The sequence below is a fragment of the Podarcis vaucheri genome (assembly GCF_965113315.1).
Source record: "Podarcis vaucheri genome assembly, chromosome: 12".
In the NCBI taxonomy this organism is placed as follows: Eukaryota; Metazoa; Chordata; class Lepidosauria; order Squamata; family Lacertidae; genus Podarcis; species Podarcis vaucheri.
The window spans coordinates 2,831,014-2,902,845 of record NC_138750.1 but is presented as its reverse complement, the minus strand read 5'-3'; the positions used below and the strand labels follow the sequence as shown (position 1 = coordinate 2,902,845).

Sequence of the window (71,832 nt, the reverse complement as noted above, 5' to 3'; positions counted from 1 at the left end):
TCAAAAGGCGAACTAATCACAGCACCCTTGGGGGTGTGCAAATGGATTATTGGTGATGGTGGAAAAGGATGATCAGTAGCAGAACTGCAAACAGCAACATCCATTGTGAAAGAGTTCTCACAACACATCCTGGAGAATCCAAGTCTATTAGGTCATTTTTGCAAAATATGCGAATGGGCCAAGCCGACATGCATTTTAAGAGCTCTGGACCAAAACAAACCGAGTTTATGCAAGGCCACTGCAAGAAAAAAATGAGCAAGTATGTTACCCCACTCTCACTTGTGTGACTCTTTTCATATGAGAAATATGAATGCACAAATCCGGCAGGAGTGACTTGTTAGCCTAGGCTGGTAAAGCTAGCAACCCAGTCTGGAGCAGAAGGAATTCAAGAGCAGGAAGCAGGTATGTGGTTCCCAGGAGCAAGACAAGGGTTGGCATGTAGCATTGACCGCATACTGCTCCTTCTTTTTAAAAGCACTTTAGCCTTTGCCAATCTGCTGCCCTCCAGATGCTCTGGAGGACAACTCCCATCTGCTGGGTTTGAGGCGAATTGTGCTCCCAAGCCAGAAGATGCCAGGTAAGCCAAGACTGCTTTAGAGCGTTCTAATGGGTGGATAACCCATTCTGAATCTGACCGGACACGGGTTAGAGCTCAATGTCAAGCCTACCAAGTAGCGATAGCGACGGCGAAGAAAATTTTCTTCACCGCCTCTATTGCATCTGCAGAAAACAGCAGCAGGAGACTTTTTCAGGTGGTTCACAATTTAGCGGAACCACCTGCTCCATCAGGGCCCAGCATGGGCCACATGACCTCCTGCAATGATTTTGCAAAGTTTTTTTTGCAGATAAAGTCGCTCAGATTCGAGAAGAGGTAGACTCCACTGTGGGAGGGGAGCAGGGCGTGGGCGGGAGAGTGCTAGAGTCCTGTCTAGTCAAGTTGTGTGGGATCAATTCCAATCTGTTACCCCCGAGGATGTGGACAGGCTGCTTGGACGAGTGAAACCAACCACTTGTCTCCTTGATCCTTGCCCATCCTGGCTTATAAACGCTAGCTGGGAAGGATGGGCTTCATGGGATGGTGAATGCTTCCCTCCATGAGAGAGCCTTCCCAGACCCGCTGAAAGAGGTGGTTATCAAACCACTTAAAAAACCATCTTTAGATGCAGCCACGATGGCCAACGATTGCCCAGTCTCAAATCTTCCATTCTTGGGCAAGGTGATTGAGTGAGTGGTTGCTGAACAACTCCAGGAACGCCTGGAAGAAGTGGACCATTTGGATTCCTTCCAGTCAGGATTCAGGCCTCATCATGGGACTGAAACTGCCTTGGTTGCACTGGTTGATGATCTCCGGCGGGCTAGGGACAAAGGTGAGAGCTGTTTCCTAGTTCTGCTCGATATCTCAGCGGCGTTCGATACCATCGACCATAACATCCTTCTGGACCGTCTTGAGGGGCTGGGAGCTGGGGGCACTGTCATACAGTGGTTCCACTCCTTCCTCCTGGGCCGTGTTCATAAAGTGGTGGGGAGGGAGGGATGAGTGTTCAGACCCCTGGGCTCTCACTTGTGGGGTGCCTCAGGGTTCTGTCCTCTCCCCCATACTTTTCAACATTTACATGCAGCCACTGGGAGAGATCATCATGGGGTTTGAGCTGGGTGTTCATCAGTATGCGGATGATACCCATCAGAACCAGTGAAGGCGGTGAAGGTCCTGTGTGAGTGACTGGAGGTGGTTGGAGGATGGATGGCAGCTAACAGATTGAGATTGAATCCTGACAAGACAGAAGTACTGTTTTTGGGGGACAGGAGATGGGCAGTTGTGGAGGATTCCCTGGTCCTGAATGGGGTAACTGTGCCTCTGAAGGACCAGGTGCGCAGCCTGGGAGTCATTTTGGACTCACAGCTGTCCATGGAGGCACATGTCAAATCTGTGTCCAGGGTAGCTGTTTACCAGCTCCATCTGGTACGCAGGCTGAGACCCTATCTGCCTGCGGACTGACTCAACAGAGTGGTGCATGCTCTGGTTATCTCCTGCTTGGACTACTGCAATGCACTCTACTTGGGGCTACCTTTGAAGGTGATCTGGAAGCTACAACTAATCCAGAACGCGGCAGCTAGACTTGTGACTGGGAGCGGCCACCGAGACCATATAACACCGGTCTTGAAAGACCTACACTGGCTCCTAGTATGTTTCCGAGCACAATTCAAAGTGTTGGTGCTGACCTTTAAAGCCCTAAACGGCCTCGGTCCAGTATATCTGAAGGAGCGTCTCCACCCCCATCGTTCTACCCGGACACTGAGGTCCAGCACCGAGGGCCTTCTGGCGGTTTCCTCACTGCAAGAAGCCAAGTTACAGGGCACCACGCAGAGGGCCTTCTCGGTAGTGGCGCCCTCCCTGTGGAACGCCCTCCCACCAGATGTCAAAGAGAACAACAACTACCAGACTTTTAGAAGACATCTGAAGGCAGCCCTATTTAGGGAAGCTTTTAATGTATGATGTATTACGGTATTTTAATATTTTTTTGGAAGCCGCCCAGAGTGGCTGGGGAAGCCCAGCCAGATGGGCGGGGTATAAATAAATAAATAAATAAATAAATAAATAAATAATAAATAAATAATAATAATAATTATTATTATTATTATTATTATTATTATTATTATTATTTTCAGTAGCCCTTGAAAGGTGACTATGGAAAATTGACTTACAACCATGTGCATATTTTTCTTTCAGTAAGTCATATATTTAATGAGGGCACAAGAAGTGTTCTCAGCCTGAGCCACTGTTCTCCCCCTATAATGCAAAGGAGCACCTTCAGTTTTATACATCCCCCCACCCCCAACGACATAAAGAGCCCTGATCTTCCCTGGCCTACAGAGGGATATATAAAGGAATGAAATCAAAAATGTTGTGAAGAGAGTATTGGACTTCAGAGCTCCCCAAGAGACCCTTCAAGGGCAGCCTCCAGCAGTCGCCTCAGTGGCTCTGCTTGGCTCCTAGTTGCATGGTTTGCTCCTTGCATTGCCTGCCAGCAGCAGGAAGTGACAGGCCTATTTGCAGGAATGAAAAGTATATTGTGTGAATGATCCCTATTCATATTCATCCATCCATATTTAAGCTATTATTTAATTGTCTCAAACTTTAGCTTGGTGAGAACTTATGTGGCAAGGCATGTAAGTCCTGGAATTTAAAATTCCATCTCCCACAGGATGGAACATCTTTTGGCATTTTTCATGGAAAAGGTCAGGACTTATTTGGTTTCCAAACTGATTCTTCTCTCTGTGTGTGGGTGGCTTTTGTTTTTGTGTGTGATTTGTACCACATGTAGGGACTGGATAACGATCACATAAACTGTGATGTTTCACCAGCCGCGGAATAAATTGAAAACCCTTGGATAAAAGGTTTGCTTTATTCTGCCCTTGTGGGTGTCACTGTATAGATTATCTCTTTCTTTCCTCCTCTGACACTCACCCAGATAAGTATGTGGGGAAAATACTCCATCCCATAAATCTATATTCTGTCCTTATCGATTGCATTGCAGGGAATAATCTGAAAGGGACATCTTGGTAAAGCAAGTCAAACCTCTAGCCAAGGGTCCCTGACCTCAGGACCCATTGGCAGCCGCATAGTGCCCACACAGCAACAGCAGCAGCCACCTTCTTCTGCAGCAGAAGACACAAAGGTGTGGTAGGTAGACCACAGGAAGCATAACCGGAACCAGTTCCAAGAAAGGAGATGCCGACTGAAGAGCTGTTGCATAGTGGAGTGGTCTTCCTTGGGAGGTGGTGGTCGCTCCTTCCCTGGAAGTTTTCAAGCAGAGGTTGGATGGCCGTCTGTCAGTTCTATGATTCCATGACTTCTAAATGCACATTTTTAAGATCCCCCCAAAGTGATTTTTATTTGTCAAGTTGCTTACAAAACCCACTGAATCAAATGAGAACACCAGAGTATCTTTGCAAGCTTTCCTCACTGTGAGAAGAGATCCTACATTTTGCAGAAATCAAACTGCATCTTCGTGCTCAAAGTCATCATTCTGAAACTATACATCTCTGGGTTGGGATCTGGGCAGCAGGGAATCTCTCCTCTAATAGTGGAACCCATGAAATGGACTGGCAGTAGGTTCAGGACAAATGAAAGTACACAACACATAAACTAATATAATGCACATTTGTTAAACGTAGAAACAGCCACTACTACAGTGGTACCTTGGGTTACCTACACTTCAGGTTATATATGCTTCAGGTTACAGACTCCGCTAACCCAGAAATAGTACCTCAGGTTAAGAACTTTGCTTCAGGATGAGAACAGAAATCGTGCTCTGGCGGCGCAGCAGCAGCGGGAGGCCCCATTAGCTAAAGTGGTGCTTCAGGTTAAGACCAGTTTCAGGTTAAGAACCGACCTCCAGAACGAATTAAGTTCTTAACCCGAGGTACCACTGTATTTAAATGTTATTAAAATATATGGCATTATATTGTAAAATTATGTGAATATGGTCTGCAAATAGCAGTTGGCCATGACTGCCAAATTCAGCCTTCATGTAGGGTGAGACATTATCCCAAGTTTTGAGTAGTAAAAGGTAAAGGACCCCTGGACAGTTAAGACCAGTCAAAGATGACTATGAGGTGTGGTGCTAATCTTGCTTCAGGCGAAGGAAGCTGGTGTTTGACTGCAGACAGCTTTCCGGATCATGTGGCCAGCATGACTAAACTGCTTCTGGCGTAATGTCACACTGTGACAGAGCAACAGGAGCTCATTCTGTCGAGTGGATTCGAACTGCCAACCTTAGCGATGGGAGAAAGCAGTTACTTTCATACCCAACTAGTGAGGCTAGAGGCACCAGACTGGCTGTGACTGGTTTAATCCATCAAGGGAAAGTTCTTAAAAGATGTTTGCAAAGGCCATGAAGGAAGACAAAGTTGTTTAAATAACTGGAAGTAAATGTTGGACGGCTATTTCAAAAGCACACACCTGCACAGTCTTCCTCTCTGAAAATTAGGGCAGCCTACATTTGAAGATGCATGGCTGTGGCCAGAGCGAGCCGGGCCAGGGCAGTCTGATCTCCTGCTGAACTCAATGCATTCTGGGGTGGCGGCGAGACGAATTGCTTACTTATGTAAAATTGTTATGTAAACACAGCTAACTCCAGTTTGCTAGCCAGCCAGCAGGTTATTATTTTAACAAACAGAGGCAAGACTGATTGGAGCCTTCAGTATACAAATATGCAATGAAGGGATTAACAGATTAACCTAGGGGTTCAGTGTAGGACATCGTATGGATTAGACACTGGAGACTGGAGACCTTTGGGTAAACAATATTTTAGCATGAAATATAACCTCCTTGGTTATATGCTGAATTTCATTGTGTGTTAGCTAGAACTGATACTCAGTCCTGAACTGGATTCTTGGCATAATTTAAATCTCACAGTACGCGAGTGGGACTTTCTGAAGGAGCAAAATAATGTTTCACAAATACATGTGTCGTAAGGAAATTTTTGAATTCCTAACAGCACAACCATTATATCTATGATTTGGAAATATTTCTGAGGAGTCTTTTGAGAGAGATAGTCAATGGTTCCAAGAGAAGAAGATTTATCATTGGTTAGGTATAGTGTTGTCTATGCTTTGTTTTTAAGAAATATTTTAGGGTGTGCAGTGCCCTTGTGCACTCGAGTTGCCAAGACTTGCCAGGCTTGTAATTCGTCCATCTGTTGGTCCAGCTGGCTTGGTCTGCCTTTACTGATTAGCCGTAAGACTGCCTCAGGCGGCAGCATTCCCAGGGGTGGCAGAGCAGCAGCAGCCACTCCTTGGAGGCTGGGGCTACTGCCTCTTCCGCAATGGCCAGCTGGGGCTCCAGCTATTTTGACACACCTGGACTGTGATGAGGCGGGTTTTGGGGAGAGGGGGCAGGAGGGTGCAAGAGCCCTCTCCCCTCCTGTGAATTCCAGCAACTGGTATGCAGAAGAATTGCTGACTCCAGCTGTAGGGTATCTGATGAAGGCGACTCTGGCCCAAGAAAGAGCTTGTGCTGTAATAAAGGTGCTAGTGCTCTTGGTTCTTTGGCTAAAACTGCAGTAGGTTGTACTTTAAAGGGTTGTTGTGTGGATAAAATTCTATATAACACTTTGTTGCCAAAATTTTGTGGTTACCTATGTTTGTTCATCATTATTATAAATTACTTGGATGAAGGAACTGAGGGGATGCTCATCCAGTTTGCAGACACCAAACTGGGAGGGGTAGGTAGTAGAATCATAGAATCATAGAGTTGGAAGAGACCACAAGGGCCATCGAGTCCAACCCCCTGCCAAGCAGGAAACACCATCAGAGCACTCCTGACATATGGTTGTCAAGCCTCTGCTTAAAGACCTCCAAAGTAGGAGACTCCACCACACTCCTTGGCAGCAAATTCCACTGTCGAACAGCTCTTACTGTCAGGAAGTTCTTCCTAATGTTTAGGTGGAATCTTCTTTCTTGTAGTTTGGATCCATTGCTCCGTGTCTGGAGCAGCAGAAAACAACTTTTCTCCTTCCTCTATGTGACATCCTTTTATATATTTGAACATGGCTATCATATCACCCCTTAACCTCCTCTTCTCCAGGCTAAACATGCCCAGCTCCCTTAGCCGTTCCTCATAAGGCATCGTTTCCAGGCCTTTGACCATTTTGGTTGCCCTCCTCTGGACACGTTCCAGTTTGTCAGTGTCCTTCTTGAACTGTGGTGCCCAGAACTGGACACAGTACTCCAGGTGTGGTCTGACCAGAGCAGAATACAGTGGCACTATTACTTCCCTTGATCTAGATGCTATACTCCTATTGATGCAGCCCAGAATTGCATTGGCTTTTTTAGCTGCCGCGTCACACTGTTGGCTCATGTCAAGTTTGTGGTCAACCAAGACTCCTAGATCCTTTTCACATGTACTGCTCTCAAGCCAGGTGTCACCCATCTTGTATTTGTGCCTCTCATTTTTTTGCCCAAGTGCAATACTTTACATTTCTCCCTGTTAAAGTTCATCTTGTTTGTTTTGGCCCAGTTCTCTAATCTGTCAAGGTCGTTTTGAAGTGTGATCCTGTCCTCTGGGGTGTTAGCCACCCCTCCCAGTTTGGTGTCATCTGCAAATTTGATCAGGATGCCCTTGAGTCCATCATCTAAGTCATTGATAAAGATGTTGAATAAGACCGGGCCCAAGACAGAACCCTGTGGCACCCCACTAGTCACTGTTCTACGCAGACGTGCTTTCCAGCATCACACTGAGCCAGCCCGGCCCATGGAGGATCTCCGCGGCAGTGATCTGGCCCATGCTCAGTAAGCCTTGCTGACCCCTGCTTTAGAGGTACAACAAGCAAGTCAGAGAGCAAAAATAGGAAAGATCTTCATTTATTACCACTGATTATTGTGTTTGAAGGATTTTTTATATTTTGTTTAATATTTTCATGATCTGGTTTGTTGAATAATTCTTTTTCATGCCTTCATATTTCCTCCCATATTTCCATTATCCCCTTTCTTTCATTTTCCTTTGATAAGCATTTTCTTTTATTAAAAAAACCCTCTGAGTACAGCTTTTCTTGCTTCCCAAACCATCTTTATGTCTCTTCCTTGATTCAGATTCAGTTTGAAGTAGTCTTATAGCATCTGTTTTGCCTTTTGTATAATCTTTTCATGCTTCAACAAACTCTCTTTCATACGCCATCTACAGGATTTTTTCTCTTTTCTTTCTAAGCAGACTTCCACTGGATTATGATCTGCAATTGTTCTAGGGAGAATTTCAGCTTTCTTTACTTCACCTAGTAGATCTTTGGTGGACCAAATTCCCTGTATTCTTCCTCCAGAATTGTTAGGGAATTGTTTTAACATAGCTGATTAATAACAAAAATATTTCCTTTTCTCAGGTTTTTGGTCAAAATCTGAATTTTCAGTGCAAAGTAGAATACAATAGGTGTTCATGGTATCTGAAAACTGAAACTTCTGATATTTTTCCTGTATGACAAGCAGTGTTCAATGACAGTTTTGCTATGGTATGACAGCCCCCTTCATTGGAAGCACAACTAAATTCAGTGAGGATCTCACAGAGAATCGTATCTTAAAATCCCAGATATGCCTCGTCAGACTCAGACCAGCCAAGCAAGTAAGGCCAGTGATCCCAAAATACCAGCTACCCAAAGCTTCTTATCTTCCTGGAAGCTCTCAGGGCCAGCGGAGAAGCTACCTAACATTGTGACAGTTATGAGCTTCAAGTCAGAGCTCTTCCCCATTCACAACTAAGGCATGGAAGCACTCAGGTAAGCAGGAGGTTTGACCCACAGTTGGAGACGTCACCGTGAGAAACCTCCCCTTTCCCAACTAGCTAAACCAAAACTAAGGCTTCAAAACTCCAAAGCCAGCAGATATGCATATATGAACTCATTATTGCAGCAAGTAACAATTAGTCCCAGGGTTATACTGACTACCAAGATTGTGTTTGCAGGCCTTCCAGAACATTTTCACCATCAGTATGGAAGCACCAGTTGAACAAACTGGCCCCTCTGCATTGGCACTGGACCTGGTTGAAACGGGAGGTCCATGGTCGCAGCTGATGCAGAATCCACCATGCAAACACAACAGAAAGCCTTGCAGCACAGAAAGGAAGCCTGATGCAAACCAGTTGACATGTGCTGTAGATGGGAAGGAACATGGCAGTGGCACCCAAGCCCCACCGATCTGAACATGTGATTTTCTGCACACAGAGGTGCAATTCAAATACAGTCATACCTTGGAAGCTGAACGGAATCCATTCCGGAAGTCCGTTCGACTTCCAGAATGTTTGAAAACCAAAGCATGGCTTGACTGCAGGAAGCTCTTACAGCCAATTGGAAGCCCCGTCGGACATTCAGCTTCCAAAAATAGTTTGCAAATCGAAAGAGTCACTTCCAGGTTTGGGAGTCAAAATGTTCAGAAACTAAGCTGTTTGACTTCCAAGGTACGAATGTACAAATATCTGACTGAAGAAAAAGGGCCAGAAAGGGAATCATTGACAATTGTGGTGTTAAAGCAACGGTTCTCAAACTTTTTTCTCTGGGCCACACTTTCAGAATAAATTTTTTCCTGTGCCACACTGAAATGTTTATTGATAAGAAATATACTGGAAAACAAAAAGAAAAAACTCCCAGCAGTGCTTGATTTATAACACAAAACACGACTACAGTGGTACCTCGGGTTAAGAACTTAATTTGTTCTGGAGGTCCCTTCTTAACCTGAAACTGTTCTTAACCTGAAACTGTTCTTAACCTTGATTTTAGCTAATGGGGCCTCCTGCTGCCACTGCACTGCTGCTGCATGATTTCTGTTCTCATCCTGAAGCAAAGTTCTTAACCCGAGGTACTATTTCTGGGTAAGTGGAGTCTGTAACCTGAAGCGTCTGTAACCCAAGGTACCACTGTACTTTATAATATGATCGTGGGGCATCTAGAAAGTATAAAATAATTCAGCTACATAAGAACATGATTCATTCCCAAAATATAATTATAAATGAGCCTCTTACATATGTATCTTAAGGATGTATACAAACTCAGTGAGAGGTGTGAGCTTGCTTTTGCCAATTATTAGGTCTAATCTGAGGCAAACAAACTCTCATTTCCTCATGAACACAAATAAGACTTTGGTGGAATTTACATACGTATAAAAAAAAGCTGTGAAAATGCTTTTAAAAAAAAGTTTTGAAAAATATATTGAATTTGCCATAGCTCAACATCACCATCTAGTGTCACATTTGTATATTGCACTTTACAACACACTTAAAACATTTATTTGTAGCTGTATAGCTGAGTCCTTTCTCTTTGATGATCTTTCACATTTGTCAGAGTAGACAATCCCCATTCACAACAAGAAGTCAAGGGGAACTATAGAAGAAAAGCCAGTGCTCTGTTTGAATGGTGATTCTGAATCACAACCAGGATTGTTCTCAGTATCACTTGATGCTCTGGCTCTCATTTTGAAAAGAGCATATCTATCAATAATCTGCAAATTACAAAAAACCCAATACTATACTATACTGCACTGAAATGTTCAAATGTTTGCTCTTGAATCTTCCCGCTACACTTGCCACCCTCTCCTGCCCCACCAGGGTGGGTGCACCGCACCTTTTGGGAAGCCCTGACTTAAGCGAACAAGGAAAAAGGAGCACTGCCTTCTCTCACAATCCTTCTCCATCATTCTCTCGGCATAGTAATTGTTGCTGCTTCCCAGAATCTGTGCAGCCTAACAGCCACACATGTAACCTGGGCAAACCTCCAAGCCTGAGGTCACCACATCGGACATCCTGCCTTGCCACAGCAGGAACTTGTTGAGCCAGCTGGCCCCACAAGGAATATCCTGCTGCAAATGCCAATGTCCTTACAGCCTCCCTGTTCTTTGGAATGAGGCAACTGGCTTCTCTTCTCCATCCCAAAGTAGTATTCTTTGGAGCAGAGGGGCATCATGCCTTCTGACACAACAAAGACTGCTTGGCTAGAAATAAGCCTGGCAACAGAATCTTGGTGTGCAGGATTTCTTAAAGAGTTCCCAGCATTTGTTTTATCGATTTTTTGGTATTATTTTTCCTATCCTGCCCTTCATCCAATCAGAATAAAAATAAACTGAATAGCAACAAAATCTAAAACTAATATTAAAATGACATACACAGCAGAAGGCCTCAGGGACAATATCCTCAGGGACAATATCAAGCAAACCTCCCATTGTCAGCTCTGCCCCAAAGCTGTGTGGATAAAAGCAGTGGGGTCTCCAATTTCAGTGGCACCCTGTGCAACACCAAAATTTGGGGCTTCTCCAGCCTCTCTCACTCCATCCTACTTAATAGTTGTGGCACCTTCCGCAGTGTCTCTATGGTTCCTCACCCAGAGCGGCCAAGCGGCCATGTTCCCCTAAATCCGCTTTTCATAAAAGTCACTTTAAAAGTCTCTCTCTCTCTCTCTCTCTCTCTCTCTCTCTCTCTCTGTGTGTGTGTGTATGAACAGACAGTAAGCTGTCTTGAGTCACCATCAGGGGAAAAGGCAGAGTACTGTATAAATAAATATATACTAGAAATAATAACTGTCAGAATACGACATTCCATAGTCGGGGCACCACTAAAGCGAAGACCCTTTCCTGCACAGCTGTGGAATGTTGCTCACTCACCTCCTCTGCTGAGCTCATAGCATGGGCTGAGAGGCATATTGGGGAGAGGCTGAGCTGTTGAGGGCTTTATATACAGTAATAATTTTTAACTTGGTCCTTCTAGTGTATAGGCACAAGTATGATTCCATTTTTCAGTCTCAGAAACCTGTATATCAATCTCACTGCTGTGTTAAGTATTATAGACCCTCAGGGCATGGATAATTGCAGCTACAATATATTTGCCCAATACCAGTTGCAGCTAGAAATAGGCATGCCTCATCCTTGAGCCTTTCGGGACAGCTTGGAATCCAGGACTCTTGCTGGGTATTGGAGGAAGAATGCAGCATCCTTGGGCAGACATGGATCTGTTGTGCCCAGGATGCAGGATAGCCGGCTTACAGAGGTGGTAGAAGGCATTATATACCACATACCTGGGGGGAGTCACAAAGAGGGGAGAATGTGACCAATGACTATTTAAGGATTGTTAGATTACTTCAAATGCTTACAGCTTTAAGTTGTTGCAAAGGAAAAGATTAATTTTACCATCAAGCTGCTTAGAAGTTGCAAACAGACTGAATTGCCAACAGAAATGAAACCAGATGTTTCCTGAGGATCAACAAACTGAGATGAGTCAATCTTGGTACTGCCTGATGATATAACTAGGTGACAGGGCATCAGCCTCAATGGTGGAAGAGTACCGAGACTATTATGAACCAACATTTCAGAAGTACTCTTAACAGTATGAGGTAATTGCAGATGTTCATAAGACATGAGGAAGTGCTGAGTCTGGAAACTTGCCAAGGCCAGTAACAACTTTGCTTGTGTGTAGAATCTAATCAGATGGTTGTGAGTTTCAGTCAGCCTATATGGTGGCTGTTTTAGATGGACTGGATGCCGAGTCATGATCCCTAAAAGATGGGCATTGTGAATGGGGGGCTGGCCTAAGACAGTTTAGAAAAGTATAAAAGCAGATGTCCACACTCATGAGGGTGACTTCTCTTCAGAATCCCAGTGAAACGTCTCACCTCTGGAGGTGTCAAGTGTCTTCTTTCTCTTTGCTGTAATCTTGTGAGTGTTTAAGTTTGTGCTTCAAATGACTTTTGTAATCTAAAAATATAAGATTTTGTAATCTAAAAGTAGATTCTCACCATCTTATTTTCAGTGCTGTTTTCTGGTATAATCTGGTCTTGTTATATTACAATTTTTATTGTTACATTACATACTTCAGTGTGGTTCCTTTGTTTAGAAGCATAAAAGAAAGAAGAAGATCCAATTGGCTAAAGCATCCTGGATTTCTTAATCAGGTTAAGAAACCTTGTTGCAGATGTTTCCACACTTTATGCTGCAAAAGGGATGGCAATTTTAAATTCTGCTAACTAAATGTTAAACTCACACAAGTAAGAGGAATGATAAATAATAAATAATATTCTAGCCTACCCTCCAGATCTAAACAACAATATGCAGTCCAGTCTTTGGCAAATCCAATTAAATGGCTTTCAGAAGCAGGCCCATCTCTCTAGCTGTCTTTTTAGAGCTGCTGTCAGCACTGAGCTAAATAACCCAGGTTCATATGGAACATGACTAGAGTTTTTCCAAATGAAAAATCTACATGTAAACAAAATGGAAATTAACATATTTGCTCCCTCTCATGTTTGCATCTTAAATTTTGTAGTGCAACTTTTGGTTCTGGACCCAGTGGGGTACACAACTCGCCTTCATTCAATTGAGAGAAAAGTGAATTCCTGGTCCCATGGACGGAAATTGCACTTTTGCTGTGGCTTTTGTGCTGCAGTTTTAATGTGACTCCTCTTACAACCTCTGTTTGTTCTCTGCGAACTCTTTCTTCGCCTTGGGACAAAACTCCCTTTCTCAGAGTCTTCTAGTTTTCCCAAGAACAATATAGGTCAAGGGTACCCGTGAGATCTCAGAGGTGGTTTTTTTCCCCCACACTGAAGCCTGACAATATCTCTCTGACATGTCCCTCCTCCCAGTTTTATTTCTTCATTGCTCTGTAGTTTTGCTGTTTATGAGAGAGAGATGGTGTGGTTAAAGGGTTTCCATTCTCTCCAAAACTTGTTTGACAGGCACTATTTGGGTCACTCCAAGTGAGTACAGTTTTACCTGAAACACCAAGGTCATTGCATTATCTTGCTTAAAAGTGGTGTCCCCCCCCCCCCGCAACATCCTGACAAATTTGCAAGGATGCACAAACACCCTGGCAGGCTTCTCAAGTCTCTTTATTGATAAGAGAGACCTAAGGTAACATACCGTATGTTTGAAATACCATGTAATAGCATGAAATATAATAATGGAGTCAGAAATATGTCTTCTGGCAATGAACCCTGAATTTCTGACATTCCAATAAAGATGTTTAGTCTTTTAGCAAAAGCAAAGGTAAACAACTTGGCATCAAAGTTATTCAATGAAATGGGGTGATATGAGCTCATGTGTAAAGAAGGAGGCTTATATGGCTTCCATAAGAGCGCCATCTGAGATTCCCTCTACATATGTGGTCTGTTATCCCCCATACACAAGCTGGTGTAAATAGGGCACTAGTTGTTGTTGTTGTTGTTTTAGCCTTATGAAATTATCTGCATGATTAACTTTTGTGCATTTTGCCATTCAGTTCACAATACTAAATAAACTTGTTGCATCCTTTACCTTTTTACCTCAATATATAAAACATTTAGCACTTCAGCTTGAGGTCTGACTATCCAATATCACATTTCTGGTTTCAGGCCATTTCTCACACATCTGGGAAATGTAGAACATTCCAAAGTCCTATAAGGAAAAGGCTCATTGAGACCACTTTATTGAGCATTCATCCTTATGCATGCCAATTGCACAGAGCTTATGCAGTGGTTAGACTATGTCCTGTCTTTATTGCACATTTGTTTTGGTTTCTTTATGGGGTGATTATTCTACAATGAGCATTCATTCTGAATCCCTCCTCATTTGTTTCTGTGGTTTTATACCTCTTCCTGTTAGTGACCCAGGCATGGTCAAACTTGGCCCTCCAGCTGTTTTGGAACTACAATTCCCACCATCCCTGACCACTGGTCCAGTTAGCTAGGGATGATGGGAGTCCTAGTCCCAAAACAGCTGGAGGGCAAAGTTTGGCCATGCCTGTACCCTTCTCAGCGCATTTCCCTGCCACTTTTTTAACTGCATAAAACTTTTTTTAAAGTGTATTTGTTGTGCCAGCGCAACAGAATTCTAAGCCACTTTCGTTGCATAAGCCCAGATTTCCAATATACACTTGAAACCTGCCAGCAAAACAGTGTTGGCCTGTGGACACCTTCTGCAGCTCTTGCCTCACTCCACTCATGTCTTCTCATGGCCAACATCTGAGCAAGTTCATGACTTTTGCCAGCTGTTCTCCTTGCTGCCACCCACGTTTTTCCTGTAGTCAATTGTACATACATTTGTGCATTTCCTTTCTTTTCCTCTCTCCCTTGACTTTGTCTTTTGCTGCTAATGTTGCTCTGCAAAGGCTTGGGGAAGTACAGCATTGGCGTGTCTGCCTGGCCAGCAGAAGGTCTCTGGTTCAGTCCCCACTGGCAGGATCTCCAGGCAGAGCCGGGAGAGGCTCCTTTGCTGCTAGTCAGTGCTGACAATGCTGAGCTAGATGGACCCAAGCTCTGACTCAGTAGATGGCAGCTTCCTAGAAGGGCTTGTGCTCCCCACTCTGGCAGCACAGTCCTCTCCCTTCTCTTGCCTTTACCTCATATGTATAGCAACAACATGCCCAATATCCCGAATGGGGTGTGCAAGGGCTGTTACTGTGCAAGCATTTTGGACTGACGCTCCCTGGAACATTTGCTTTTTAAAAATAAACAAACTGCACCCCAAAATAGTTCAGTTAGCAAAGGACCCAGCCTCTGCTCCAGTCTATGAAGCTTGACAGTGTTTTGAGTACGTGGGATATGTGAAACGTAACAATTTCTAAAGCAGCCATTGCGGTCAAGTGATATTTGGAGTGGCGGCAGATACACCCCCTTCCCAGGGTGCAAAGGAACCCAGGTAGGGTGAGCTTGCTGCTGTGACAAATTCCCTTTGACCTGGGAGTCTTGCCACTATCAGGGATGGATTTTGGTAATGTGCTGCCCTCAGAGAGGACAAAATCTGCCCCCATTTCTCATTTTTACAATAATTCCTTATTTATTCCTTATTATTTTATAATTATTATTATTTTGTGTCCCCTTCGGTTAGTGCCCTGTGCGGGGAGCTGCCTGCACCGCCCTAAACCTGGTGCTGCCACCCATCCCATTTTATATTGTGCATATATGTTTGATGCCCTTTAAAAATAATATTGATGACCTTTAGAATGGTGTGGGGGTTCTTGTTGCTGTTTCATGATACAGAGGCAAGGGAAAGTTGACTGTAGTTGGACATGCATTCCGGTTGCCTTCTCATGGAACCCAAGATGGATGGGAGTTTCTTAAAGGTGGAATATTGAAGGCCCAAATGCACACAATTCCAACACCAAGAAAAGTGGAAGGCATCTGGGAAACCGGTGTGGCTGCATAAGGAGCTGAGATGTAAGAAGGGCATTTATAAGAAATGGAAGAAATGGGAAATCACAAAGGAGGAGTATACACGAGTAGCCAACAGTTGCAAGGAGAATGTCAGGCAGCTCAAAGCTCAGAATGAGCTCAGGCTTGCAAGAGAGCCTAAAAATAATAAAAGATGTTTATTTGGCAATGTTCAAAACAACAAGAAGAAAAAGCAAGTGGTTGGTCCTCTGCATGGAGAAGATGCACAGAGAAATGCTATTGGGTGACAGAGAAAAGGCGGAACTGCTCAACACCTACTTTGCCTCCGTCTTCACCCATAAGGAAAGTGATGCCCAACCTGGTGATAACAGAATAAATGATGTAAGCAGGGAGCTGAAGCCCAAGATATAAAAAGAGGTAGTAAGGGAACACCTGGCTACTTGAAATGAATTCAAATCTCCAGGGTCTGGTGAGCTGCATCCAAGGGTACTAAAGGAGTTTGCAGATGTAACCTCAGAACCTCTGTCTCTGCTCTTTGTGAATTCTTGGAGAACAGGTGAGATCCCTGCAGAGCGGAGGTGGGCAAATGTTGTCCCCATCTTCAAAAAGGGGGGGGGAGAAGACCCAGGTAACTGCCAACAGGTGAACTGGACATCAATTCCAGGAAAGGTGCTAGAACAGAGAATTCAACAGTCGGTCTGTGAGCACATAGAAAAGGATGCTATGATTACTAAGACCCAGCATGGGTTCCTCAAAAATAAGTCATGCCAGACAAATTTCAATTTTTCCCCGGATGGAGTAAAGTACAAGCTTGATGGATCAGGGGAATACCGTGGACATACCATATATTGATTTCAGTAAGGCTTTTGACAAAATCCCCCATGATATTATTGTAAGGAGGCTGGTAAAATATTGGCTAAGTGAGGTAAATGTTAAGTATAGTAATTTAATTTACTGAAATTATAAATGCTTGTATGCATCACTATGTATTTAAATATGATTGGTTGGTAACTGGATTCTATAGAGTTCTCTAGTGGTTCTCATGTGATTGGCTAACTTTGGTCATATGGGAGGTATCTAGTGAAGCTGAGACTCCATCTTATGTAAGCAAGATGGTTGTGTGCTTCAATCCACTGTGAACACTGCAAGGTTGAATAGAGTTTTGGAGTGCTTTTCTCTGCTTGAAAGAAAGAGCAAAGCTGCAGGAAAAGGTGAAAGTGGAAATCTCTCCTAGCAGCTGCAAGGCCTGGCCTAATGGAGACACAGAAGGCTGAGTGCTGAGCTCTGGAAAGAGAGGAAAATATAATAGGACACTGCAAGCCCATGCTTCTATAAGCATGTGACTATAAATATTGTGTTTTAATTCATCTATGAGTTTCTGTGAGTAAAGATTTTGAATGTTAAAGTCTGGACATTGATTTAATTTCCAAAGAAGGGCGTCAGTCCTATATATGATCTGAGCTTTTTGCTGCAATTTTGCTACTCTGACTTCAACAGTAACTGTTAGATGGATTTGTAGCTGGCTGACTGACAGAACCATTAATGGTTCATTGGCCAGAATTTTTTTTTGCAGAGTTCCAAATGAAACATTGCTGTAAGTTTGACACTTGCCCACGAAACATAGGCTCTTTATGTACATTGCCATAGATGGAAAAATTGATTCATACTTTTAGAGGAAGCACTTATCCAACCTACAGATAAGTTCTTGAGATTGTAAAACTGTTACACAGGTCACATCTTTTAAAATCCAATAAAAAGAAAGCATTTAAACTACCTGTGGCGTGCTTCTTGGTTATTTTTGTAGGGAAGATTGAGGCACTGAGGTTTTACCCACAGCGCCACCCGCGTCTCTCATTGTCAGAAGTACTCAGCGATATTTAGAGGCCTAGGATGAATCTCACCTGTGCTAAGGGGCAAAGTAAGTGGTCTAGGTATAGCAGGGGTGGGAAATCTATGATCTTCTAGATGTTGCTGACTTGCAGCTCTCAGCAACCCTGACCATCACTGACAAGGAGAACCACAAATTCCCCTCGTGTATCAGATCTTGATATTGGAAGCCCAGCTGGTTTACAAAGCCCGGACATACACTCTCAACAGGATGTGCCTTCTCTAGGGTATGGTGTGCTTTTGACTGCCTTTGTTGTTGTTTAGTCGTCTAGTCATGTCCTACTCTTCGTGACCCCATGGACCAGAGCACGCCAGGCACTCCTGTCTTCCACTTACTATCAGTGAAATCTAACTGGTGAGGGTTCTAAAGAGAGCAACCAAGATACATATCTGGTATGGAGGACTGAACGAGTTTGTATAGAAAACATACTAAGGGCAACCATAGTAGCAGCTTTTAAAATATCAAAAGGATCTCCATAATAATGGTGAGTGCAAAGACTTGTTTATGGCAGCCAAGCCCAACTATAAGAGGCCAAGAGTGGAGAAGCGTGTCAACGCCCAGCAGGCATGAGGGCTGCCTGCCGCCCCAAGGCAGCTGATACCTGGACAGCTATTGTTGGGCCAAAGCAAACTGGTCCCACCTCCGGTGGAGGGGAAGGGTCACAGAGAAGTCCGGCTGAGGGGTTCAGAGGGAAGGAGAAGATCCACTGTATGGCTCTTACTCAAAGTGTACTTTCAAATGAGTGGCATATGGCAATCTATACTAGAGAGAGCTAGATTGAATATGCAGATTGGTGGCTTACATGGGATTGTGGTAGAACTAAAATATTTATTTAACTGGGTGTAAACTTGGCGCTTGCAAATTTAAAAAATGATGAACTCCTTATTTTGCAATGGAACAGAAAAGGTGCAATAAAAATCAATCCCAGTTACAATGGAAGGAGTGTCTGAGGGCCCTGCTCCTTCCTGCCACTCACCGTCTGGCCCGGGGCGGGGCCTGAAGCCTCACAGGGACTGCTGCGCTCTGCTGCCCAGGAGGACTCTCCTGTGTGAGTGTTTGGGGGCCCTGCTCCTTCCTGCAACTTACCACCTGGTCCAGGGCAGGGCCTGACGGGCCTCACTAGGACAGTTGCTGTTACTGCTGGAGGGGTGCAGAGTGCTTTTTAAATGTTTTAAAAATTTTCTTTTGAATTTTTTGTATGTGGGGTGGGTGGGGGTGGGATGGATGTTTATTGGGCCTGGGAATTTGTTTGATTTTATGTTTTTTGTAATTTTTACTGCTTTTTGTTTGTATTGTTGGTTTTTTTTTAAGGTGTTATTCTGTTCTTAAGGGGGGGGGTCAGGGCTGCCGGGGAGTGGGTCCCACAGGGGGGGATGCACTGGGACAACCAATCTCAGTGATCACGGGTAGGAGGAGGAGTTACACTAAGACCAGACCATGTCATTACAGAGGCAGGTTTAGTCGTCTGAGGACTATCCCTGCCTCTGGGTCTGGTCCTGACCAGATGCATACTAGAATCAGCAAGGGATACCCACATGACCTGAAGGTGCTGCTGTGCAATGCCAGGTCAATGATTCATAAGACCACTGCCATCCATGACTTGATCATGGATGGAGGACTTGACCTGGCATGTGTAACAGAGACTTGGTTGGATGAAGCAGATGGGCCTGTTCTTGCCGCTGCTTGTCCACCAGGTTTCTCTTACGCACAGCAACCCAGGTCATGTGGGCGGGGAGGGGGGGGGTTGCAGTTATTCTTAGGAAGTCATTAGTTTGCACCAGGCATCCTATTGGGAAGACCCAGTTTTCCGAGTGCATGTTCTGGAAGTTGGGCAATAGGGGCAGTACAGGATTCCTTTTGGTGTACAGACCTCCCCGCTGCACCAAGGATTCCTTGCCCGAGCTGCTTCAGGTTGTGGCGGATGTTCTCCAGGAGACACCTAGCTTGGTTGTCCTAGGGGATTTTAACATCCATGCCGACACGAACTTACAAGGGACTGCTTGGGACTTCGTGGAAAGCATGGCCTCCATGGGGCTGTCCCTGAATAAGTCTGGCCCAACCCATAGCCGCGGACATGCCTTGGATCTGGTGTTTACCTCTATGGATGTTGGTGATCTGACACTAAGTAAAAGCGAAATGAAAGAAGTGCCATGGTCAGATCACTTCCTGGTGCAACTGGACTTCTCTACGACCCATCCCCTCTGCAGAGAAGTGGGACCAATTCGGATGGTCCGCCCCCACCACTTAATGGATCCAATTGGCTCCAAGAGAGTGGTAGGGGATGCTTTATCCCATGTTGATGGCCTTTCAGTCGATTCCCTGGTGGCCCGCTGGAATGTGGAGTTAACCAGGGCTATTGACTGTTTGGCTCCGAAGCGCCCTCTCCGATTGCATGGTGCCCGGACAGCCCCGTGGTTTTCCATGGATCTGAGGGCAATGAAACAATCGTTGAGACGGCTAGAGCGCCGGTGGCGGATAACTCATTCCTCCAAATCTGAACGGACACAGGTTAGAGTTCAACGTCGAGCCTACCAAGTGGTGATAGCGACGGCGAAGAAGACTTTCTTCGCCGCCTCTATTGCATCTGCAGAAAACAGCAGCAGGAGACTTTTTCAGGTGGTTCACAATTTAGCGGAACCACCTGCGACATCGGGGCCTAGTACGGGCCACATTATCTCCTGCAATGATTTTGCAAAGTTTTTTGCAGATAAAATTGCTCAGATTCGGGAAGAAGTAGACTCCACCGTGGGAGCAGGGCCAGGGCGGGAGAGTGCTAGAGTCCTGTCTAGTCAAGTTGCGTGGGATCAATTCCAATTTGTTACCTCCGAGGATGTGGACAGGCTGCTTGGACGAGTGAAGCCAACCACCTGTCTCCTGGATCCTTGCCCATCCTGGGTTATAAAAGCTAGCCGGGAAGGACTGGGCGATGGGCTTCGTGGGGTGGTGAATTCTTCCCTCCATGAGGGAGCCTTCCCAGACCCGCTGAAAGAGGCGGTTATTAAACCGCTTCTTAAAAAACCATCTTTATATGCGGCCACGATGGCCAATTATCGCCCAGTCTCAAATCTTCCATTCTTGGGCAAGGTGATTGAGCGAGTGGTTGCTGAACAACTCCAGGCACGCCTGGAAGAAGCGGACCATTTGGATCCCTTCCAGTCAGGATTCAGGCCTCATCATGGGACTGAAACTGCCTTGGTTGCGCTGGTTGATAATCTCCGGCGGGCTAGGGACAAAGGTGAGAGCTGTTTCCTAGTTCTGCTGGATCTCTCAGCGGCGTTTGATACCATCATCCATAACATCCTTCTGGACCGTCTTGAGGGAGCTGGGGGCACTGTCATACAGTGGTTCCATCCTTCCTCCTGGGCCATGTTCAGAAAGTGGTGGTGGGGGATGAGTGTTCAGACCCCTGGGCTCTCACTTGTGGGGTGCCTCAGGGTTCTGTCCTCTCCCCCATGCTTTTTAACATTTACATGCAGCCACTGGGAGAGATCACCAGGAGGTTTGGGCTGGGTGTTCATCAGTATGCGGATGATACCCAGCTCTACCTCTCTTTTAAATCAGAACCAGTGAAGGCGGTGAAGGTCCTGTGTGAGTGTCTGGAGGCGGTTGGAGGATGGATGGCGGCTAACAGATTGAGGTTGAATCCTGACAAGACAGAAGTACTGTTTTTGGAGGACAGGAGGCTGTCCATGGAGGCACAGGTCAAATCTGTATCCAGGGCAGCTGTTTACCAGCTCCATCTGGAACGTAGGCTGAGACCCTATCTGCCTGCAGACTTCTCGCCAGAGTGGTGCATGCTCTGGTTATCTCCTGCTTGGACTACTGCAATGCGCTCTACGTGGGGCTACCTTTGAAGGTGACCTGGAAACTACAACTAATCCAGAATGTGGCAGCCAGACTGGTGACTGGGAGCGGCCGCCGAGACCATATAACACCGGTCTTGAAAGACCTACATTGGCTCCCAGTATGTTTCCGAGCACAATTCAAAGTGTTGGTGCTGACCTTTAAAGCCCTAAACGGCCTTGGTCCAGTATATCTGAAGGAGCGTCTCCACCCCCATCGTTCTGCCCGGACACTGAGGTCCAGCTCCTAGGGCCTTCTGGTGGTTCCCTCACTGCCAAGTTACAGGGAACCAGGCAGAGGGCCTTATCGGTAGTAGTGCCCGCCCTGTGGAACGCCCTCCCATCAGATGTCAAAGCGATAAATAACTACCTGACATTCAGAAGCCATCTGAAGGCAGCCCTGTTCGGGGAAAATATGTGTATTTTTCATCTTTGCTGGAAGCCGCCCAGAGTGGCTGGGAAACCCAGCCAGATGGGTGGGGTGCAAATAATGATCAAATTTGCAGATGACACCAAACTGGGAGGGGTGGCTAACACCCCAGAGGACAGGATCACACTTCAAAACGACCTTGACAGATTAGAGAACTGGGCAAAAATAAACAAGATGAATTTTAACAGGGAGAAATGTAAAGTATTGCACTTGGGCAAAAAAAATGAGAGGCACAAATACAAGATGGGTGACACCTGGCTTGAGAGCAGTACATGTGAAAAGGATCTAGGAGTCTTGGTTGACCACAAACTTGACATGAGCCAACAGTGTGACGCGGCAGCTAAAAAAGCCAATGCAATTCTGGGCTGCATCAATAGGAGTATAGCATCTAGATCAAGGGAAGTAATAGTGCCACTGTATTCTGCTCTGGTCAGACCTCACCTGGAGTACTGTGTCCAGTTCTGGGCACCACAATTCAAGAAGGACACTGACAAACTGGAACGTGTCCAGAGGAGGGCAACCAAAATGGTCAAAGGCCTGGAAACGATGCCTTATGAGGAACGGCTAAGGGAGCTGGGCATGTTTAGCCTGGAGAAGAGGAGGTTAAGGGGTGATATGATAGCCATGTTCAAATATATAAAAGGATGTCACATGGAGGAGGGAGAAAGGTTGTTTTCTGCTGCTCCGGAGAAGCGGACACGGAGCAATGGATCCAAACTACAAGAAAGAAGATTCCACCTAAACATTAGGAAGAACTTCCTGACAGTAAGAGCTGTTCGACAGTGGAATTTGCTGCCCAGGAGTGTGGTGGAGTCTCCTACTTTGGAGGTCTTTAAGCAGAGGCTTGACAACCATATGTCAGGAGTGCTCTGATGGTGTTTCCTGCTTGGCAGGGGGTTGGACTCGATGGCCCTTGTGGTCTCTTCCAACTCTATGATTCTATGATTCTATAATAAATGATTATTATTATTATTATAAGATTCAGACATCAATGGCTCAAATGCTCTTTATTTTGCCATTGGATCTTGGACACAATCTACATAATCATCCCAAAGCTTTTCAGACCCCAAAAAGGCTATGAGGGTTTTAAAACAGAACAGAAAACTTTCGTTCTCCATTTCGAGTCAGTACCCAGTCCCTTCTTTGCAAATCTGCTCATTTATTCAATCCCTCAACTCAATACTGGGCAACCAGCGACCTCTGCTGTTGTGTTTTTAGGATGAAGGGAGAGGCAAAGAAAGAGAATGGAAAGACATCAGATGATTAAAACACAGAGACAAGTAATTTCCCGTCGCTTAAAGCTTCAATAAACGGAAGCCTCCTTGCCCTGTTCTTTTATATGATGATGATGATATATGATGATATTAGATCTCAATTTTGCTTGGGATTCTGAGATACAGAGGTGTCAACCTAAATAAAACATTGGGGGGGCACAGGTAAGCCCCGCCCCGCATAGTTGATGACGAGACGCGGTGCTTGCACGCAGTTTGAACGGCACTGCCATTCAAGTGATTGAAACGGGAGTCTTGTTGCATATTAATAGGATAACACACTTGCTTCCTGAATAATAGTTTCGGTGCATCTGCATTATGGATATAGACGGCAAGACTGCGAATAACGCCTCAATGAAAGCTCTGCCCAAGCAGGTGGGTATCTTTCCATAAGGCAGACACCACAGATTGCTAGATTTAAGAATACTGTACAGGTTAGCAACTCCCCTCCCCCCCCCCGCAAAAAAGTATACTTATTTTTGATTAAGTTACGGGGGGTCCTGAATAGGAAGCCGGGGGCAACCCCGAAGGGCACGAGCTCCAGTCGCGCGCGGGTCCGGCCAGCGCTGCCCCCCCCAGCCCCGCCCCTCGGGCTGGCGGGCGGGCGGGTCCTGCGAGGGCGCTATATAGGCGGCGCCGGAGGCGGGCGGGCGGCAGATGGACGAGCCGCGCTGTCCGGCGGCCGGGAGCTCTCTGGGGGCGCGCCAGGCTGCCTCTCGCGCTGCCTCGCCGCTCCTTCCGTCCCGCTCCGGCCGCGCCTGAGGGTTGGGCCGCCCGAGAGGGAGCCTTGCGGGCCCCGCCGCGTCGCCCGGGCGCCGGAGAGCCTCGCTCCCCGCGCCCTCCGCCCGCCCGCCCGCCGCGCCGGCTCCCGCGGGACGGCGATGGTGCGCCGCCTGTGCGCGCTGCTGTGGGCGCCGCTGTGGGCTCTGGCGGCGGCGTCGGGGGCTCCTCCGGGCCCGGTGGTGCGCTGCGAGCCGTGCGACTCCCGGGCGCGGGCGCAGTGCCAGGCGCCGGCGGCCCCCTGCGCCGAGCTGGTGCCCGAGCCGGGCTGCGGCTGCTGCCAGACGTGCGCGCTGCCCGAGGGCCGCCCGTGCGGCGTCTACACCGAGCTGTGCGGCGCCGGGCTGCGCTGCCGGCCGCGCCGGGGCGAGCCGAAGCCCCTCCACGCGCTGCTCGACGGCAAGGGGCTCTGCACCAACGTCAGCGGCGCCCCCCACGAGCCCGCGCCCGGAGGGCGAGCCTGGCTGCTGCGAGGGACCCGCGGGCCAGGTGAGCGGGCGGCGCCCGGGGAGGGAGGAGCGCGGCTGGCGGGACAGGCGGGCGCTCGTCGGAAGTCGCGGCCGCCGCTCCGCTTCCTCCTCCTGCCGTCAGTTTCTCGCCGCGGGTCATTCCCTTAGAAATCTGTCTCCTCAGGTTGTGGGGGGGGGGGGATTTCCAGAGGTCTTTCTGGCGCTTCGGACTTCCCGTCTGGTCTTGTGCTGTAAACGACCTTTCCTTTCATTGTAAGCCAGCCGGAGACCTTGTTGTTACCGGGTGGCATACAAGCCCGCTCTCCTTCAGTCGCATTTCGAAATGCCCCGGCGTCCCGCCTGCCCCGCTCCGGGGGCGGAAACTGCTCGCTGCGAGCGGAGTTGGCGCTTGGCTGGGCGAACTTTGTGCGGACCATTTTCTGCGCAATTTTGGCTCGGCTGTTCGGAGAGCAAGTGAAGTTTGCTTTGCTGTCTCGCCCCCTGGTGTTTGTTTTGTGCCTGTGTCCACAACAACTCAGTTTCTGATGTATCACCTGTGACCAAAATGCTTGACTTTAAGACAGAAAAGGGCATGATGATGTAAAATGACCTTTGACCTTCTCACTTGACACATTTTTTCCTTTGCGAACACTTCGCTCCCAAATGAGAAAAAAGTTTAGGTGTTGAATTGCTCTATATTCTGGTCACAATTGTGACTGTATGCTGTTGCAAAAATGTGTCAGCTCTGGCTCAGTTCAGTTATATATATATATAACTTTTTTAAAAGTTATCTGTGTCTCAAAACCATTCTTTGCACACGCAAAAGATGGAGGGGGGGGGACACTGATGGACTGCATAAGAGCCTTCCCAATTCCCAAATGAACAAATGAATGGTCAGTCTCCTCAACCTCAGGAGACTAAAGCAAGCCTAGTCAAGTCTCTTATTTGCAGCCTTCCTAGAAAGGGGAGGGGAGGAGGGAGGCGCTGCCTGGAGCAAAAACTGTGCTGTGCAACCCTGTTCATATTCACTTGGAAGCGCAGCTTAATGCTCAACAGAGACTTGTGCCCTTGTGAGTTTGCCTAGAATTGCAACTGTACAGTTCAGTCCTACGTGTTTCCTGTCAGAAATAAGTTCCATTGTTTTCAGTGGGACATACTCTCAGCAGGTTTCGGATTTGCTATAGTAATAATGTATGATACAAATGATGGTGTAAATTGTCTTTTTCAAACTAAATCTGGGGGCTTCCAGTGACTTCCTAAGGGGGCAAAAAAGAAGGATTCTCAATTTACAGTTGTTTTGTGTTTTAACAAAACAACTGTAAATTGCCAGAAAAACTTGCAGAAGAAAACCAGTGACTCCAATTACAGTGGTGCCTATAACTGAGCACAGGTGGTCAAGTCAACTTCCTTATACACAGTTTTTCTCAGAACACAAGGTTGGGATTCAGGATTGGAAAAGTTGCATAGGCTTAAAAAAAAAGCATTCTAAGAGACTGGTTTGCTGATTATGAAGATCATTTGAGGATTTGTTGCTTGATAGCAGATCGTCTTTGGCTGACCTTTCCTAAATTAAGATGCTGCTTTTCTGTCTACACTTGAGTTGACTAAGTCCCCAGAGTGTCTTAGCCTTGCATGCAAGGAAGGACTTTAGGCCAAACCCTAGCTAAGTGGGAATGTGTGGGCACTCACTGTAGAAATCAAGGCTGCTTTGCTCCTGTGGGGCTACCCTACTTGGAGTTAAGGCCTTTGTGTTGCATCCACAGGTGGCTTTTCAAACCCGAAGACATAGCCAAGGCTCATTCTTGGCTTACTGCAATAACAATACTTGGTTTGTCTGGGAGAAGAAAACCACAAGGCCGGGTTTGGACATCCCATGGTTTAGCTCTGGGTAGGGTGACAGCAGGATGACCAGGGAGGAGCAAAGTGGCCATTAAATATATATATATATATATTAATTTTACTGTGCATACTTGCACATTTGTGGTATTGTCATGGTTCACGGTTTGGCTAATCATCACATGCAGACTGGGCCATAAAAACAAAAGTCCATTAGGAAAAAAACCTCCCGAGTCCACAGCTGGGCCAAAATATCATGAAAGTGTGGCAAGCTTTAGAGCCCTTCATCAGGTGAGATGTTACACAAAGCAAGGGATGGGGTCAGGAAAAATTAACAAAAATAAACAAAAATTAGAGTGGGTGTTAACAGCCAAGAGGTCATCTTGTATCCTCAGTTCCAAGGTTGAGATGGCAGCATTCCCAAGTGCAGCAGAGATTACATATCTAGGATTCTGTTTTTTTTTTTTTTTGAAAATAATATTTATTAAAGTTTCAAAAGAAACAAAAAACAAAACAGAAAAACCAAAAAACAGAAAAAAGGTTCCACATTTTAGATCTCATTTTCAGTAACTTCTTTTCACGACTTCCCCACACCTCCCCTTCTTGTATTCCAAATCCAATTATTTGTTCAACAAGTTTTTATCCCTAATGTCTTAACCTTAATTTGTTAATGTATTTCTTTATAGTAGATTTTAACCCTTAGTTCATTATTCTATTTAGTTCAGTTTATAAAACAACTTTTAAATTATATACCTTAGTCATATATAAAAAAAGAAAAATGAGAAAGATACTTTTCCTAAGGTTGACCCTAATTCCCTTCCACGAATTCCCCATTCTTATAGTGATAAACAACATAAAATTTTTACACTGCAAAATAAAGATCAAGCCCCCTTTGGACCTCCAAACCCCACCCTTCTCTCCCCGGTTTCAATCCCAAACCATAGTCCATTAGTCCATCTTTTTAGCCTGGTGACCTTACGTCCGAGGCTCTCAAATCTCTCTCAATCCCTTTCAGCCGGTTTCTTTGGAGGTCTCTTATGATTGACACCCAAACTCGAAGAGGTACTTTCTCAATACTGGCCATGATCCTTCCAGCCAGGCCTACTTGTTTAGAGGTGGAGCTCAAGCTCTGTTTCTTAAATCCATGTGTCCCAAATAGCCCAGCTTTCACCTTGGTCGAACTTGAAGTCGTCTTGACAGGCCCCCGGCTCTCGTTTGTCTTCTGTAACATTTCGGCCACCCCTCCTTTCTGCTCCTCCTGTTCAGCAAGTGTCTTTTCCTCCTCTTCAATCTTTGGTTTCTTTTCTTGTCCAGCTGCCTGTGTTTTAAACATCAAGTCCTTTTCCAACTCAGTAGGTATATTTTCTGTTGACTTCGGTTTTGTAGGACTTGTAGACAAAACATGGCCTTGCTCGTACATCTTTCGCAGCTTTCCCATGAGAAAGACAAGCTCCGCCAGATCAGCTCGTATTTTCCGACCTATTTCCATTCTTGTAATGTCTATGAATCCCCTCTAGAGGGATTCTGGTTACTTAATATTCCTTTCACTTCCGATCCAAAAGTCAAATTAATTTGTATCAATCTTTCTTTACTTTCAATACTTTGTAGCAATATTACTGGCTAAAGCTTTCAGTTTTTTCCGACCTTGACAGCTAATTTGACAGCTGTCAAAGTCTTCTGTAAATCCTCAGCAGGCTCTTTTCACGGGTTACTCCCGGTCTCGAGAAAAGTGGCACTTAATCCGAACAAATAGACTCTTGTCCTCCAGCACAATAACTTAGATTTTTAAATCCATGGAATTAATAACTTTTATCCGATCAGGAAAAACAACAACTCTTCTCGCAACCTTAGTTGGCAGATCCTTGCTTTAAACTGTTTACAATGGGGGGAGACGGACTTCCTCTTTTCACCTCCCCGGCTCGTACCAAATCTGCAAACGAAATAATTTTAGTTCAATTTCCAAATTACTCACGGGTTGTTGTTCTTGATTTTAAGTCCGAATTTTAAAAGGAAGAAGTCAGCGCTCTCCGACAAATGGCATGCGGCTTCGCTCGGCAGGGGAAGCAGAAGACTCACAGCACCACGCCGCTCCCCGTCACCCGTTCCGTAGCCTTTAAAAAGGCTCCTTCGCGGGTCGGGAGGGCGCTAACGGTGCCCGCCGAGTCACCATGTCCACGGGCATCCGCGCCCATGGTTTTTAAGGGTCCCTGCGTCGCCGGCACGGCAAGACCCAGCCCCTGTCGAGCAGATTCCCTCCGGAGCTCGGAGGGAATCCGCCATTAGCTGATCGCGCTAACCCGGAAGTCAGCTACATATCTAGGATTCTGGGATAAAGAATCAGTGGCTGCTTCATATCCAAAACAACCCATTCAAGGCAGAATCTACAACCGAGAAAGATAATTTTTCACCATCCAGAGATGGGCGTTGCACTTTGAGGGTTATATATCTTCCAATCAGTTGTTTCGATTGACTTTTTAAAACTTGGTATGCCACCCAACGTTCATGCCTGCCTTTCCTCAAATAAAGACTGTCATGTGCTCACTTCGGCAGCACATATACTAAAATTGGAACAATACAGAGAAGATTAGCATGGACCCTGCGCAAGGATAACATGCAAATTCGTTTATTTAATAAATAAATAAATAAATAAAGACTGTCATGCTTCTCTTTACTTCAACTCCCAGGAACCTGTGTCTATCTGACTTTTAGAAGACATCTGAAGGCAGCCCTGTTTAGGGAAGTTTTTAATGTTTGACGTTTTGTTGTGCTTTTAAAATTTTGTTGTGAGCTGCTCAGAGGGGCTGGGGAAACCCAGCCAGATGGGCGGAGTATAAATAATACCGTAAATTATTGTTGTTGTTATTTAAGATTTGGATTACTACCAGGCTTTAATTTCTCACAGATGATGAATAGAAATGGCTTCTTTATCCCAGGATCTAGGTGTGTAACCTGATGCCTGTAGCACCTGCCACGGATTTGTTTAGCTTGCAATATCTACCCTGGAACTGAACCTACAAGCAAACCTCATGGCTTACAATTATCAGCCCAGTTTTTGTACTCTACTTCCCTCCCTCTTGCCCGTCCTTTTGAACATCTCACCTGATATGAAGAGTTCTGGAGAACTCTAAAGCAGGCCATGCATTCTGATTGGGCCTGAGGAAGGTATCACTCCAATGTGGATTTTGGAATTCAACATGACCCATTAACAATTGCACATTTCTGACTCTCACCTTGTGACAATTGAATGAAGAAAATCTTTAAATATGCCACGCTTGCAAACAGCATTGCGCTACATCAGTTTCTTTCATTTCTTGGAGTCCACTCAGAATAATAGGCAGCTATTATTTAATCAGATGTACAAATCAAACCTGAGCCTATTTGTCGGTTAAGAAGAGGAAAAGGTGGATTTTGTGGCCTCATATATCAGCCGTGGGAATGGGCAGGCCGGGCTGGCTCCTTTTTCCACGTTAGGGATACTACCTGCCCTGATTCTTTCACCCTTGACTTCCCTAACGGTGAATAAAAGCAAGACCCCGTCTCTCTGCAGTGGGGCATAGAGGACTCTCACAGTGCAGTGCTACAGACATGGGACTTCATATATGTGGGATTGCAGTTTCAGTGGCCAGAAGTGAGTGGAAAGATTCAGCTCAATAAGTGCAGCTGATGTAATTCCTTCTCAATGGGGCTTATTGGGGGCTGCCATGGTGGTCCCTGCAGAAGCAGGCTGACTCTCAGGAATGGAATCCCCCCCCCTTTATTCAGGAAGCACTAAGCAAAGGGGGGTGGTTTCTGATGCTTAGCAAAAACTCACCTGTTTGCTTGGACTTTCCTGAACCCGTCGCTGAGTTATTCTGGCCTATGTGTGCTGCAATATGTATGACTTTTTAAAAAAATGGTTTTACCTTTCTGAACTGCTATGAGATATCTTTGTAATAAAATACTAAGAAATGAAAATACTTACTGAAATGAAAGAAAAATGCAGCACTGAACCATTTTTTTAAATTAAAAAATCAGCAATCAAGCTGAGATTTGCCTAAAGTAAATAGGACCCTCACTGTTCCAGAACCCCTGGGGTTCCTTGGAAGCTTTTCAGAGCTTCCTCCCTGTAAAGGATCCATAATGACAGGCAAGTCTCTCAGGGTGCCAATTTCCCACTCCAATGTTCAGCTTAAGAGAGTATGCATTATCTTCTAGGTCTGGGGTTCCTAAACTCCCCCGCCCCCCAGAGCACTTGAAAAGCATAGAGGGTCTGGGTGGATCAATTTAATACTGTTTTCAGTTTGCAAGGCATTGTGCTAGATGCTGTATGCTAATTTTTTTAAAGAGTGTGTGCTGGGGGGCTTCTTTTATTGTCTTCCATCACAATGTGGATTTCACAGTGTACGTGTTCTTAACAGACATGTTGTGGACTCCCCAAATGGAGCTCATGTGCCATTGTTGTCTTGGGTCACACTGGCTAGTAGCATGGGGCAGCGGTGTGGCTCCGCAAGACTTGCCCTTGTGCCGCATAAACTGTGCGCAGCTTGGAATGTGCTGCAGACTCTTTGACACATGCTGGCATATGCTGGGCAGAGCTGGCTAGTGAGATGGGGGTAGCATTTGCCTCAGGTGGCAGAAGTGCAAGAGGGCCCCCCCCGCCCACCCCACCGCTTTGGCTGCCAGAGCACCCTCCTCTCACCGACTTTCTGCAAGGCTGGCATTCTGGTGAGTGGCACAGCCTGGCAGGACACCGCCCCCTCTCCTAATTTGGCACATGGTGGTGCATTCCACCAGTGGCAGAAGTGGGGCAGCACCTCCGGTGGCCCCACAGGGCAGACCATCCCTGCTGCTGGGGGTCTTTGACAGACCATTCCCTGAAAGCAGGAAGCTTGAAACATCTGCACTAGGACAAGAAAGCTGCTGCATCCTCCTTTTCTAGAGACGAGCGGGGAGAGAGGAAGCATAAAAATTAAACAAATTTATAGATGGCTTCACAGCATAAACCCCCTGAAGCAGAGTACAGAGTATCAACAAAACACAAGCTCTAAGAACCATTTGACTAACTCCAAAACAGCAAAACCATCCGTCCAAACTCCAAAAAGCAAATAAATCATTGTATAAATATATGTATATATTTTGGGGGGCTTTGCTATGGGAGAACCTGGGCAAACCAATCAGCTCAGCCCCTCGGCAAGTCTCTAGCGGAGCTCCCATCTCCAGGGAGCCGGGAGTCCAAAGAGGAAAGCCTGGCTCCCTCCGGGGGGGGGGGGGCTCTCCTCTTCTGAGGGCCATGTGCTGTGGGGGCTTCCTTGCAAGGGGGGGGGAACTAGGGGAGCTCCAGGGGCCCTTCCAGCTCTGCAGTTCTAGGAGTGTATGGTAACATGCTCAGCAAAAACCTACAGACCAGTGTTGTGCCTGTCGAAGGGGAAGCATTCCTCCATCACAACTGGGGGTTTCATGGGTGGATGTTTAGCAAAGCAAGATAGTCATCTGAAGGCAGCCCTGTTTAGGGAAGTGACCTTTTAATGTATTTTTAATCTTTGTTGGAAGCCTCCCAGAGTGGCTGGGGAAACCCAGCCAGATGGGCAGGGTACAAAAAATAAATTATTATTATTATTATTATTATTATTATTATTATTATTATTATTCACAGACCTGCTTGCTGTGTGACGTATTCATATTTCGGAAATGATGTAGGTGGCACAATTGCCCTCTTCCATTGCCTTGGCCAGAGCCTTCTGGCATTCAGAGATTCCAAAGACAGGGTGAAACATCTCCACCCCACCCCCAAATAAAAGGCTACGTTGCTTAGACAACCCCTTTTTTTCCTTTCCAGAGTGATTCTGAGGCAACTATAAAAGGAGGTGAAGCTAACTTGGCAACCGTTGTGTAAAATAACAGGGTCTTTTCTCATTCAGTCTCTTCCAAACTTTGGAAAGGCCTATATATGCCTGGGCAGTGGGACATAATTATTTCTAACTATGCTCAAAGTTCAAAGGGGGAGGGGAAATCAGGTTGCTATTTTTATGAATAGTTCATTGCCAGATCACATAAATAAGTTAGTCATGATCCGGTAATAGATATGCAAACTATTTTCTAAAGCTATATATATATTACACGGGAAGACACCCGAAGATACCAAAACCTGCATTCCTGTACCCGTGAAAATCTACGAAAGCATATATATATATATATATATATATATATATATATATATGCAGATGGGAAATGATAAAGTAACATGGAATGCTTGAAAAAAAATCTGAAAACAAAAATAAGGTTTTTCAACAGAAAATTTGTGCAGACTTTATTAACATACTTTCTGTGTGTATGTTTTTAATTGAATTGTGCAAAATACCCAAATTAACAAACCCCAAACAGTGTGAAGTTTAAACATTGCTGAGGCTTTGAATAAAACCCATAGAAAACAGAATACTCTGCTTCCTCAAATCTGGTTTCTTAAACGTTTATGTTTTGTGTGTGCCCAGTGTCAGCAGTAGCTGTGCCAAAACCACCTGCCAGAAGGTGATGCCTTGGCCCCCCTTTTGCCAACCGGCCGCATTTTCCGCTGCTCAGGCCTTCAGCTCCACTGCAGAACTTCTTGCCTTGTGTCATTTTGAATAAAGATGTCAGTACACATTTGCTGTGGTCGGTTCTAAAGCCAGCCATTTCTCTGCTCTTCATTTAATAGTTGTGCATTCCCAGTGTAATTGCCACAGGTGACCTTTAGCTGAAATGGAAGCCTGAAGCAAGCTTGAGAGATGCTCCCTTTAAAAACATCCAAGACTAAATGCAACCCGCTGCAGTCACACGAATACGAAATATTGTGCAGACCTGGAAGCGTTGTGCCTGTCCCATATTTGAAAGCAATTCTTTGTAATGCTTAGCAAAAGCCAAATCAGCATAATGTCTAAGGATCATAGCAGAACAATGTTCACAGCTTTCAAATACAGTGGTACCTCGGGTTACAGATGCTCCAGGTTACAGACGCTTCAGGTTACAGACTCCACTAACCCAGAAATAGTACCTCAGGTTAAGAACTTTGCTTCAGGATGAGAACAGAAATTGTGCGGCAGCAGCAGGAGGCCCTATTAGTTAAAGTGGTACCTCAGGTTAAGAACAGTTTCAGGTTAAGAACGGACCTCCGGAACGAATTAAGTTCTTAACCCAAGGTACCACTGTAGATTCTAGGTTTATTTAAAGAGAATTAAATATGAAATAATTTAGAACATGGAATAAAGCCCAATGACAGCAGCTGTATAAGCAATTGGTCAGAATATCCATTTAAATAAATATCAACCCATTTGTCATAGATGGTGGGTCACCTTTCGTTATTAGTTTCCTCCTCATTCAGAGGAAAACACATTGTTTTTCATGTTAATCATAAATATAAGCACTCTCACAGTGCATTTTATGCACCATGAATATATTCCTGCAAGGCATGCAAATTTGACAAATTACCTGTATAGATATTTGCATGCCTTGCAGGGGTGTAAGCTGCTGACAAACTTCTCATTGGGGTCCAGACTTCAGAAATGATCAAGTCATGACAAAATGTGCCCTCTCCTGGTAAGAAGCGGAAATGCTTCAAATTCAGGCAAGGTGATTTGCTAGATGTAAGTGGTTTAAAAATTATGACTGTGAAAACAAATCAATTTAGAGCTTATAGGACAGGTTTCAAGCATCTAAATATAAATGAAAGACACACAACTCCTCCAGCCCAATAATAACACTGGCATGATTGGTTGCAAAGTCACTAGGTTCCTTCAGTCATGAAAATACTGAACTCTTTCTGTTCAGGAAATAGATTCTGCTGTCTCTATGATATTGAGGCTGCTGTCTTCAAACCACTTACTCCAAAATAGCTCCACTGACTTCAGCAGAGCCCTCCTGGATAAGTGCCTGGTTTTTAAGCATTGTGGCCTGAGTAGCTGAAACCTTTTTATGTTTATGAAAGCCTCCATAAGCGCTGCTTCGTCCGTTCACTTTCACCCCCTTTTTCCTATTGTTTGCCCTCCCCTGTTTTGTCTCCCCCATTGCAAAAAAGTAGGCTGCAGTTTCTTATTTTTGCTATCCTGAATGCTCCGTGCACCATCCTAATGTACCGTGATAATAACCTTCAGAGACATTATTATAGAATCATAGAATCATAGAGTTGGAAGAGACCACAAGGGCCATCGAGTCCAACCCCCTGCCAAGCAGGAAACACCATCAGAGCATGTGGAAGTTCTTCTGCTACAATTAATAAACGATGGGCTTACTTTTGAACATTTGTTTTTGTTTAAAGGGAATGCCAGCAATTCGGAAGAAGACCAGAACATCAGCAGCACAGAGAATCAGTCTGTCTCCAACACACAGAGACTGTTGGAACCCAAGTCACATGCTCACCACACCAAAATAGATGTCATTAGGAAAGAGCACGCCAAAAATACCCAACGCTACAAATACGATTCACAAAGCACAGACACACTGAATTTCTCTTCTGAGTCCAAGCAGGAGACTGAATATGTAAGTAATTTTTATTTAACAGAAAAAGCAACATACATGTGTTCCGTAAATATCACTTTAAATGGATGCCTACTCTAGATATTGTTAGTTGTCTGAGCTTGTGTTGTTGCCAGAATTACTAGAACTGATCCTGACAGCTGCAAGATTTCTGAATTATACAGAACCATTGCAATCACATTTAATCTGTCAACCAGCAGTCACTTCACAGGCAGGTTAGAGTCCCTGTGCCTCTTTTGATCGTTGCATACAGCTCCGAACCAGAGGTGACATCAGGTTTTGCCTCGAATGAAATTTTGAGGCAGATGTGGAAGCTTCTTGTTTGGGAGAAATATCAGAGGAATTTTGAGAGCAGAAAAGTGAATTTCATTGGTTGGTTTCCCAAGGGAGTTTTAAATGTCCCACGACAAATATTCCTGGAGGTTGTTAGTCATGTGATGCTGAGGGTCTTCATCTCTCTCACCAGCAGCTGAGGGTTCTGTTGGGAATCCACGGCTGGTGGAGGATATCTCTGCCCAGTAAGCAAAGCTGGTGTAAATCATGGCTTGTCTCATTCCTCACGCAAAACATTAAGGTAAATGGGGTTTGTGTTTACCCGAAACATCTGAATCATCCTGAAGGAAGGAAAAGTTTGAGGAAGACAAGTGACGTTTCAAAGAGGATTCTCCACACCACTCCATACTTAAGCTGCCTGGCTGGACAAGATTTTATGGTGGCAATGTCCTGTTCCCCTTACATACACAACAGATTGGCTAATAAATAAAAATTCCTTGCTTTCTGTCTATGTCTGCGAGCCTATAATCCCAAGCAGCCAGTCATAGCAAGTGCTGTGAATGCAGGACTCAGTATCAACTTTTGGCTGGCTATCAGAAGTTTTCTTCTGCACACAAAGCAGTGTCTAGCTTTGCTAGTGATTGCTCTGCCATGCTGAAAATGCCTCTGGGTGAAAAAAACCCACACATGGAGGATGAAGTGGTCACTGTTTCTTGTTCCTTATGTGTAGGATATGAACAAAGTCTGCAGACCTGCCGGACTGGAGGAAACGGGAGCAGAGAATACTCTGGTTCATGTACTGCTCTTGGCAGGCAAGCGGCAGATCCCCATGCCAACAGCACACAAAATGTTGCTGTGTTTTTCTTGGCTGTGCATCAAAACACTCATGGCTGATCCAGACACAACTTTGTGCTGTTGAAAAGGAAAAAAAATAGGGAGGGACCACTCCAAAAACCTACATAAATGGAAAATGTAGAGAGTCTGATGAAAGTGAAAAGTGGCCTTGCCTGGTTTATTTGCCACAAAATGTAGAAATGTTCCAGTGGGAGCCCAAGGGTGCCTGGTTTTTCGGAGAGCGCTGCTTCTCTTTTCGGAGAGCGCTGCTTGGCAGGGGGTTGGACTCGATGGCCCTTGTGGTCTATTCCAACTCTATGATTCTATGATTCTTCCACAAGGAGGAAGGAAACACAAAGGTTTGTGTTCACAGGGTAATACAGGTTGACTTTATTTCCATGCTATCCCCTTCCAACCAATTCTGAAACTGGGGAACTTCAAGTTCTGACATTGCAATAACTCGTATTTAGAGATGCTGATTTAATTTCGCAATCTATTCTGAGTGCAAACGGCACAAAGGCCATCTTCTGAGCATTTTTCTTTAAAATAAAAAGGGAAACAGCAATAGTGGAAGCAGCAGAAATATTATTGACAGTATGTCAATGAACAGACCTGGTTTCATTGAGAGATGACAGCCAGGATTTCAAAAACTTGGCCAGTAGGATATAGTCCATCCAGGCAGTGGGTAAGAAAAGAGGAAAGTGGTGATTACAAAAGCAAGATCTCATTTGTGATGGCTGCTTCCCAGAAACTGCTCCTGCTGTCTGCTGTAGAGCTCTGCAGTTCAGCTATGTGACCAGAAGGAAAAGGGCTTGAAGATTTAGAAACTCCTGTGCCTTACTATGTGGTTAAATTCAGATTAATTGAGAAATTGGAATATTTAATTAATAAAGCAACTAATTTTGACCATTAAAAATATTTTTTTCATGCATTTTACCTCAGAAACAAGTTACAGTGGTGCCCCGCAAGACGAAATTAATCCGTTCCGCAATTTTTGCCGTCTAACGAATTTTTCTTCTTGCGAAGCACGGTTTAAACGGCTTAACAAAGTCGCAAGACGTTTTCGTCTTGCGAAGCAAGCGCATAGGGGAATTCGTCTTGCGAGGCAAATCGCGAATGAAAAAACCTTTCGTCTAGCGAGTTTTTTGTCTTGCGAGGCATTCGTCTTGCGGGGCACCACTGTACCTGTAAAAAGCTTGTAATGTGACCTACAGTCAATGCCCCTGAATTGCTTTATTTGTAAGGAGTAGACGATGTAAAGAATTTTAAAAACATATTCAAAGTTGGGCCAATTGCCTCTTGGAGGCTAATTCATGAGAAATGTTAAAAGAGTTGATTGATCAGTTGATTGATCCGTTAAACTGCCAAGTGAAAGCCCAAGTGAGATCTGCTGGAGCACGGACCTCTCAATGCGCTTTCTGCTGGCAACTGCTTTGCCATCATTTCACTACTTCTCCTGAGCATTAATGAGAAAATCTTCATTGAAAGTTTACTGCACTGTGCTACAAAATGTACTAACGAAGTATGTCACAACTTTTTAGCAATCTTATTGCTCCACAATGGATCTTTTGTGAATAGGGGCCCTTTCTGACCTCATCCTAGCAGGGCAGGAACTAGGATGATGCTGTAAGTCAGGATGTAGAACCTGGGATGCTCCTGATGTTGTTGGCCTATGGCTTTGTAATAGTCGACCTTTTGCTGTGTTGCCTGGGGCTGATGGCAGTTGGAGTCGGGCAGTCTCTGGAGAGCCATGAGTTCCCCATTCCTGGGAACCCTTCCCACGCAACTCAGGCATTTGACATTATCGTCTCCGTGGCATGAGACAACTAGGCTGCTGCAGGTCCCACATAGCTGAGGGGGTGTCCTGGTCAGAAGAACCCTAAATATGCTGTTAAATAGCCTCAGATGTGCTTGGAGTTCTGGCAAGCGTGCTGACTCAGGTAGGAGATGGGGGGCCCCCATCTCCTTGGGGTTGAGACCCCAAGTTCTGTCACTGACCCTGTGTAAGTTGCAGGCTTGCTGTAAATTTTTGGAATATAGCCAGAAGCATTGGATTCCTTGGGAGATGTTCTCTTTGGTCTCCCAGTATAGCTGTTTAATTGATAGTCATAGCCCAAGCCCTGCCTGCCCACCTTAGCCTAAAAAGGGATTCTGTCTCATAATCTCCTAAAGCTGCTCTGGAGGTTAGAGCTATCTGCGGGTTGCAAATATCAACGTGGCTCTCCTTGCCACCGCTCCCCACACTCCTCGCAGCATGTTCAGAGGCTTCCATTAGAGACCAGGGTTTGGCTTGTGCTGCAGGATGGAGAAAGTGTGAAAGTCCAGGAGTCTCTTGCAGTTTTGCCTTCTTTGTTACCTTTCCCCAACTGCTTCAGGAGTAGCAAGACACAGGGCTTGGGAGAGAGGCAGAGGGTTTGTGCCTGCCATTCTTTTTTATTCAAACAATAAAGGGGGAGGGAGCAGTGATTTCTTTCAAAGCCAGTGGTCTCCTTTGCCCACAACGTGGTGCCTAGAGCAAATCTGAGAGCCTCTTTGCTCCTCTTCCAGTCCTTGAGAGCCAGTGTGGGGTAGTGGATAAGAGCAGTGGACTCGTAATCTGGTGAACTGGATTCGCATCTCCGCTTCTCCACATCCAGCTGCTGGGTGACCTTGGGCCAGTCACGCTTCTCTGAAGTCTCTCAGCCCCACTCACCTCACAGAGTGTTTGTTGTGGGGGAGGAGGGGAAAGGAGATTGTGAGCCGCTTTGAGACTCTTTAAGGGGAGTGATAAAGCGGGATATCAAGTCCAAACTTCTCCTCCTCTTCTTCTTCTTCCTCTGCGCTGCCCAAAGCGAAGCTGTGGTTTGGTTTGGTTTGGTTTGGTTTAGTGTTGTGTCTGAGTCCAGGGTTGGGCTTTTTCTCCCCTGAACAAGCTGTGAGCTGTTAATGAAGAACAGACTCACAGCAGCTTGTGGTTTGTTGGGAGTGAGACGACCACAGCCCCAGGTTCCTACATGACCCTCTGCTCCATCATGGCTTAGCTCTTGGGAATGGGGCAGCAACAGGATGGGAGAGTGAAGCAGCTGAGATTTTGCCTCCAGGTACCTGTGCACTTGCTTATCCTCACTAAGCCATAGTTTGGCTGCTTCCATGTAACATTATGCCAATGTGAGAAAGTTTTCACCTGAGCATGTATTCCTTGTTCAGAAAAGTCTGTCAACCTGGATGAAGTTATAGTTGTAGTTTTGAACCAGGTCGTCTCTTGTTCAGATCTGTCAGCCTCGAGCTCACGAGGCAGCCTTAAGCTCAGCACACACAGAGCCACCTGCAGGAGATCTACCTCCCAGGGGATTTTGCAGGGTTGATATAACAATCATTGAGACAGTGTATCTGAAGCCCTATGCACCATCCAAAGGCACTGGAAATAATCAGTGTTTAATCTGCATTTTACACAAATATTTTTCTTAAAATGAAGAAGCCCCAAAGAGCAAACAAAGGTGTTTTTGTGCCTCCACTAAAGAAGAAAGAAGATGCCTTTTGTGTGTTGTTAAACTAGCCAGTGGTGAAACCACGCTGCAAAATCCCGAGGCAACTTGATCTTAAGTTTCAACCATGATGTGGTATTTTGAATCTTGGCTCAGTGAACTTAATGGGTGTCAGGGACTGGCTGGGTGGCAGCCGGTGGTCCAGGAGGCACCTGAGGGGGAAGGGGACTTTGAGCCAGGGAGGAATAGAGGGAGGAGGAAGCGGAGAGGCTTGAGGGAGCCACAGACACTGAAAGAGAAGGAGCAGGGGAGGTTTCTCCTTCCTGCAATACAGTCCTGATTCAGCTCCTTCTCCTCCCCACTCTCAGTGCAGGAAAGAAGAGTCAAGAAAAGTTTAGAACAATTAAGAAAAGCCGAGTCACAGTGAAAAAGCACGGAGGGAGGTATAAATAAGGGGGAAGAGAGGACGGAACTTTAGCTTCTGCAACTGACTTTCTTAGCTGATGGATGTGCTGTGTCTCCTTGGTTACTGGGCAAAAAAGTTAATTACAGTGGTACCTCGGTTTTCAAATGTAATCAGTTCTGGAATACCGTTTGAGTTCTGAAACATTCAAAAACCGAAAACTCAATATGGAAGCCGCGTGGCATGTTTGATTTCTGAGGCATGTTCGAAAACCGAAGCATTTACTTCTGGGTTTATGGCGTGCGAAAACCGAAATGTTTGTCAACGGAGACGTTCGAAAACTGAGGTACCACTGTACTGTGAAGCCATGCCTGTTTCTGCTTACAGACGGAAGGGCTTTTCTGGCAGCCTGGCAACAGGCAAACATATATTACACTGCAATTAGAATCATGCTAAACATCTTTAAAATATTTGCAGTTGTGTATGATAAAACAATAAACACATGTAAAATAAAAAAGAAACACCAAAAAGTGAATAACAGCCCCAAATTAAAAAATTGTCCAGTAGCACCCTAGAGACCAACTAAGCTTTTGTGTGCATTATGGGATAGCCACTCGCAGCCTCTCCTGGGCAAGGGGAGCCTTCATCCCCCTGCCCGGGAGAGGCTGCCCGCGGCTAAGGCTCCCCCAAGAGCATGTGGAGTGTGCGGCCCTTCTCCCTCCTCGGGGAAAAAGCCCCGAAGAGCCGCACACACGCTCCATGCGGCTCTTTAAAGGGAGCGCTGAGCAGAGCCTCCTGCCTGCATTCGCTCCATAAGATGCACACACATTTCCCCTTACTTTTTAGGAGGGGAAAAGTGCAGCTTATAGAGCGAAAAATATGGTAATTTTAGGATCCAAGCAATTGCCCTAAATGTGTAGAACATTTGTTCAGTTTAGGTGTAGTGTGGTGTGGTGCAATAGGTGAGTGTGGATCAGGTTTTAATCAGCTACTCTGAAGGGGGCGGAAGCTGGATTTAGATGTCCCCCTTCTCCCCACTAAATGTCTTCACAGTGAAGTGGCAGTTTATTTGATCCCTAATTGCAGTTCTCTATGTGGGTACAGTTAGCTTGGGAGCATTTTAAATTTTTTTTAATACAAGCCTAATTACAATCTGCTGTGTAAAATAGTAGTTAAAGCAGCCAAATTCTTGATAGGCAGATGTGTGAGTTCCAGCTGCCTTTATGTGAAGACAAAGTTGGCTCTCTAATATTCTAGAAACCTTCAGCTAAGATGGAGTGGAACTAGGCTTTATTTCACCCGGGTCAAAAACCCACAGTGACACCCCTCTGGAGGCTTCACCCAGGGCTAAGGAAATGTCCTTCCTTAACCCTTTAGTGTTCTTTTGCTATTTTAGTCAAAATTTCATTCTCCATCTTAATACAACACTTAATACCAGTGTTTACCATAGTGTCAAATAGAACGCTAAGAGTATTGGCATATAAGGATTTTCTGATTTGTAAGAATAAATAAGCGATCATTATAATTGTCAGGGTCCTTGTCGCAGAGAAATGGAAGACACATTAAACAACCTAAAGATTCTGAATGTCTTAAGCCCGAGAGGATTGCATATTCCAAATTGTGACAAGAAGGGATTCTACAAGAAAAAACAGGTGAGTGAAATTTCTCAGCCATTTATGTTTTCCTTCCTTCATCTGTTATAGTCAGTAATTCCAGTAAAATATCACTGAACAACAAATCATTAATCTTCAGCCCATGCCATTTTTGTCAAATACAGCAGTTTGGGGGCACCTCTTGGCATGGCTCCAAGGCTCCTTGTCAGATGCAATTGATGTCAATAACAACAGATCACATTGGAGAAACCTCTGCCAAGTCACATATGAGCTTGACGCTGGCCCTAGTTTCCAGTACCTTTCGTTGAAAAAAAGAAGCAGCTCTCTGAAAAAGAAGGGGATGGACAGCAAAATGAGCATATGGCTGTAATAGATCAATGCTTTGAATAGTAATTAGCTGCTTGAGGGTTCCTAGAAAAATTGAGTTGGGTCATGTTACAGACAACAACCTGAGCAACTTTACGTATGTATCCTTTACATGCTGCTGAGGATTGCTTCCAAAATCTAGGTCATGTGATCAAGAAAGTGATATGCACTCAGAACATTTACTTCTAAGTAATGCTGGCATCTCAGGCAGTCTGGATTTTGGGCACCTGCCTCATGAGATAATGACCTTTCTTGACAATTGCAGACCACCAGACCTACCCACACCTTGGCTAGTTCAGACATAAACCTGCGCCACCAAAGAGCCCTCCTTGCAGACTTTGCGTCTTGTTTTCTCTTTCAGTTTTGCACTTTTGCCTCTATTTTTTTCTCTGTATGCATGCTGACCCTCACTTACTTGAATTAGGATAGTGCAGAATGTTCATTTAATCAGAACTGTGTTGCAATACTTGAAGGTGCCTTTTGTCCCATATTAACATACCTATTTGTTAAGAGAGGCTCTCTTGACTTCTGCAGATTGAAGTGCTTGAGTGACTGCACACAGAGTAAAGCTACCCTTCATTTATACTGGCACCAAACTATTGAGGGTTTTACAGTGGTACCTTGGTTTAAGAACTTAATTCGTTCTGTAGGTCTGTTCTTAACCTGAAACTGCTCTTAACCAGAAGGACCACTTTTGCTAATGGGGCCTCCTGCGCCGCTGCTGCACAATTTCTGTTCTCATCCTGAAGCAAAGTTCTTAATCCGAGGTACTATTTCTGGGTTAGCGGAGTCTGTAACCTGAAGCATCTGTAACCTGAAGCGTATGTAACCCGAGGTACCACTGTACCTTGAATTTGACCTAATAACAAACTGAAGCTATTGAGGATCTTTGAGGAGGAGTGTAATATACTGAATTTTACTTCTGCCGGCAATCACAGAATCATAAAATCCGCATTGGGGGTCATCTAGTCCAGCCCCCTGCAATGCAGGAATCTCAGCTAAAGCATCCATGACAGGTGGCCATCCAACCTCTGCTTACAAACATCCAAGGAAGGAGAGTCCACCACCTCCCATGGGAGTCTGTTCCACTGCCGAACAGCTCTTCTCAGTCAGAAAGTTTCCCCAAATGTTTAGTAGAAATCTCTTTTCTTGTAAATTGAAGCCATTGGTTTGCATCCTACTATCCAGAGCAGGAGAAAACAAGCATGCTCCCTCTTCCATGTGATAGCCCTTAAGATATTTGAAAATGGCTATACTATCTCCTCTCAGTCTCCTCTTCCAGGCTAAACAAAGCCAACTCCCTTAACCATTCCTCATAAGACTTAGTTTCTAGACCCTTGATCATCTTGGTCACCCTTCCTTTGCACATGTTCCAGTTTGTCAGTGTCCTTCTTGAATTGTGGTGCCCAGAACTGGACACAGTATTCCAGGTGTGGTCTGATCAAGGCAGAATATAGCAGGACTGTGATTTCCCTCAATCTGGATACAAGACTTCTGTTGATGTTGCCTAGTTGTCCCCAATCTTATATCTGTGCAACTGGTTATTCATTCCTAAGTGTAGAACCTTAAATTTATCTCTATTAAAATTCATTTTGTTCAATCTGTTAAAGTATCTTCAATCTCAATTCTGTTTTCTGTGGCATTAGCTACCCCTCCCAGTTTGGTGTGGTTTGCAAATTGGATGAGCACCTTCTCAATTTCTTCATCCAAGTCATTTATAAAGATGTTGAGCAGCTATGCACCCAGGACATAACCCTTCAGCACCCCACTTGTCACTTTTTTCCAGGATGGTGAGGAAACATTACTAAGCACTCTTTGGGTTTGGTCTGCCAGCCAGCTGCAAATCCACCTAATGGTTATCTCTTCCAGCTCATGTTACCAACTTCTCTGAAAGTGCATCATGGGGAACTTTGTCAAAAGCCTTACTGAAATAAAATACACTACATCCACTGCCTTCTCCTGATCCATCAAGCTTGTAACTCCTTCAAAAAAAAAGAAAAGAGGTTCATGTGGCTTGATTTATTTTTGAGAAACCCATGCTGGGTCTTGGTAATCACAGCATCCTTTTGTAGGCGCTTTCATTTAATAATCTGCCCTTTCCTGGTATTGATATCAAGCTGACCAGTCTAGGTCTCCCCCCCCCCCCCGGATTTGGAGAAGGAGACAACATTTGCCCACCTTCATTCCCCAGGGACCTCATCTGTTCTCCAAGAATTCTCAAATATTAGACAGAAGCTCTGAGATTATATCCGCAAGCTCCTTTAGTACCCTTTAAATATTGGAACACCTGAAGTCTGTCATGACTAATATATTTCTCCTATTTGAATGTTTGATGATCTGATCTAGGAAGACATCGTCCAAGTTTTCAGTCTGGCTTCAAGGTCTATGGCAGGCACACACAGTAAGGTCACTGTTGTTTCCCTTTCCTATAGTTTTTTACCCAGATACTCTCAATCTGTCTTCCATGCTCCAAGTCATAGATCTCTTCACAAGTTGTATACATCATTTGTATATAATGCTACTCCTTCCTTCCTGTTCGGTAAATCCTTTTTGAATAGGTTAAACCACTCAATTTCTACATTCCAGTCATGACTCTCATACCAGATTTCAGTAATGCCTATTAGGTCATATTCATCATCCTGTATTAAGAGCTCAAATTTGTCCTGCTTGTTTCCTTTACACTGTGCATTAATATAGAAACACCTGAAAGCACAAGTTATTCCCTCCAACTGCTAGCTTCTTGTGGTTTTCTGCAGGTTTCTGTAGGATGATCTCAGTTTCCTGTGCATCAGTGAAACCATTATCCCCAGTATCAGGTGTTCCCCTGTTGTCGTGCTGCAGCATTCTGGACCAAGCTGAAGGGTTGCAGTAATTCAGTCTTGCAGTTACCAATGCTTGGACCATTGTGGTCAAGCTATTCTTCTCCAGCAGACTAGGTCTTTCCCCTAAAAAATAATGTCAAAAATTAGGGGGTGTCTTGTACATGGGGCCATCTCCCCCTATTTTCTTAAATCTGAGTCCCCCAAAATAGGGGGCATCTTATACATGGGGGCATCTTATAGATGGAAAAATATGGTACTTTGTGATGTGTGACACAGTAATGTCCCAAATCCCTAACCTGTTTTCAGTGTCAAGGTCAGTTCTGAAACGTGTCAGGCAACCATTAGAGAATGAGAATTTAATATCATGATTTCCAAGTTAGGAGACATGGCTTCATGACAGGTGATTCCTAATACCTCCTGTTTTTAGAAATGTAAGTGCTTAAAGCTGATATTGCACGAGGCTTCCTTGCTATTTTGCATGACGCATTGCATTTTAAAAGATAGTTTTGCCACATGAACCGCCGTCTTTCCCATGAATGGTTTCCCAGGCCACACCTCTTGCTTCCAGTTGCCATTTTGCAGCAATGATGCAAATGTGCGATGTCTGCTGTGCTTTCATTAGAAAATATTATTAGTAAAGCATTCTCTGTATGTTTTAGTTGGCCTTTTATGTGGTTTGGGAGTTGGAAATGAAGAAAGTCAACATCAAGCGACCAGCCAACCTGCTGTACCTTCCAAAGAGTACACAGGTGTTAAAGAACTGCTTCCCCATATGTTGCTCATATGGCTCTGTATTGACTTTCTCTCTGTGTGTGACATCTTTAAAGGCAGTTTCAGTCGTCCAAGGCATAAATGCATTTGTGGGGCCTTGATTTCACTTTTCTTCATTGTCCAAGTAGAAGGAGTGCAACACTTGCTTTATATTTACCCCTACAGCTTATCTTGAACAGCTGAGGATTTCTCTCCATTTATATTTGGGGCTGTAGTTCAGGTTTCAAGTACTTAATCTAGATCTTGTTCCTTTTACAGTAACCATGTTCTCCCCTAGCTCTGCTATCTTCTTACAGTAGACCAATATTAGGGCCAGAAACGGATTGTAATAACTGCTGACTTTTAGATTTTCTGAGAAAGCAGTCTATTACCAGGCGCAATCTGCCTTAATCACTCTGGGGAGAGAAGTCTGGGCTTCCACTTAAAACATCTTATTCTCCCCCTCCCTTTTTTTTTGTTTCACGTCCATCCTGAAGAAGAGTTTTCTTTAAATCAAAAGTGTCTGTGCCACTTTGTGAATTTTTGTTGGTCCTTGTAAAAAATTTGTTGTTGTTGTTTAGTCATTTAGTCGTGTCCGACTCTTTGTGACCCCATGGACCAGATGTAAGAAATTAGAACCATATTTTCAGAAAGTTCACATTGTCTTCTAATTGTTTACAATGGTCATGATATCATTTTGCAGGGTCTTCTTTCTGGCTTTTAGCAATTTGGAATTGTGCATTTAGCTTCTTTTTATCCAGAAATGAAGAAGCGGGGATGGGATTCCTGCTAGATAGGCAAGGTGCTCGCTCTCTTCGGGGCAGAGGGGACTGGAGAGGTTGGCAAGGAGCTTTCGAAGCCACATGCAAGTGAACTTGAAGATGCTCCAGATTCTTTGCCAAGGGATGGGAGGTGGTAACTGATGCTGCGGAAGAGCTTCCACAGCTCACATGCAGAGACCTTTTTAGTTGCATTTTAAACTAACATTTGACTGTTATAATTTTAATCTGGGCTGTAAACTATGCAGTTTATGTGGTTGCTAGGAAATTTTTGTTTAAAAAATAGTTTTTAAATTTTTATACATTATATTTTTAATATTGCTTTGGTCTTCTTTGTAAGCCACCCAAGAAATATTTCTGGATTGGTGGCCAGATACAACAACTTAACACTATGCAGGCATGCAGTTACCTGTTGATGGTAAAGCTCGTGGGGGACGAGCTGTGTCCACATGCAGTAGGAGCCCCAGGTGCCCAGGTGCTGACTGACTGACACCCAGGAGGGTGACACCCATCCACCTTCCCTCGTCCCCTTAAAGCATGGGCAGGAGACTGGAAAGCAAGGCAGACAATGAATCATAGAATCATAGAGTTGGAAGAGACCACAAGGGCCATGGAGTCCTGCCAAGCAGGAAACACCATCAGAGCACTCCTGACATATGGTTGTCAAGCCTCTGCTTAAAGACCTCCAAAGTAGGAGACTCCACCACACTCCTGGGCAGCAAATTCCACTGTCAAACAGCTCTTACTGTCAGGAAGTTCTTCCTAATGTTTAGGTGGAATCTTCTTTCTTGTAGTTTGGATCCATTGCTCCATGTCCGCTTCTCTGGAGCAGCAGAAAACAACTTTCTCCCTCCTCTATGTGACATCCTTTTATATATTTGAACATGGCTATCGTATCACCCCTTAACCTCCTCTTCTCCAGGCTAAACATGCCCAGCTCCCTTAGCCGTTCCTCATAAGGCATCGTTTCCAGGCCTTTGACCATTTTGGTTGCCCTCCTCTGGACACGTTCCAGTTTGTCAGTGTCCTTCTTGAATTGTGGTGCCCAGAACTGGACACAGTACTCCAGGTGAGGTCTGACCAGAGCAGAATACAGTGGCACTATTACTTCCCTTGATCTAGATGCTATACTCCTATTGATGCAGCCCAGAGTTGCATTGGCTTTTTTAGCTGCCGCGTCACACTGTTGGCTCATGTCAAGTTTGTGGTCAACCAAGACTCCTAGATCCTTTTCACATGTACTGCTCTCAAGCCAGGTGTCACCCATCTTGTATTTGTGCCTCTCATTTTTTTTGCCCAAGTGCAATACTTTACATTTCTCCCTGTTAAAATTCATCTTGTTTGTTTTTGCCCAGTTCTCTAATCTGTCAAGGTTGTTTTGAAGTGTGATCCTGTCCTCTGGGGTGTTAGCCACCCCTCCCAGTTTGGTGTCATCTGCAAATTTGATCAGGATGCCCTTGAGTCCATCATCCAAGTCGTTGATAAAGATGTTGAATAAAACCGGGCCCAAGACAGAACCCTGTGGCACCCACTAGTCACACTTCTCCAGGATGAAGAGGAACCATTGATGGTTCAGTCAGTCAGCCAGTTTGGGTTCGGTCAGTCAGCCAGTTACAAATCCACTGAGTGGTAGCATAGTCAAGACCGCATTTTACCAGCTTCTTTACAAGAATCTATAGTAAACTCCCACAATGAGGTCTCTGTTATTCTTCTCTCCCTTAATTTTGACCCAAATGCTCTCACTTTGGCTTTGAGGTTCTAAATCTTGGATCTCTTCACAGGTATACACATCCCTGACATATAACGCCACTCCTCCTCCTTTCTTGTCTGGTCTGTTTCTCTGAAATAGATTGTATCCCTCCATTATTACATTCCAATCGTGGGACTTATCCCACCAGGTTTCAGTGATGCCTATTATGTCATATTTAGTTTGCTGTACCAAGAGCTCAAGCTCATCTTTTTTATTTCCCATGCTTTGCGCATTAGTGTACAGACATTGAAGTCCATTAATCATTCCCCCGTGTCTCTTATTTAAGGATTTTTTCCTCCCACCACTAGGTCTGCGTGCTGTTTGCTCCATTTGGTCCATGACATTTGGATGATCATCTTCATCAATTGATAGACTCCTACCTTCAGTAGCACTGTCTTCCTCCCACACATTAGTCAGTTTAAAGCCCTCTTGATGAGGTTTCTGAGATTTTTGGCAAAAACATTCCTCCCAACTGTTGTGAGGTGCAGCCCATCGCTTGCCAGAAGTCCATCTTCAAGAAACTGCAGCACACTTCCCGAGACATCTTGTCAGGGCCACAGATCACTGCTTCTGTTCCCTCAGTAGGGAATCCCCTATCACCACTACACGCCTCCTCTTAGGTTTGGTTGGGGTTCTTCTGTGAGCTGCCCGTTCCAAGGTCGCCTGCACATTCCCTGAGGACTGACTTTGCTGCTTGTCTTTATATACCTGATCGACTGTAATGAGGGAGAGATCCTCAAATGGAGTCTGTTCTTCGTCTTCCATGCTAGGGGAGAGGACTTCAAAGTGATTGTGTATTTCTAAACAATCAGAGCGAACCCTGGGCCTCCTACTTCTTTGAGTCACGTTTCTCCATATATCTGGCTCCTGTGTTGGTGAACTAGCCTCCTTCTCAGGGGTGTCCCCTGTCTCCTCCTTGGTGGAGACGCTGTTCTCTGTTGCTTCCAAGAAGAGCTCCAGCTACACGTTCCTCCAGTTGCTGGACTTTGTCTTCTAAGAGGGCAATCAACATACAATTGCTGCAGGTAAAGCTGCCTGCAACCTTTGGCAAGAGGGCAAACATTGCGCAAGAACCGCAGGCGACTGCAGCTGTTCCCTCACCCTCCATCTTGAGAACGTGTCGTTGGGGGTGGCTACAGTGGTCCTCCATCTTAAAAAGCGTGAAGACAGGACAAATAACCCCCCCAAAAAAACCTAGGTCTCCCCCAACAAACGTTTGAGACTAGCTCCCCTAAATCTAAAAGACGGATTAAACTGCGTGTGCCGCCAGATGTGCCTCCCACAGCTAATCACCTGACTCAACAGAAACCCTGCCCCCTCTGACCTTTGCACAGGGAGAGCAGCTAATCAGCCACAAAGAAACACACACACACACAAGAAAACCCTTTTTGCTCCTTCTTCAGCTGCTGCCCTGCAAGCTCAGGAGAGCTGAGTGACAATTGTTGCAGATCAGGGTGACAATGGAGATCAGGGTGACAATTGTGACAATGGAGATCAGGGTGACAATTGTTGCATTGCAAAACATATTTTTCCAGGGAAAGTCCTTTCAAAAAGAGGCAGATACATCTTTACAGTGCAATCCTATGCATGTTTCTTTTAAGAAACAGTAAGTTCATCTGCGTCTACTCAGAAGTGAGTTCAGTGTGTTTAAAGTGCATATATATCAGATGGTAGTCCTGGCTTCTATGCTGTCTACACTTCTCACCCTCTAAAATACAACCTCCTAAAAGATAACAGCATTATTAACAATCTTTTTGCCCACTGCCACAACCAAGGCATAATAAATTAAGAAAAGTTGATCAAATTAATCAACAGTAAACATAGCTTTTGCCACTTTGGGCTGTTGTCTGATTTATTACCAGGAACAATAACTGAGTACACATTCCTGGAAATTGGTGCTCGCTGTCTCTCACAGCTATCGTTTGCAGTAACTTCAGACGCAGGCTCCATGCAGCAGCAGCTGATGCCTGACTCCTTATTAGTTTGAACCTTGGATTTATTCCATGGGGTGGGCATTGAAATTCCAGCAGCTGTGCTGCTCCAGGAGGACTGTTTGCACTCCAGCACTATGGATATGTTCAGATGTCCTCTTGGGGCTCTGTCCTGTCAGACACAGAGCAGTTTAATTTTTTTTTTTTGCACAGTCCTCTCCACTGCCAGCTTGGCCACCCCCTCCCCCCAATTTCAGTTCATAATTCCTCTGGAGCAAGCGTTGTACTGTGTGTTGCTTCATGTCAGGAGGGAGTGTACATCTGTAGCTCTGCCAAAGTCGGGGGTAGAAAAACATTTCAAAAGGGGAGCTGTGAGAGAAAAGCGGCAGGTAGGAAAATGATGCAGCATGTAAAGCAAACCAGCTTAGAAGGCTTTGTTCTCGCTCAACCTGTTCCTGGGATGTCCCACTTCAGACTGCAAGTAGGGATTTGTATGCTTACATTCCTTCATCTCCCGCCAACACTTCACATGACAAAAACTGTCAGGTAGAGGGCTAAGGTAGAACCCTTCTCCCTGACATGCTAGTTTCCTGTGTGCAGGAAGTTGAATTATATTGTTACAGGCTTAGGGGTCCCTTCCAGACCAGGGAGCCTGTGAATGTAGGATTGTGAGAATCTGTGCGAGGGGAACATGCTGAACCAGTTGGCTGGCTTCTTTATAAGGCATTGACTGGCCTTGCTTGGCCCCTTCAGTGTTCTCATCAGCATGTCCCAGAGTGAGCTGTGTGGCCGTCGTGGCAACGAAGGGATGCTGCTCTCCCAGAAGGAGGTAGGCATTTCCTCACCTGCCCACGCTTCACCTGGCTAGATGCCAGGTCCCTCTAGGATGGGGAGCAGTGAGCCAAGGAGTTTTGGTTAATGCTGGAAGTCAAAGACCAAGGGACATGACTTGCTCTGTGCTGGACGCAAAGCTGAATTGGGGGCTTCCCTAGAAATCTAATGGAGAAGCAAGACCCACTGAAGTGCTAAAAAGGTGCAAAGAAAACCACATACCCTAAAGACACCACTGGCTCCGCTGAGCTACATTCCAAGGGAACTAACCCCTGGAGTCGGTCGCCACTTGAGCTTGGAGTGTGAGCAGCAGGACATTGGCCTTCCGAGCAGCCACACAGCAGTCAGAGGTTTCTATAGGCACATCTCCCAGGCGAGCAAGAGGCACCGTTGCAGTTTGAGGAGACTCTGAAAGAGAGGAGATTCCGACTAAACATCAGGAAGAACTTTCTGGGAGGAAGAGCTGTTTTGCAGTGGAGAGGTCTCCCTTGGGAGGTTGCAAACTCTCCTTCCTTGGAGGTTTTTAGCAGAGGTTGGATGGCCATCTGTCATGGATACCTTAGTGGAGATTCTTGCATTGCAGGGGTCCCTTCCAGCTCTACAGTTTTGTGATTCTTTGTTGGTGAATCTGCAGAAAATTTAAGTATTCAAGCAATGAATACTTGTTAATCTTGCTTGCTTTAGACACTCTCTGCCCTAATCCTCTGCCCTAGCTACTCATTCTCTGGTGGCAGAAAAACAGGCTCACATAGTTTCCTTCCTGCTGTGTTGCCCTATGAGAAGCACATCCACAGCAACATAATATTGTGATTATATGTAGCTGGATGGAAGATTGCAGAAAGCCTCTTGAGCTGATGTACGCAAGTGATTTCTTCTGTGCTCTGTCCCACCCTGACAATGCCCCTGTCCTTATTTTGGTGCCACGTAGTGGCTTTGCATGCCAGTGATCCACTATGGTCCATCAGTTGCTCCCACACACCCCTCACAAAACACTCACAAATGACAACAGTTATTGAAGAAGTTGTATTTATTTATTTTTTTTATAATAATTTTTTATTACATTTTTTCCAAATTACAAAGAAAACAAAAGGAAAGACAGAACAGAAGAAAAAAAGAAAAAAGAACAGAAAATCATAACCATTTCGACAACTCACTTCAAATTTCCATTGGACTTCCCCACATCTCCCACATAATGCATTCTTGATAATAAAGTTATCAGCAAATTATACCCTTATTTCATATGTTTCTTTATATTTTCAGTTGCAATTTAGGTTTAAATCTCTTATTCTCCAATTACTCTAAAGATATAACATAATATCCTTTTTACCCGTTTAAACTTTGATTCTTTCATGAGTGTTATCAATTTCATAAATAATTAAATTTCATTGCTGGGGCTAACGTTCCAAATCATACGGCGTCTTATGTTTCATACAACTTATAATACTTTTGCAAATAGTCTTTAAATTTTTTCCAGTCCTCCTCCATTGCCTCTTCTCCCAAGTCTCGGATCCTTGCAGTCATCTCGGCCAATTCCATATAGTTCATCAATTGCGTCTGCCAATCCTCCAGTGTGGGCAAATCTTGGGTCTTCCAATGCTTAGCGATAAGGATTCTTGCTGCTGTTGTAGCATACATAAAAAAGGTTCTATCCTTTTTTAACACCTTCTGGCCGACAATGCCCAGAAGGAAGGCCTCTGGTTTCTTGGGGAAGGTGTACTTAAACACCTTTTTTAACTCGTTATAGATCATTTCCCAAAAGGCCTTCAATCTTGGACAAGTCCACCAGAGGTGAAAGAATGTCCCTTCAGCCTCCTTGCATTTCCAACATTTATTGTCAGACAAATGGTATATCTTAGCAAGTTTGACTGGGGTCATGTACCACCTGTATACCATTTTCATAATGTTTTCTTTCAAGGCATTACATGCCGTAAATTTCACACCGGTGGTCCATAACCTTTCCCAGTCCTCAGACATAATGTTGTAACCAATGTCTTGAGCCCATTTTATCATGGCTGACTTAACTGTCTCATCCTGAGTGTTCCATTTAAGCAGCAAGTTGTACATTCTCGATAATACCTTGGTCTTTGGTTCTAACAACTCTGTCTCAAGTTTCGATTTTTCCACCTGGAACCCTATTTTTTTATCTAGCTTAAAAACCTCATTAATTTGGGCATAATGTAGCCAATTTTGCACCTTATCCTTTAATTTTTCAAAGCTCTGCAACCTCCAATTACCTCCAATATTTTCTATTATTTCCCAATATTTCGGCCAATATGCCTCCATATTGGATGTTTTCCGAGCTTTGGCCTCTATTGGTGAAATCCACCTCGGAGTTTTACTTTCCAATAAGTCTTTGTATTTTTTCCAAACCATATATATTGCTTTCCTGACAATATGGTTTTTGAACATTCCATGTGTTTTCCCCTTGTCATACCACAAATACGCATGCCAACCTAACGAATTGTTGAAGCCTTCCAGATCAAGGACATCAGTGTTTTCCAATAAGATCCAATCTTTCATCCAGCAGAAGGCCGCAGCTTCATAATATAACCTTAAGTCCGGCAGGGCAAACCCCCCTCTCTCCTTTGCATCAGTTAATATTTTGAATTTTATTCGGGGCTTTTTGCCCTGCCAGACAAACCTAGAGATATCCCTCTGCCACTTTCCAAAGCATTCCACTCTGTCCACGACCTGCAAGGCTTGAAACAAAAACAACATCTTTGGCAAAACGTTCATTTTTATAGCTGCAATTCGGCCTAACAAGGATAATTTCAATCTTGACCAAATTTCTAAATCTTTTTTAACTTCTGACCAACATTTTTCATAGTTATCTTTAAATAGATTCAAATTCTTAGAGGACAGATTGACCCCCAGGTATTTCACTTTTTTAACAATGTTTAGTTCTGTTTCCTTCTGAAACCCCTCTGTTTCAGTAACCGTCAAGTTTTTCCCTAACACCTTAGTTTTTTGTTTGTTCAACTTAAAACCCGCCACCCGACCAAATTTCTGAATCAATTCCAAAACTCTTTTTGTACTAGGTTCTGGCTCCTGTAATGTTAAAACCAAGTCATCTGCAAATGCTTTCAGTTTATATTGTTTCGCTCCGACCCGTATTCCTTGTACCTGCCGATCCTCCCTTATCATATTCAGCAAAACCTCCAGGACTGAAATAAACAACAGAGGGGATAGGGGGCACCCCTGGCGTGTTCCTTTTTCAATATGAAGTTCTTCTGTCACCACATTGTTCACTATCAACTTAGCTTTTTGTTCTGAATAGATTGCCTCTATTCCATTCTCAAACCCCCTTCCCACTCCCATCCCTTCCAAGTTTTTCTTCATAAATTTCCAAGAAATGTTGTCAAAGGCCTTCTCCGCATCGATAAAAATTAACACTGCTTTGGTGTTAATATTTGTTTGTAAAAGTTCCAAAATATCGATAATATTCCTGGTGTTATCAAACAAATGTCTACCTGGGAGAAAGCCTGCTTGGTCCTTATGGATTACTTCATTTAGTACTTTTTTAAATCTATTAGCCAAAACATCCGCAAATATTTTGTAATCCACATTTAGGAGTGAGATGGGGCGGTAGTTCTTAAGTTGAGTCTTTTCAGTTTCCACTTTAGGTATCAGTGTGATGAATGCTTCTTTCCACGTATCTGGTGCCCTCCCTCCCCCCATAATCTGGTTGCAAACCTCCATTAATGGTTGTATCAAGTAGTCTTTTAAGGTCCTATAATATTTGGAGGTAAGTCCATCAGGGCCTGGAGATTTGCCTAGCTGCATGTTCTGAATGGCATCCTCAATTTCCTGTTGTGTTATTTTGCAGTTCAAGATTGATCTCTTCTCTTGAGATAATTCTGGAAGGCCATTTTCTTTCAAGAATTGTTCTATCTCAGTTGCATCCTCGGATCCTTGTGTATACAGTTTTTTAAAATATTTCTGGAAACACTTTCTAATTTCTCCCGGTTTCTGAATGTTCTTTCCTTCAACTTCTAGATTGGTAACATAATTTAATTTTTGTCTCTTTTTCAACTGCCAAGCTAGCAGTTTCCCACATTTATTCGCCGACTCAAAAGATCTTTGTTTCATTTGTTTAATCTTCCATTCCACTTCTTGATTGATCAGTTTCGCATATTGTGACTGGTGGAATTTGATTTCTCTTAAAATCTCCTTTGATTTTGGGTTTAATCTTAGTTTTTTCTCACCATCTCTTATCTTCTCCAATATCTTGTCCTTTTTACCATTCCAGAACTTTTTCTTGATCGTATTCTGTTGTATCAGGAACCCTCTCATAACAGCTTTACTCGCGTCCCAGATTATTCTTTTTTCCACCGAGGTATTCAAGTTGATTTCAAAGTAGTCCTTTAAAGCTTTTTGGGCCTTCTTTACAGTCTCTTGATCTCTTAACAGGTTGTCATTCATTTTCCATCTGAAGGAATCGGCAGTAGTAAATCTCATTTCCATTTTCAGAGCGTTATGGTCGGAGCATGTCTTTGGGCAGATTTCTATTTTTGTAGTCTTAGGTGCCAGCCCTCTAGTTGTCCAAATTTGGTCGATTCTTGTCCATGACAGATGGGCCTCAGAAAAGAAGGTTCCTTCTTTACCTAGGGGGTTTCTCGTCCTCCATAAATCAATTAAATCCATATTGTCAGTTAATTCGAAGAAGGTTTTTGGTAATCTTCCATCTTTGGTCAAATTCTGGTTCTGTGACTTATCCATAAGGGTAGAGACAACCCCATTCATATCTCCCATCATAGTGATGTTAGAATAATCCAGATAGTCCAGTAATGTCTCATGCAGCTTCTTGTAAAATTCTGATTTCCCCTCATTTGGTGCGTAGATTCCTAATATCAAAATTTTCTCTCCTTGGGTCGATATTTCAATAGCCAGGATTCTTCCTTGTTCATCTTTAAACAAGAATTTTGGTGAAAGATTCTCCTTGGCGTAAATCACCACGCCTCTCTTTTTAACTCTGTCTGATGAAATAAATTCTTGGCCTAATCTTTTATTTATTAACACCTTCTTGTGTAACCTGGTCACATGGGTTTCTTGCAGACAGATTATATCCAAATTTTCTTTCTTTAAAATGTGGAAGATTCTTTTGCGTTTTTCCGGGGAATTCACGCCATTAATATTCCAGCTATACAGCTGCAGAGACATCCTGTATCAATCTGTTGTTACTCTTTATTGGGTGTCTTCTTTTTTGTCCGAATCCGAAGGTGATGGCTCTTTTCCAAACTCTGGTGGTGGCCAAATAGCTACTGCTCCTTTCTGCAAGTCTTCTCCGTGGTCGTGTAGGAACTTCTGGCTGTCTTCTTTCGTTTTGATTTTTATCTTCTTTCCTTTGTATTTAAAATAAAGGCCTTGTGGGAACTCCCACCTGTATGGTATTCCGTTGCCTCTCAAAAGTCCAACTAGATCAGTATAGTTAGATCTGAGGTCCAGTAGTTGCTTAGGGATGTCCTTGTAGATTTGTGCTCTTCTGTCCTGTATCACAAGTGCTTTGTTAAAATGTAGGTCAAGTAGCTTGTCTCTCTCCTGTTTAGTCCTTAGAATGATCAAACAGTCTCTGGGCCTGTCTTTCCCGGCGGCTCTTCCCAATCTAAATGCAGTTGTTATTTTAAAATCTGTATCTTCATTTACACCCCAGAATTTAGAAAATTCTGCTGTTAGGAAGCCTATCAAGTCCTCTTTCTCAATCTCTGGGATAGAGCGTAATCTCAAATTATTTTCCCTATTTCGCAGTTCCACCAAAGACAGGTAAGCCTGCTGGTCAGTAATATGTTTGTGGAGCGGCCTTACCTCTCCTTTCAGTTCCTCCACTCCTTTTGCTGCGGCCTCTGCTTTTTGGTTCGCAGCCTCCGCCAATTTTCGATTTTCGGATGTTACGTCGTTTAGATTTCCAATATCTTGTGAGTGCTTAGCCACCTGTTCTGAAAGTTTGGTAATTGAGGATGTGGCTAAATCAATTTTTGCAGTTTGGTCATCCACTTTTTTATTCAAAATTGCGAATTGTTGTAGCATTTCCTCTAACAAAGTGTTAGATCCTCCAGATGCCATATCCTCACCTGTTAATTGTTCAGCTTCTTCAGCTGGAATTGTTGGCGAGGGTGCAGTCTGTAAAACAGCAGGGACTGAAGATCTACGTCCCTGAGAAAATAGGGTTGTTTGTGCCAATTTGCCTTTCCCTGCCTTCGACGCAGCTCTTGTTTTTACTCTGTCGCTCATTCCCCACCTGTCTTTGGATTCAAGGTCAGGCTGTCAAAAATTTCATGAGAAAGGCAGGCCTTGGAGTAAACAACCAAACCACAGAGAGACAAAGCAAAGTTGGTTCTCAGGAAATTGTAAATCCCAAGCTCCACTAGAGGGAGTAATGTTACAGTTCAGGGAAGAAGAAACAAAGTTTCAGTCGCCATTAAAGTTCCTGCAATTAAGTAAATTAACAATAGTCTTTGGAGAAGACCTTTCCCCTCTAGCAGAGCTCTCACAATGTTGCCACAAGTCTCTTAAAAGGTGCAAAGTACAGTTGTTAAATTGTATCCAACAGAGATGCCTCTAAATATCCATTTCAGATTTGTAAATGTATCTGCAAAACAGCCTTTTGTCCCGCTGCAAGCCCGGAGTTGGGGTTTTTATAGTCTTTAAAATTTTTTAGTAAGTTCAGCAGAGGAGAAAGTCCCCATGAAGAAAATTAGAACCAATCCCAAAGAAATAAGAGTAACTTGCCTTTCAGTTTCCAGTTTCTCTAAGCGTATGATTTCTCTCGTTTTAAAGCCCTTCTGTGCTGCTTCCAGCTGTCAAATCCTTTGCCTTTGATCACTAAGCACCATCGGGAGACGGACTTCCTTTTTCTCGTCTCCCGCTTTCAGCCAAATTCATAAATTTTGTAATCCAATTTCAGGTGAATCTTACTCACGAGTAGTTGGTTTGTAATCCAATGTAAAAGGAAGAAAGGTCGGCGCTCATCCGTAACAGCCGCGCGGCTTCACTCCCGCAGAAAGAGCGATGAATCCACAGCACCGCTTCCCCTCCGCGCTTCCGGAGCCCCTTACGGGGTCCCTTCTTCGTTTTGGGGGTCGCTCTAGGTGCCCGCCGGATCCCACGGCCACGAGCTCACTCTGCTCGTGGTTTTTCTTAATGGGTCGTCGCTTTGCCGCAGCGAACGACCCTTTCCTGCGGAGCCCCTCTTCGCAGCGCGAAGAGGACCGCCATTACTTGTTTCGCGCCGCCTCCGGAAGTCTTGAAGAAGTTGTATTTAAACCCACTTGATCCAAAATTCACCTATGTAGCAAAGGGACAAATGAAGAAAAGTGGTGACATCTTCTCCCCACCAGCACTCAGCCAATTGTGAACTCTGCCACAGGTTTTCCTCTCGTTCTGGGGCAGGGCTCCATTTCAGCACATAGGATTGTTGCATGCACAGAGTGCCAGCCGGCCAACCCCTTGAGGATCTCTCTGTAGGGCAGCCAGCATTGTGCTATTCTAGCATGTGGCATGATGTTTGCTTTTCCTGTCTGAAGGTCTAAGAGAATACACCCTTTATTTTTCTGCTAGAATAAAGCTGTGTTAGTTCATATACTGTAATGATATAAACATGGATGAAGCAAACATTTGGGAGGGAGAGGAGTCTGCCCAGCACAATGTGCAGCTTTTGGATGAACACAAACCCTGGAAGGTTGTGGGTGATGCTGGCTCCATGACAGGAGGCCGCAGCCAGAGCAGGGAAAGAGGCACCCGCTGTTCCCAAACTGTCCTTGCTGAGGGATTAGAGACCTAGCAGAAAGTAGGGGTTAAATAGCCCAAAGAGTTCAGCATGCAAATAAACCTCTTGTTTTGTGAGTATCTTCAGGACTTCTTGCAGTTGTCATAGTTCATGTGGATGATGCTTCAGTCTTGCCTCACAACTGGGGGGGGGGGCAGGGCAGCAGTCTCTGCAGGGAAGCTGGCCTCATTTGTGAAATGCATCACTAATTTGGGAAACCAGCATATTTTTAAAAGCATCGGTTAGTTTGGTCTCCTTGTCATGCAGTTGCTAGGAGACACCCAGGGACTTTCCTCACTATGCTCCAGCTGTGGCCTCATTGGATTTCTGTGTGGACCTTTTCCTTCCGTTTTTTTAAAAAAAGTACATGTAGTCACTTGGCTTAAAGTGCACTGCTGGTAAGACCCCAACACTTGCCTTGCCTAGAGGTATCTCTACAGATAAATTAGGCTGTGCAAATTTGTGTCACGAACCTCCATCCCGAGTCCTTTAAGCACCTAGCGGAGCCCCTGAGCAAGAGGCGGCATACCTCCTTGCTTCTTCCCAGGCACCGTAATACAACTGGCGAAATGGTTGGTTTACCTACCCCTTGACTGTCAGTGCTGAAAGTGTGACTGACATCTGTGAGGAAGAAAAGGAGGCTCTGAGCAGACTCTCGGCTTCAGATTCCTTTGCACCTGTAGAGGGCCAATAGGAGACATGCAGAAACTGGAACATCTCATCTGGCTCTCAAAGACCATCATGGTGGGCTTGGCAGAAGCCATAGTCCTTGGTGATGGATAGGTTTTCTTTTTCTTAAGATAATCCTTCTTTGCGAACACCTTTTTGTTTTCTTCATTTTTATTTCTTTAATTTTAAAAAATCTTTTCTGCTTTATTGCTCACAATTGTATCTTTACATCATAACTTTACATCTGTTTCCAAAGTATATTTATATTCATTATTATTACCAACCCTAAATCATCAAACGTTACATACACGCGCATAAAAAGAAGGAAAGATGCAATTTTTAAAATCATATTATTCATAAATAAATGACTTCCCGTCCCTTTCCATTTTGTGCTAGTAAACTTATTGCCTATATTTACCTATTTTCTTATTATTTAAGATATTGCCATTTCTATGTGTTTTCCTTTTGATATTTATTATCTACAGAAATTACTCAAAGACCGCTACCGTTTTCAGATTGGAGCAACTACAGTGGTGCCCCACAAGACGAACGCCTCGGAAGACGAAAAACTCGCTAGACGAAGGAGTTTTTCGTTTTCTTAGCCGCTTCGCAAGACGCATTTCCCTATGGGCTTGCTTCGCAAAACGAAGCTTGCCCCGCAAGCTCCGGGGATAGCGGGGAAGCGCAGCGCGTCTTCCCCGCTGTCCACGGACCTCTTTTGAAGCAAGGGGCGGCGGGGAGAAGATTGCTTCTCCCCGTTGCCAGCCCCGCAATCTCCGGGGACAGAGGGGAAGGCGCACGCGCCTTCCCCTTTCTCCCCGGACCCCTTTTGAACCAAGGGGCGGCAACGGGGAGAAGCGATTCTCCCCGCTGCCCCTTCCCTTGCTTTAAAACAGGTCCGGGGGCAGAGGGGAAGGCGCGCGCGCCTTCCCCTTTGTCCCCGGAGATTGTGGGGCAGGCAACGGGGAGAAGCAATCTTCTCCCCGCCGCCCCTTGCTTTAGACAGGTCCAGGGACAGAGGGGAAGGCGCGCGGCGCTTCCCCTCTGTCCCCGGACGGTCTCCATAGGAACGCATTGATTGATTTTCAATGCATTCCTATGGGAAACCGTGCTTCGCAAGACGAAAAACTCGCAAGAAGAAAAAACTTGCGGAACGAATTAATTTCGTCTTGCGAGGCACCACTGTACTTTTTAAATATTCCTTAAAACATTTCCAATTTGAAACAAACTCCTGCTTGGATTTATATTTAATTCTTTCTGTCTTTCTGATAAATAATCTAACTTCACATATTCTGTCAGTTCCAACGTCCAATCAAATCTGGTGGGCATGTGTCAGGGGTTCAGAGACAGAGGCACAGGTGAGGGAGGAGACGGAGAGCGACGAGGAAGAATCCCAGGGCAGTGAGGAAGAGGATGACAGTGACTTGAGATCTTCCATGAGTCTCTCAAGTGAATCGGAGGATTCTCAGGAGGGGGCGCCCCTAGTCAGGACAAGGGGGGTCACAGGGGAGGACCTGCCAGGAGCAGGGAAGCAGCAGGGAAGCCCCGAGCGGGTGTGGGAGATCGGGGCCGGCTTCCCAGCAGGAACGAAGGGAAGAGAGGGGGGTTCCCAGTGTGACACACGGAGCGGAGCAGGAAAGAGACAGGGGAAGGAGATCGGGGGAGAACGTCCTGCCGGAAGAGGCGGAGAGTAGTACAGGGAGTAGTGTAAGTGTCAAAAGGAAGGTCAGGGGTAGCGAGCGCGCGCCAAGTTCAAATGTGGAGGCGCGCGGAAATGGAGAAAGCCCGGAGGAGGAGCCCAGCCCCAAAGCACGAAGGAGGGGGGAACAGGCATCTGAGGGATCCGCTTCAGGAGAGAGCAGGAGGGAAGGAACCCAGGGGGGCAGAAAGACCCTGCGGAAAAGGAAAGACAGGAAGAGGTGGTCTAGCACAAGCCTCTTAAGTTGGTGTAGGGGCGGGACTGATTCAGAGGGGACTTCAAATGTCTGACGTTAGAGACTAGGGGCTGCGCGCCTCGGTTGTGGAACCAATAATGAACTGCAATAAACATCCTTGTATATAAGAAGAGCTTGGCGTTGGTCTTTTGTGAGCTGAGACCTGAGGCAGCCGCTGACAGCATGTATCCACTTTTCCAAGGTGTAGATATTATAACCCTCGCAGCTGTGGCAGCATACAAAAAGATTTTCCTTTTTCTATCTTATACTTTAATCAACTGTTTTTTTTTTGTTTTTTTATATTTTTACTGTATTTATATTCAGTGTTAGCTGCCCTGAGCCTGGGGAGGGCGGAGTATAAATATTATTATTATTATTATTATTATTATTATTATTATTATTATATCTTTTTTGGAATTTCTAAACCAGTAATGCCCAGTAAAAATGATTCTGGTTTTTTTCAGGATATTCACTTTCAATATTCTTTTAAGTTCAAGATAAATATCATTCCAGAATGGTTTAATCTTTTTGCATGTCCACCACATAATGCAATGTAGTTCCATCAGGCTCTCCACATCTCCAGCAATTGTTTGCAAGGTTTTTATACATCTTAGCTAGTTTGCAAGGTGTCAAATGCCAGCGATAGAACATCTTTTGGAGGTTTTCCCTTGTGGTATCTCTATATTGTGGCCAAAATCTTGGGCCCATCTAATCATAGTTGGTTTAACCTCCTTCTCCTTGACTTCCCAGTCAAGGAGGAGTCGGCATGTTTTCGAGAGAACTTTGGTTTTGGTCTTGATTAAATGTATTTCAAATCTTGAGTTTTCTAGAGCGAAGCCTTTTCCTTTGTCAACTTTAAATCTCTCAAACAATTGGAAATATTGGAACCAGTCAGCAATGTATTCTCTCACTTCTTCAAATTTCTTCAACTTTAATTGGTTCTCCTCGTCTTTCAATAGAACTTGGTATGTCGGCCAATTTCCCTCTGTATTTTTTCTTTTTACCGCTAGTACCTCAGTTGGAGATATCCATCAAGGCACTTTAAGTTCTAAGAGATCTTTATATTTTTCCCAGATCTTGTACAGTGATTTCCTAATAATGTGGTTCAGGAAGTTTTGGTGTACTTTTACTTTCTTGTATGCTAGGTATGCGTGCCAGCCGTACCTATTGTTGTATCCCTCTAAATCAAGCAGTTCTGGATTTTTGAGTGTACACCATTCTTTTAGCCACGTAAGACAGTCCACCTCGTAATACAATCTTAAATCTGGCAGGGAAAGGCTTTAATGTCTTTAATGTCAATTAAAATCTGATATTTGATTCTGGGCCTCTTCCCCTGCCAGATGAACCTTGAAATAGATATTTCCCATTCCTTGAGGCAGCCCGTCCCACCTAGCACAGGAATCGATTGAAATAGAAAAAGTAATTTAGGTAGTACACTCACTTTTATAACTGAAATTCTTCCTGTAAAAGATAACTTGAGTCCAAATATCCAAGTTTCTTTTGATCTCCTCCCAAGTTTTTACATAATTATCCTGAAACAGGTTGCTCTTCTTTGGGGTTAGCCAAATACCCAGGCACTTTGCTTTTTGGCAAATTTTCAGGCCAAATGTTTTTTCCACTTCTTCTTTTTCTTGAACTGATGTATTTTTAACCAATAATTTTGTTTTTGTTTTGTTCAATTTAAAGCCTGCTACTTCACCAAATTCTTGTATTATTTCAATTATTTTTGATAGACTCTCTTTTGGATTTTCCGTCATTATGAGCAAGTCATCGGTGAAAGCCTTTATTTTATAAGCCCGGTTCCCTAAGGTTATCCCTTTGACTACTTATATTTTTTTATTTAAGATTTCCAATACCAAAATAAATATTAGAGGAGATAAAGGGCAGCCTTGGCATGTACCTTTGTTAATTTGGCATTCCTTCATGATATTGCCATTAATGATTATTTTAGCTCACTGTTCAGCATATATAGCACTTATTCCTCTACAAAAAAATCTCCAAACCTCATTTCTTTCGATAATTCTTTCATGAATTTCCATGAGATATTATCAAACACTTTTTCAGCATCAACTAACATAATCACAGCAGGTTTATCTATTTTAAAGTCCAAGTAGTCCAACACATGAATAACACTGCATGAGACGTCCAGGTAGAAATCCAGTCTGATCTCTATGTATCAATTCTTGGAGAGTTGTTTTGACCCTGGAGGCTAAAACGTCTGCAAACATTTTGTAGTCATTGTTTAGAAGGGCAATATGATTGGTCTATAATTAGCTAGGTTTGTTAAATCAACTTGTTTTGGGATAAGCATAATGTAACTTTCTTCCAGGGACACGGGTGGTGCTGTGGGTTAAACCACAGAGCCTAGGACTTGCCGATCAGAAGGTCGGCGGTTCGAATCCCCGCGACGGGGTGAGCTCCCATTGCTCGGTCCGAGGTCCTGCCAACCTAGCAGTTCGAAAGCACGTCAAAGTGCAAGTAGATCAATAGGTACCGCTCCAGCGGGAAGGTAAACGGCGTTTCTGTGTGCTGCTCTGGTTCGCCAGAAGCAGCTTAGTCATGCTGGCCACATGACCTGGAAGCTGTACGCTGGCTCCCTCGGCCAAAAAAGTGAGATGAGCACCGCAACCCCAGAGTCGGTCACGACTGGACCTAATGGTCAGGGGTCCCTTTAGCTTTACCTTTAACCTTTACCTTTACCTTAATTTCCTCTCTTTTCCTTTTAACAAAATTTCCACCAAACTGTGATCTGGGATGGTTCTGGGATGAATTTCAGCTTTTTGGACTTCACTCAACATGTTCTTAGTAATCCAGATTCCATCAGTTCTTCCTGCTGAGTTGTTAGGATCAGAAAAGTGGGTGAACTCCTTTTCCATTGGGTGTTTAAACTTCCATGCATCATTCAGACAAATTAAATCTATTAATTGGAAGAAAGTGTTTGGTAATTTATTTCGTTTGCTATGTTTTTTTCCCTTCTGTCCTAATCCGGTTGCGTAACTCCATTAAAGTTGCCTAAAAGAATAATTTTGTCCTAGATAATCCATTATTTCCTTCCTTTTTGTTTTCTTTAGAAGAGGAAGAGAGAGAGGATTGTTAGGTCCTGTGGCTTCTGTTCCCTCAAGGGCAGCTTCCTTCTAGTGCAACGTGTCTGCCAGAGGGCAGGTAGCACAGGCCGAAGATGCCCACTTTAGGCTGGGGGTTTCTAGGCAGGGCTGTCAGAGTCCGTCAGCATTCCCCAGTGTGGAATAAGGGGGACCGGTGGTCTAACTTCATCTAATGCAGCTTCCTGTGTTCCCAGGTGAAGACTGGCAAAATTCATGCCAAGCTCTCTAAATATAACACTCCTGAACAAACTAACTATGTCAATGCTAAAAAAAAACATTTTTTTTGGCAGTAAGGTGCTCTCTGAATCCTATGCCATAAAACCTTATCAACATTCAACACAGCCAGATGGGCAGGGTATAAATAAAACAGTAATAATGATAATAATAATCAGTTAACATGTGGACAACAACTTCTACAATTTGGCAGAAGGAGGTTTGCCAAGCAACACATGATATGACAGTTCACAGATATTAAAGAGAGAGCTTTCTATCCCCACCTGAGATGCTTCCTAATATGTGTGCTCCAAACATAACCTTTGCTATTTTTAACTTGTAAAGGGGAGTTCAGGAAAATAGTCTTTCTTGCCCACCATCTTTACTAAATTATTATTTCTGAGCAAACCTCTGCTTTTGCTGTTTAGATAAATCATGTCAGGGAATAATGCTTTCTCTAGAAATTATTTTTATTTATTTACAAATACAGCCCTGAATATTAGGAAAGAGGCATGTAGGCCTTCAATATGAAGTGATAACTCAGTTGCAGGGGATTATGTATCTGATCATAAATGTCAGCTGCAAGCCTGGAATTCCTCTGGCAAGCAGATGCAACTAGAGTGGCTTCTGTTGCCACAGTGTCTTGGCCAGGCATGTGCTCCCTTTGTGGCCTGTAAAAAAATTGAGTGCCTTTCTTTCCCAAATAAAGGGTCCATATGCAACTCCCTTACTCATGAGGTTACCATAGACTCATTAAAGGTTGATGCAGCTCCATGGTGGTGGACAGCTGCAGTGTGTAATGTTACACACTAATGTGATTTATAAGGCTTCTTCACATTTTGGGGCTGCTATGAATAGCTTTTATGGTGCGATAATTAGAACCTTAACAGTCATTTGGCATTGGAAGTAAACGTTGATTGTATGCCTTCTATGTGGCTCATCAAAATTCCACTCCTTCCCAGCACTGGCAGCGCTGATAAGATGACAATGTACAACACAGGCTTTGAGTCTCAAACCACAAGCTCAGGAGAAATTCTCTGACTTCCTTTGGGCTTGAGGATTCAAACCCTACAACCCAGTCTTAAAATGCATGACTGTGCCTGTGGCCCCAGGGATCCTTCATCCTCATGCAATGTCCTCAGGGCAATATCCACCCAAAGTTATAACACATTTAAGTTTTGCTGAATTCAAATGGAGCATTGATGACTATCACAAACCTTTCCTACAGAGATCAGTGGGATTTAAAAGTGCATAGACTTGTCTGAATTGTGCCTTCATCATTAAGGTGCCCAGATAAATGGCTCCTCATATGGGAAATGTGTTTATGCCAGCACACCACTAACAGTTCTCTATACATCCTGCTTTATGAGCAGATTTTGCAAGTGAGACAAGTCTTAAGAGCATAGCTGCCAACATTTCCCCTTTTTTAAGGGAAATTCCCTTATTCCAAATAGGATTCCTCGCAAGAAAATGGAAACGTTGACAGCTATGCTTAAGAGTGAAGGCAGGCAAAACATTGAAAGAGTGCTGGAAGTAGTTAGATATTGCTGATGCCTCCAGATGCATGCACATTTTTCTGACTTAGGGAAAACACCAAAGAGTTTTTCAAGGTTTTTGGTGTGGGTTAACTGAACTGGGGGAAAGCAGAGCTTTGGTAGGAGCCCAAGGTGCCCCTCACCCAGTAACTGCTTCAGCTTTTTGAAATTGGCCGCCTTAAAGTCCAGAGTGCATGTCTGACCACTCACAGCTTTCCCTTACCTCTGTATCATGAAACTTCCTCCCAAGTTTCCAGGTACTTCAGCTTCATCTTTCAGTCCCCCCCCCCCAATTGTTGAGGACTTCTTGGTTCTTCCACCTTCTGGGAAATGAAATTGTCAGTGAGGCAATGGATGAATTTGTTGAACCTTACATTCTTGGCAGAGTTTGAGTTTCAACAGATCAGGGAAGTTGAAGCCTCCCATGACTACTATATATCTCCTTTTTGAATGTTTGGTAATCTGCTCTCGGAAGGCATCATCCAAGTCTGCAGTCTGGCTTGGCGATCTATGGCAGACTCCCACAGTAAGGTCACTGCTGTTTCTCTCCTACAGTTTTGATCCATGTACTCTCAATCTGCCTTCCATGCTATACATCAGGCATAATGCCACCAAAAACATTTGGCTTGATTGTTGCCACTAATCAAATCTCATCTTTTGTCTTGCAGTGTCGTCCATCCAGAGGCCGAAAAAGAGGATACTGCTGGTGTGTGGATAAATATGGGCAGCGACTCCCTGGATATGATGGGAAGGGGAAAGGAGATGTCCATTGCTACAATCTAGAAAGCAAATGAGGGATATCCACCACCTTCTGTGGAATCTGCGTGTGGCATGACTGGGCTGCAGCATAGACTGCGCTAGACTTGCGAGCTCAGAGTTTTGTCCCTTCTTATACTGCAGGGAGTCAGTCTCTGTGGTCTCTGCAGCTGCAACCTGCCACTGACACACTTCTGGCTTTCCATCTTGCCACACAAGGAGTTCTGAAATCCCAACTAAATCTGCACTATGGATACCCAGAAAAAATTTAAAGGGCTAAAAGGCACTTCAGAATGGATTCAGGGAGTCTCCACTGACTTTGTGTTTTTTGTGTTTTTTTTTAATTAACAGCCTGTGACCAATTTGATCCCGAAAGATAACTCTCCTTCTGTGTTGAAGAATTTATAGACTGTAAGCTTTGTAAAGATATTAAACATACTGGATAAGACCCAATCCAAGCTAAGCACTTTTTAAGTTGCCTGGATTTCAGTTGGGGAGTTAAGCATGGAGCTCATTTTTATTCCAGTGAAATTACTTATAAGTAATATAGTGTGGAGTGGATCACACCCAAGGTTTCAAAGTAAAAGCATTTTTATTTTGTCTTTATACAGGTCTGCCGAGAAACTTTTATCTTCACGGGTAAAATATTTTATTAAAAAGAAAGCTCAAAGAACTTTTTTTTAAAGAAACATGTTTCTACTTGGCTATTTTTTCTGTAAAATATACTGTATTATGAATATTCTGTTAGTCTGTATTTAATATAATTGTTTTTTTAATAAACTATTTAAATATAACATAAATGTTATACAATCATTATAGCATATGCTTTCAAATTCTCTTCCCCAGAATACTTTCCAAAGCCTGCATCTATATCTCCAAGATAAGTGTAGTATTCACCCTTTCGATATGTCATAAGTCCATGGAGCAAAAAATGGCAGGGGTTTTGAAAAGCAAGCAGGGAAGCTTATTTTAAGATGAGAGTTATATTTGCCATACTAAGAATATTAATTTGTATTAAGTGCTCTATATGTCTAACTACAGTTCAGGAAAGGTGTTCACTCCTAAATTAACCTTATCTGGGCTAGTCTGATCAGCTCTATCCAAAGTGTTTATAAGATTGATTAAGCCATTAACTAGGCGGATTGGAAAAGGAGGATTTTAGTTACTTCAGAGACAGAGATGAAAATACATGTAAAAAGGTAAAAGGGCCCCTCACAGTTATGTCCAGTCGTGGACGACTCTGGAGTTGCGGCGCTCATCTTGCTTTACTGGGCGGCTTCCAACAGAATATTAAAAGACAATAGTCTATTAAACATCAAAAGCTTCCTCAAACAGGGCTGCCTTCAGATGTCTTCTAAAAGTCTGGTAGTTTTTCTCTTTGACATCTGGTGGGAGGGCGTTCCACAGGGCGGGCGCCACTACCGAGAAGGCCCTCTGTGTGGTTCCCTGTAACTCTGCTTCTCGCAGGGAGGGAACCGTCAGAAGGCCCTTGGAGCTGGACCTCAGTGTCCGGGCAGAACGATGGGCGTGGAGACGCTCCTTCAGCTATACTGGGCCAAGGCTGTTTAGGGCTTTAAAGGTCAACACCAACATTTTGAATTGTGCTTGGAAACGTACTGGGAGCCAATGTAGGTCTCGGTGACCGTTCCTAGTCACCAGTCTAACTGCTGAGTTCTGGATTAGTTCTAGTTTCCGGGTCACCTTCAAAGGTAGCCCCACGTAGAGCGCATTGCAGTAGTCCAAGTGGGAGATAACCAGAGCATGCACCACTCTGGCAAGACAGTCCGTGGGCAGAAAGGGTCTCAGCCTGCGTACCAGATGGAGCTGGTAAGCGGCTGCCCTGGACACAGAATTGACCTGTGCCTCCATGGACAGCTGCGAGTTCAAAATGACTCCCAGGCTGCGCACCTTGTCCTTCAGGGGCACAGTTACCCCATTCAGGACCAGGGAGTCCTCCACACCAGCCCGCCCCCTGTCCCCCCAAAAGCAGTACTTCTGTCTTGTCAGGATTCAACCTCAACCTGTTAGCCGCCATCCATCCTCCAACCACCTCCAGACACTCACACAGGACCTTCACCGCCTTCACTGGTTCTGATTTGAAAGAGAGGTAGAGCTGGGTATCATCCGCTTACTGATGAACACTCAGCCCAAACCCCCATGATCTCTCCCAGCGGCTTCATATACATATTAAAAAGCATGGGGGAGAGGACAGAACCCTGAGGCACCCCACAAGTGAGAGCCCAGGGGTCTGAACACTCATCCCCCCCCACCACTTTCTGAACATGGCCCAGGAGGAAGGAGCGGAACCACTGTATGACAGTGCCCCCAGCTCCCAGCCCCTCAAGACGGTCCAGAAGGATGTTATGGTCAATGGTATCGACCAGTGCGACCAAGGCAGTTTCAGTCCCATGATGAGGCCTGAATCCCAACTGGAAGGGATCCAAATGGCCTGGAGTTGTTCAGCAACCACTCGCTCAATCACCTTGCCCAAGAATGGAAGATTTGAGACTGGGCGATAGTTGGCCATCGTGGCCGCATCTAAAGATGGTTTTTTAAGAAGCGGTTTAATAACCGCCTTTTTCAGCGGGTCTGGGAAGGCTCCCTCACGGAGGGAAGCATTCACCACCCCACGAAGCCCATTGCCCAGCCCTTCCCGGCTAGCTTTTATAAGCCAGAATAGGCAAAGATCAAGGAGACAAGTGGTTGGTTTCACTCGTCCAAGCAGCCTGCCCACATCCTCGGGGGTAACAGATTGGAATTGATCCCACACAACAGGACAGGACTCTAGCACTCTCCCGCCCTGGCCCTGCTCCCACGGTGGAGTCTACCTCTTCCCGAATCTGAGTGACTTTATCTGCAAAAAACTTTGCAAAATCATTGCAGGAGATCATTTGGTCCGTACTGGACCCCGGTGGAGCAGGTGGTTCCGCTAAATTGCAAACCACCTGAAAGAGTCTCCTGCTGCTGTTTTCTGCAGATGCAATAGAGGCAGTGAAGAAGGTTTTCTTCGCTGTCGCTATCACCACTTGGTAAGGCTCAACATTGACCTCTAACCTGTGTCCGGTCAGATTCAGAATGAGTTATTCGCCACCAGCGCTCTAGCCGTCTCAGCGATTGTTTCATTGCCCTCAGATCCACGGAGAACCACGGGGCTGTCCAGGCTCCATGCAATCGGAGAGGGCGCTTCGGTGCCAAACAGTCAACAGCCCTGGTTAACTCAACATTCCAGCGGGCCACCAGGGAATCAGCTGAATGGCCATCAACATGGCATCCCCTACCACTCTCTGGAAACCATTTGGATCCATTAAGTGGCAGGGGTGGACCATCCGAATAGGTCCCACCTCCCTGCAGAGGGGAAGGGTCATGGAGAAGTCCAGTTGCACGAGGAAGTGATCTGACCTTGGCACTTCTTTAGTTTCGCTTTTGCTTAGTGTCAGCTTACCAACATCCATAGAGGATGCAAGCAATAGCCTCCAGATGATCAAAAGAGACTACGAGGCTCTCGGCAGGAAATTGAAGCAACTAAATGCACAAATTGTCATCTCATCTGTCCTCCCAGTTGAACGACGTGGTCCAGGGAGAGAGGGAAAAATAGTGGAAGTGAACAGCTGGCTTCGCAAATGGTGTAAACAGGAACGGTTTGGATTCTTAGATCACGGACTGCAGTTTCTTGAAGATGGACTTCTGGCAAGTGATGGGCTGCACCTCACAACGGTTGGGAGAAATGTTTTTGCCAAAAATCTCAGAAACCTCATCAGGAGGGCTTTAAACTGACTAATGTGGGGGAGGGAGACAGTGCTCCTGAAGGTAGGAGTCTATCAATTGATGAAGATGATCATCCAAATGTCATAGACCAAATGGAGCAAACAGCACGCAGACCTAGTGGTGGGAGGAAAAAATCCTTAAATAAGAGACACGGGGGAATGATTAATGGACTTCAATGTCTGTACACTAATGCGCAAAGCATAGGAAATAAACAAGATGAGCTTGAGCTCTTGGTACAGCAAACTAAATATGACATAATAGGCATCACTGAAACCTGGTGGGATAAGTCCCACGATTGGAATGTAATAATGGGGGGATGCAATCTATTTCAGAGAAACAGACCAGACAAGAAAGGAGGAGGAGTGGCGTTATATGTCAGGGATGTGTATACCTGTGAAGAGATCCAAGATTTAGAACCTCAAAGCCAAAGTGAGAGCATTTGGGTCAAAATTAAGGGAGAGAAGAATAACAGAGACCTCATTGTGGGAGTTTACTATAGATCCCGAAGCCAAACGGAGGACATAGATGATGCCTTCCTGGAACAGATGGCCAAGCATGCAAAAGGAAGGGAGATAGTAGTAATGGGGGACTTCAATTACCCGGATATTTGTTGGATGTCAAACTCAGCCAAGAGCATACGGTCAAACAGATTCCTCACTGGCCTTGCAGACAACTTCATTGTCCAGAAAGTGGGAGAAGCAACAAGAGGAACAGCCATTTTAGATCTGGTCCTAACCAGTGTTGATGACCTGGTTAGTGGGGTAGAAGTGGAAGGATCACTAGGCGCGAGTGATCATGCTCTTCTGAAGTTTACTATACAGCGGAAAGGAGCAGCCAAGCATACTAGGACTCAATTTCTTGACTTTAAGAAAGCCAACTTCATAAAACTTAGGGAAGTGCTGGGTGAGATCCCATGGACAGTAATACTAAAAGGAAAGGGAGTTCATGATGGCTGTGAGTTTGTTAAGAGGGAGATAGTAAAAGCACAACTTCAGGCAATACCAATGAGACGGAAACATGGAAGGTGCCTAAAGAAGCCAGGGTGGCTATCTAAAGAACTTTTAACTGAGTTAAGATTAAAAAAGGATGTGTACAAAAAATGGAAAAGGGGGGAAACCACCAAAGAGGAATTCAAACAAATAGCCAGCACATGTAGACATGTAGGCTGTGATCACCAATAGTCAGCATGGATTTCTGAAAAATAAGTCATGTCAGACTAACCTGATCTCGTTTTTTAACAGAATTACAAGCCTGGTAGATGAAGGGAACGCAGTGGATGTAGCCTGCCTTGATTTCAGCAAGGCATTTGACAAGGTGCCCCATGATATTCTTGTAAAGAAGCTGGTAAAATGCGGTCTTGACTATGCTACCACTCAGTGGATTTGTAACTGGCTGACTGACCGAACCCAAAGGGTGCTCATCAATGGTTCCTCTTCATCCTGGAGAAGAGTGACTAGTGGGGTGCCACAGGGTTCTGTCTTGGGCCCGGTCTTATTCAACATCTTTATCAACGACTTGGATGATGGACTCAAGGGCATCCTGATCAAATTTGCAGATGACACCAAACTAGGAGGGGTGGCTAACACCCCAGAGGACAGGATCACACTTCAAAACAACCTTGACAGATTAGAGAACTGGGCCAAAACAAACAAGATGAACTTTAACAGGGAGAAATGTAAAGTATTGC

At 44.6% G+C, this 71,832-nt stretch overlaps 1 protein-coding gene across 2 annotated transcripts; it reads left to right on the top strand.

Annotated features, from left to right (window-relative positions):
• The first annotated feature begins 23,707 nt into the window (after positions 1-23,707).
• Positions 23,708-66,452, top strand: IGFBP3 (insulin like growth factor binding protein 3). Of its 2 annotated transcripts, XM_082192907.1 has the most exons (4): positions 23,909-24,311; positions 34,374-34,594; positions 41,098-41,217; positions 66,293-66,452. In XM_082192907.1, exons 1-4 carry the CDS (start codon positions 23,924-23,926, stop codon positions 66,416-66,418), a joined length of 855 nt encoding a protein of 284 aa, XP_082049033.1. In that variant the 5' UTR covers positions 23,909-23,923; the 3' UTR covers positions 66,419-66,452. The 2 variants fall into 2 exon arrangements, with proteins under 2 accessions (XP_082049034.1, XP_082049033.1); XM_082192908.1 differs by lacking the exon at positions 41,098-41,217 and having other exon boundaries at positions 23,708-24,311.
• Positions 66,453-71,832: the final 5,380 nt, after the last annotated feature.

Bases quoted from the DNA above. Each gene is read 5' to 3' on its own strand.
- IGFBP3 (XM_082192907.1), top strand. From the start codon at position 23,924: ATGGTGCGCCGCCTGTGCGCGCTGCTGTGGGCGCCGCTGTGGGCTCTG. The intron at 34,595-41,097 runs GTAAGTAATTTT...TATAATTGTCAG, and splicing joins CCAAGCAGGAGACTGAATAT to GGTCCTTGTCGCAGAGAAAT. The intron at 41,218-66,292 runs GTGAGTGAAATT...TTTGTCTTGCAG, and splicing joins GATTCTACAAGAAAAAACAG to TGTCGTCCATCCAGAGGCCG.